Below are 72,089 nucleotides of genomic sequence, written 5' to 3'. Positions count from 1 at the left end.
CTGCTGTCAACAACGTGATCAGAAGTATTAAGCCACTTTTACAGGCTCACAATAAAACGTTCAAAAACGAAAGTGAAACTTTTTTCATGTGAAATATGTTAAGGAACATCCTTTCCAGGGTAAAGACTTGTGTATAAGTTAAAATAAATGACCAAAAAACAAAAATACTCCTCACCCCTTCGGCTATGTTCACAAGTAGCATTTTTTATGCATTTTTGCACTTTTGTATTGCTTTCAACTATGACAAATGCATTCACCGTGAAATGTCATTTTAACATTTTACAACCTTATCTGGCCATGTGCTGTGTGACACATGCATAAAGTGCTGAAAAGACAAGGAAACAGCATGGGGAAGACCCCTGGAAGCATCTCTGACTCCCTGGTCACTGTATAAAAGTGTGCCCATCATAAGTGATCCTTACCGCATCAGAAGATGCAGACTTGCAACTATCCCCATGCAAGTTCTAGTCCTAGGGCAGTGTTCAATTGTACCTCCCCCATTCCTTGCAATACAAGCTCAAGTATGCAGCCTGCCACCCACCCACCCCCAGGCTGCAATACCATACTGCTTGCTTGCTTGAACTTGAAATTGGCCCTTTTAGGCATGTGGAGGCCGAATCTGGCCACCACGTCATGGCTGTGTTGGCGGCCTGGAATCCATACTCAGTCTGGGGGCAGCCGGGTGTCCATAAACGGTCCCCAGCCGCCCCTATTTCTCCTTGGAACATCCCCCCACACACTTTTCTTAGCCCGGCCTGCTTTAGGCAGCATTGGACGAGCCCACCAGAGAACCAGACTACTCGGTGGGCCCTGACTTCTCCATCGGTGGAGTTGAGAGTGCCAAGGTGAGGAGCATGATGATGATGACAGAAGTTAGCATCTGCTATGTTTTCTTTTAATACAAGTGTAAGTGTGCAGCCTGCCACCCACCCACCCCCAGACTTCAATTCCATACTGCTAGCTTGCACTTGAAATGGGGCCTTTTAGTTTGGAGGAGGCCGAAGCTGGCCACTACCTCATGGCTGCTTCAGCAGCGAGGTATCCATACTCAGTCCCCAGCCACCCATATTTGTCCTGGTGTGCCTTATACATAAGATTAAGCGCGTATACCAAAACATTACCTGTGCCCGACCCAGTGCATTTAGTGGGAAGGAGAGCCTATTCCGCTGTAGTGTGTACATGCCCAACCCCTGTTCATGGTACATGCGAAGATGCCTCCCACCTTGCACCTGTCGTTGCAGACTTGCAACTATCCCCATTCAAGTCCTTGTCCCAGGGCAGTGTTCAATTGTGCCTCTCCCGTTCCTTGCAATGCAAGCGCAAGTATGCAGCCTGCCACCCACTCACCCCCAGGCTGCAATACCATACTGCTTGCTTGCTTGCACTTTAAATTGGGCCTTTTAGGCATGTGGAGGCGGAATCTGGCCGCCACGCCATGGCTGTATCGGCGGCCTGGTATCCATACTCAGTCCCCAGCCGCCTGGTGGCCGGGTGTCCCCGCTTGCTCCCCAGCCTCCAGGGGGTGGCTGGGTGTCCATACTCGGTCCCCAGCCACCCCTATTTGTCCCGGTAACCTTTCCCACACCTTTCTTAGCCTGGCCTGCTTTAGGGCAGCATTGGCCGAGCCCACCGGACTATCAGACTCCTCCGGTGGGCCCTGGCTTCTCCATCAGGGGAGTTGAGAGTGCCAAGGTGAGGAGCATGATGAGGATGATAGAAGTTAGCATCTGCTTTGTTTTGTTGTAATGCAAGCGCATGTATGTAGTAGCGGCTAGGCCTGAGGTGGTCAGCGTTTTGGCGCATATCCTACCTCCTCCGAGGATTGCTGGATGTTTTCCTGCTACTATCCAAGTTCTATGACTCCCGTTAAAACAAAGCTTCAGGTGATAAATGATGGATGAGGTAGTGGCAAAGGAGAATGAGCAGGAGGAACAGGGACCATTCACATCAATATGTGGCCAGTCAACCAGATATGTCTTGTAGGATATGTTTCTGTAACAAAAGGAGCGGTTCGGCTACACAGTTATAGGGCATACAGTGAGTGCAATGCCTACTAAAAATTTCGAGTCACTCCAATGCCCCTTGGAAATGACATGGAGGTCAGAGGGCGTTAACTAAACCTTTTTTTCCATTTATAGCAACTGGGTCTCCCGCGCACTGTTGGCCTAAGCAGTGAATGGAAGGCTTTCCAAAAATTATGAGGAACTGCAATGCCCCTTACAAGAGCCATGTGTTGCACCCCAGGGGTCTGGTCACCACAGTAATAGAGATATTACGTCGGAGAGCAAGTGAGAAGTTTCCTGGTCAGGATCCCTTAAACATGCAACATCCTCCTGCCCCAATCCTGGGAGGGGAGAATTCTGCCCTTATAATTTGGATCTGGGGCGGGGTTGGGTTGAGTGAGTCAGAGAACAGTCAGAGTCAGAGTGAGAGCAAGGGAAAGTAACAGCAAGGAGCTCTGCAGGAGCTAGGAGCTAAAGACCAGGGGCTGGAAGCTGAGCAGAGCTCGCCCTGGCAGAAGACAATAGGAACCGGACACAGGAGTCCGAAGCTGTGAGGACTTATATATCCAGCAGCAGAAACCAGCCGGCAGGGGATTTCAGGTCCTCTGGCCATAGAAGCCCGGAGGCTCAGTCACAAGCAAGGGACCAGCACCGCCGTCGTGGAGCGGAGGCTAACAGAAGGCCCCAAGTCACCAGCCATACGCGTGAGCACTACACGGTACTCTCAGGGATGTGGGCTACTTCTTCCCGCTTACAGCAAGGTAGCCAGCAAGAGTGCAGACAGACGGGGAGGCCTACAACTCCAAATGGCCAGGGGAACTCCTGCTTGCTCACAGACTGAACAGGCCTCTTATGCTAGCCCGTACTCCCGGGAGGGTCTACCTTATAATCATCAGTAAAGACCCTGAACTGCACTGCAAAGACTCTGAGTCATTCCTGCTGCGCTTGTGCACCATCACCCCCATCATCCACACTCACTGCCCTGAGGCTATACTCCTCCCCAGGGGAGTTATCCCATTCTATGCTGCGCACACAACACCAGCCTCAGCGGTCTGCCTCGCAGCGGTGGTACTCCCTGACTGCAATCCACGGGTGGCACAGTCGGACAATTAACCTCAAAACCTAAGAAAGACTGCCACTGGTTTGACCAGCCTGAGCCACGGGACCGTGTCACCACCACGGAGACTACAGACCCCAGAGGCCCGGCACCAGGTATCCCACACACGTGTACACACGGCCCAGGGGGCGCGTCACATGCAGTACAGCATATTACAAACATAAGTCCCATTATTGGGGAGTGGGTGTCCCATGGTATTTGCTTATGCTTTCCATGCAAAAGCTGCCAAAAATTAGGACGGAGCAACTTGCAATGCCCCTTACAAGAGCCATGCAGTACAGCATATTACAAACATAAGTCCCATTATTGGGGAGTGGGTGTCCCATAGTATTTGCTTATGCTTTCCCAGCAAAAGCTGCCAAAAATTAGGACGGAGCAACTTGCAATGCCCCTTACAAGAGCCATGCAGTACAGCATATTACAAACATAAGTCCCATTATTGGGGAGTGGGTGTCCCATAGTATTTGCTTATGCTTTCCCAGCAAAAGCTGCCAAAAATTAGGATGGAGCAACTTGCAATGCCCCTTACAAGAGCCATGCAGTACAGCATATTACAAACATAAGTCCCATTATTGTGGAGTGGGTGTCCCATAGTATTTGCTTATGCTTTCCAAGCAAAAGCTGCCAAAAATTAGGACGGAGCAACTTGCAATGCCCCTTACAAGAGCCATGCAGTACAGCATATTACAAACATAAGTCCCATTATTGGGGAGTGGGTGTCCCATAGTATTTGCTTATGCTTTCCCAGCAAAAGCTGCCAAAAATTAGGACGGAGCAACTTGCAATGCCCCTTACAAGAGCCATGCAGTACAGCATATTACAAACATAAGTCCCATTATTGGGGAGTGGGTGTCCCATAGTATTTGCTTATGCTTTCCCAGCAAAAGCTGCCAAAAATTAGGACGGAGCAACTTGCAATGCCCCTTACAAGAGCCATGCAGTACAGCATATTACAAACATAAGTCCATTATTGGGGAGTGGGTGTCCCATGGTGTTTGCTTATGCTTTCCCAGCAAAAGCTGCCCAAAATTTGGACGGAGCAACTTGCAATGCCCCTTACAAGAGCCATGCAGTACAGCATATTACAAACATAAGTCCCATTATTGGGGAGTGGGTGTCCCAAGGTATTTGCTTATGCTTTCCCAGCAAAAGCTGCCAAAAATTAGGACGGAGCAACTTGCAATGCTGGCACCCTGGTGGTATAGTGGTGGTGGAGGCTGAGGATAAGGAGAAGAAGATTAAACAGCCGAAATTAGGAAGCGTATACCCATGTGTGGGTGTGAAGCGGTGCATGTGAATACACCTCCCGAAATAACACAGTGGATTTGACTTTATGTTACTCTGCTGTCATTTGGTGGTGATGAGAAGTCTGGCCCAATCCAGCCCTTGTTCATTTTGATAAGGGTCAGCTTGTCAGCATTGTCAGTTGACAGGCGAGTGCGCTAATCAGTTATAATTCCCCCAGCAGCACTAAAAACACGCTCCGATAACACGCTAGCGGCAGGGCAGGCCAGGACCTCCAAGGCGTACAGAGCGAGTTCATTCCAAGTGTCCAGCTTGGATACCCAATAATTAAAAGGCACAGAGGAATCACGGAGGACGCTGGTACGATCGGCAAGGTACTCCCTCACCATCTTTTGAAACTTTCCACTCCTTGTGAGAGTACCCCGCGCCTCAGGGCCTGTAAGCTGGGCGGGTGTCAGAAAACTGTCCCAGAATGTTGACAGTGTTCCCCTGCCTCTGCTGGATTGGAGTTGCATCTCTCTCGCCTGTACGCCTTGGTTGGGCAACGAACTGTGACCTCTGCCGCTAGCGTGTTCATGTGGGAATTTTTTTAAGAGTTCTGCAGCAAGGGCCTTCTGGTATTGCCCCATTTTTGTAGACCTCTCCACCTCAGGAATAAGAGAGTGAAAGTTCTCCTTGTAGCGGGGGTCTACAAGTGTCACCAACCAGTCATGACTGTCACCCAACATTTTGACAACGTGAGGGTCTTGGTTAAGGCAGCGTAACATAAAGTCAGCCATAAGTGCCAGACTGGTAACGGGTAAGATTTCCGTGTCCTCAACAAGATGACGACTGACCATGCTCTCCTCCTCCTCCTCCTCCTCTTCTTCCTCCTCCTCTTCCTCCTCCCCCCTGTCCTCAGGCCACCCACGCTGAACCGACGGTATGACACTTGTACAGGTACTACCGTCTACAACGCATGATAGCAGCTCCTGTTTTTCCTCCTCCTCCTCCTCCTCTCCCTCATTGTCCTCCAATGCACGTTGGGATGAGATGAGGCTGGGCTGTGTGTAATCGCCCGCTACGGCTTCTTGATCCATCTCATCATACTCTGGCTGCAATGCCTCCTCTTTAATTCTCTGCAGAGAGCGTTGCAAAAGACAGACAAGTGGGATGCTGACACTAATGATGGCATCATCGCCACTCACCATCTTGGTGGCCTCCTCAAAGTTTGTCAGGATGGTACATATGTCAGTCATCCAGGTCCACTCCTGAGGTCTTGTGTGTGGAGTCTGACCTGAATATCGACGGCCTTGTTGCAGCTGGTACTCCACAACTGCTCTCTTCTGCTCACAAATCCATTGCAACATGTGGAGGGTAGAGTTCCAACGTGTGGGGACATCACACACCAGTCGGTGTGCCGGAAGCTGCAAACGCGGCGGAAGCTGAAGCCGACTTGCGAAAATGAGCTGACAGGCGGCGTACTTTCACGAGCAGATCTGGCAACTCGGGGTACGATTTAAGAAACCGCTGAACCACGAGGTTAAGCACATGAGCCAGGCATGGTACGTGTGTGATCTCACCTCGCCTCAGAGCCGCCACCAGGTTCTGGCCATTGTCACACACTACCATGCCTGGCTGTAGGTTCAGCGGTGTCAGCCAAAGATCAGCCTGCTCTTTCAGAGCTGTCCACAACTCTTCAGCGTTGTGTAGTTTTTCACCTAAGGATATTAGCTTCAGCACAACCTGTTGCCGCTTGGCTGAGGCAGTGTTGCAGTGCTTATAGCTTGCGACTGATGTGGTAATTTTGGAGATGGATTCTGAAGAGGAGGAGAAGGTGCAGGAGCTGTAGAATGTGGGGCAACCCTGATTGACCCAGAGCCCTCAATCCTTGTGTTGGGAGGACGTGTTCCATCCCAAGGTCCCTCTGGGTCCCGGCTTCCACTATGTTAACCCAGTGTGCCATCAGCGAGATGTACCATCCCTGCCCACAAGCACTTGTCCACGTGTGTGTGATTAGGTGGACTTTCCCAGTAACTGCGATGTTGAGGGCATGGCAATGATCATGCCGGGATGTAGGTTCAGCGGTCTCAGCCACAGATCTGCCTGCTCTTTCACAGCTGTCCACAACTCACAAGCAGTGTGAGGTTTATCACCTAAGCTTATGAGTTTCAGCACAGCCTGTTGCCGCTTGGCGGAGGCAGTACTGCAATGCCTCTTGCTTGTAACTTATGTGGTGATATCTGAGATGGAGGCTGAACATGAGGAGGAGGAGGAAGAGGAGAATGCGCAGGAGCTGTACACTGTGGGGGCAACTCTGACTGACATAGGGCCCGCAATCCTCAGTGTGGGGAGGATGTGTTCCGTCCCAAGGTCCGACTGGGTCCCGGCTTCCACTATGTTTACCCAGTGTGCCGTCAGAGAGATGTACCGTCCCTGGCCACAAGCACTTGTCCACGTGTCCGTTGTCAGGTGGACTCTCCCAGTAACTGCGTTGTTGAGGGCACTGCAGATGCTTTGGGACACGTGCTTGTGTAGTGCGGGGATGGCACACCGGGCAAAATAGTGTCGGCTGGGGACCGAGTACCGAGGGACGGCCACCGCCATAAGAATGCGGAAGGATTCCGTCTCCACCAGCCTAAAAGGCAGCATTTCCAATGCAAGCAGTTGTGAAATGTGCGAATTTAGGTCTGTGGCCTGTGGGGTGTTAGCTGCGAATTTCCGCTTTCGTTCAAAGGTCTGGGATATGTACAATTGAACGCTGCGGTGGGTCTTGGACGTGGACGTTGATGCTGTTTTTTGAGAAACTGCCATAACAAGTGAAGACTGAGAGGAGGGGGCATCTTTACATGCAGTATGGACAGGGGATTGCCTTGCACACACAACAGGGGGTTCTATTGCACGCACAACAGTGGAAGAAGCTGTGGTGGCACCCGATGACACTGGTCGTGGACCCTGGGTTTCGCCCCACAAAGTCGGGTGCTTTGCTGCCATGTGCCTGATCATGCTGGTGGTGGTCAGGCTGGTAGTTTTGTCACCCCTGCTTATGCTGGCATGGCAGGTGGAACATATTGCCTTTTTGGGGTTATCAGCAGAGTCTTTAAAAAAATTCCAGACTCTGGAAGACCTGCCGCTTGTACTGGCAATGTCCCTCGTGTTGGTGTTACGGGGAATGGTTGCCTGCCTTCTGTCTGCGGCCACCACACTGCTTCTTCCTGCCTGTTGGGGTACTCTGCCTCCCTCCCCCTGTGTGCTGCTGGCCTCACTCTGCATGTCCTCCTTCCACGTTGGGTCAGTTACTAGATCATCCACCACCTCCTCCTCTTCCACTTGCGCACCACGATCCTCCTCCTCACTTCCTGGCAATTGTGTCTCATCATCGTCCACCTCTTGTGACAGATTGCCAACGTCGACTTCCTGTGGCCGTGGCTGTTCAAATATTTGGGCATCGCAACATGGGATCTCCTCTTCCACCACTTCAAGCGTATCAAGCGAGGGGCCCAAATATGGAAATGGACCAGTGAACAGCTCTTCAGGGTGTCCAAGTGTGGGATCACTTGCTGTCTGACGACACTCGGCATGGTGGGAGGAAGGAGCATCAGGGTGAGGAGGAGTATGCGGTCGAGACTCACGGCTACTTAGAGTTGACCGTGTGGAAGACAGACCAGAGGTGGTGGTGCCCAGGTAACTGGAAGTATTATCTGCTATCCAATTAATAACCTGTTCACACTGATCCGTTCTCAATACTGGTGTTGTTCTGTGCTTCCCTAGTAATTCGGTCAAGAAGTGGGAGCGAAAAGATGTGGCTGTTGGTTGTGGCACATTTTCACCTTGGCCACGGCCCCGTCCTCTGCACGAACTATCACCAGAACGTCAACTTCCACGTCCCTTGCCACGCGCCTTTCCCATTGTAAATGAAGTAAAATAGCTTACACTTGCACTAGCAATGGAAAAAGGGTAATAACGAGTAGATTAGAACCGTGGAAGAGGAAAACCACAGTTATTGTTTACTGGGGTATACCACACTTTTTTAAATAGAGATATTTGCGGCTGAACAGTGAGCGACACACTCAAACTGCTTTTTTTTTAGATACCAAAGGCCCAAAACTGGATAGTGCAGCGATTTGACCTGTGGAACTGCGAAACCACACTGGGATGTCGGGCCTACACAAGACTATTTTCAACAGATATATTTTTGTGTCACAACAGTCAGGAGACACTACTGTTTTTCTTTACGGAAAAAACTACCAAAAGCTGAATAATAAAGATTTTTTACCGTGGGATGGCAAAACCACAGTTATTGTTTACTGGCGTATACCACACTTTTTTAAATAGAGATATTTGCGGCTGAACAGTGAGCGACACACTCAAACTGCTTTTTTTTTTAGATATCAAAGGCCAAAAACTGGATAGTACAGCGATTTGACCCATGGAACTGCGAAAAAACACTGGGATGTCGGGCCTACTCAAGACTATTTTCAACAGTTATATTTTTGTGTCACAACAGTCAGTAGACACTACTGTTTTTCTTTACAGAAAAAACTACCAAAAGCTGAATAATAGAGATTTTTTACCGTGGGATGGCAAAACCACAGTTATTGTTTACTGGGGTATACCACACTTTTTTAAATAGAGATATTTGCGGCTGAACAGTGAGTGACACACTCAAACTGCTTTTTTTTTAGATACCAAAGGCCCAAAACTGGATAGTACAGCGATTTGACCCGTGGAACTGCGAAACCACACTGGGATGTCGGGCCTACACAAGACTATTTTCAACAGATATATTTTTGTGTCACAACAGTCAGGAGACACTACTGTTTTTCTTTACGGAAAAAAATTCCAAAGCCTGAATAATAGAGAATTTTTACCGTGGGATGGCAAAACCACAGTTATTGTTTACTGGGGTATACCACACTTTTTTAAATAGAGATATTTGCGGCTGAACAGTGAGCGACACACTCAAACAGTTTTTTTTTTTAGATACAAATGGCCCAAAATAAATAATACAGAGGTTTGAACCGTGGAAGTGCAACACAACACTTCTGTTTCTCTAGCCTACACCAGACTATTTTCAACAGTTATATTTGTGTCTGAAAAATCAGAGACACGCTCTATTTTTTGGGGGGGGGACACACCAAAAGGTTAATAAGACGGGTATTTGTACAGTGTGAAGGAGGAAAAAAAAAGGAGGATTTAGATGAAAAAAAAAGGATTTTTCCTGGCCCCCGACACCTGGTGCTAAGTCCAGCAATTTCAGCAACAGGAGCACACAGGACTGTAATGCAGCATTTGCTGGTATAACCACTGTGTCTCCTATACAGCCTTCCTGCCTGGTATCTGGAATGGATATTAGTCCTGAAAATGACTTTGTTTGTTCTGGCAGCCTTTACAGACCCTACACTAACTATTTCGCAGTGTATATCTCTCCCTAAATCAGCAGCACTGTCCCTACACTGTCTAATCCGGAGCGACTGTGTACAAGATGGCGGCGCCCCGTTTTAAATACTTGAGGTGATGCTGTGCGGCCAGCCAATCACTGTAATGCCCACAACCAACATGGCTGCAGCATTACAGTGACTGGCTGGCAATCCCTGCAAGTTCATTGGCTCTGTAAAGAGCGCCAAACATGCAGGGCGGAAACCCGAGCTCCCGCACGAGTAACCCGGAAATGTTCGGTGCTCGCCGAACATCCCGAGTAGCGTGATGCTCGGGCGAGTACCGAGCAGTGTCGAGCATGTTCGCTCAACACTACTTGTGACTGATGTTGTCTTTCGGAGATGAAGGCTGAACTGGAGGAAGAGGTGAAGGAGCTGAACAATGTGATTACATTGAAGTTACATTGGAGACTCAGGTTTTTATACTAAAGAAAGATCCTACTGAGTTTTTATTTAATTTTTTACTTTATTTTTTAAGTCAAATGCATTCACCAGGAAATGTTATTTTAACATTTTACAATCTTATCTGGCCATGTGGTATGTGACACATCACATCATCAGACACATCCTGTTTCATTTATGATGAAGGGACTCTGAATGTCACAAAGCCTATTTTTATAGGGCCATCAGGTGGCCCTTACTATTCTTAAAGGGCCAGCAGTTGGCACTCTCTATTGTTAGAGAGCCTTCAGCCGGCTTTGCTTTGTTGTTCCCATTATTAACAAGTGGGTCTTCTATACTGTTATTGCGTATGCAGTTACTGCAAGCGCTGCCAAATATTTGGAGGCACTCCAATGCCCCTTACAAGAGACGTAGAGGTCAGAGAGCCTCCTAAAACAATGTTCCCATTATTAGAAAGTGGGTCTCCCATAGTGTTTGCCTATGCAGTGAAGCAACGGCTGCCAAAAATTGGGAGGAACTCCAATGCCCCTTGCAAGAGACATAGAGGTCAGAGAGCCTTCTAAAAACAATGTTCCCATCATTAGGAAGTGGATCTCCCATACTTTTTGCCTATGCAATAAAGCAACGGCTGCCAAAAATTTGGAGGAACTCCAATGCCCCTTGCAAGAGGCATAGATATGTTGATATGGTTCATATGGTGATGATATGGTGGTGGAGGATGGGGTTGCGGAGAAGGAGGAGGACAAGAGCAAATTGGCAAAATCAGGAAGCATTTACCCATGTCTTGGTGTGAAGACAGAGATGCATGGGAATAAAGTTAGACCTCCTTAAAAAAAGACACTGTATTTGAGTTTATGTCTTGCTGCTATCATTTCGTAGTGTTGAGAAGTCTGGCCCAATCCAGCCCTTGTTCATTTTTATATGAGTCAGCCTGTCAGCATTTTCAGTTGACAGGCGAATGCGCCAATCGGTTACAATTCCACCGGCGGCACTAAAAACCCGCTCTGACAAAACACTAGCGGCAGGGCAGGCCAAGACCTCCAAGGCATAGAGAGCCAGTTCATTCCTCGTGTTCAGCTTGAATACCCAATAAGACACAGAGGAATCATGAAGGACGTTGGTACGGTTGGGTAGGTACTCCCTCACCATCTTCCGAAATGTTGCACTCCTTCTGAGAATACTCCTCACCTCAGGGCCGGTGAGATGGGAGGGTCTGAGTAAACTGTCCTAGAACTTTGACAATTTTCCCTTGCCTCTGCTGCATTGCATTTGTGGCTCTCTCGCCTGTACTCCTTGGTTACCAAATGTACTGTGACCTCTGCCACCAGCGTTTTCAGATGGGAATTTTTTCTCGGATTCTGCAACAAGGGCTTGCACATACTGCCCTATTTTATTAGGCCTGTCCTGCAAAGGAATAAGAAACATAAAGTTCTCCCTGTAGCGTGGGTCTAGAAATGTAACCAACCAGTAATTACTGTCACGCAAGAGGGTCACGGGAAAGGCAGCGTAACATAAATTCAGCCATGTGTGCCAGACTGCAAAGAGGCAAGATTTCCATGTCCTCACCAAGAGGAAGACTGATCATGGTCTTATCCTCATCCTCCTTCTCTTCCTCCTCCTCCCTGTCCTCAGGCCATCCATGCTGAACAGACGGTATTGCAGTTGTGCAGGTATAGTATATAGCACAGGAAACTAGCTCCTGCTCTTACTCCTCCTCCTCCTCTTCCTCATTGTCACCCAATCCACGTTGGGATGAGATGAGGCTGGGCTGTGTGTAATCACCCTGTATGGTTCCTTGCTCCATCTCATCATGCACAGCCAGCAATGCATCCTCTTTGAGAGCAGAGAGCATTTCAGAAGACAGAGAAGTTGGATGGTGACACTAATTATGGCATCATCGCCGCTCACCATCTTGGTGGAGTCCTCAAAGTTTTGGAGGATGGTGCATATGTCGGACATCCATGTCCTCTCCTGAGGTTTTATGTGTGAAGTCTGACCTGAATACCGACAGCCGTGTTGATGCAGGTAGTCAACAACTGCCCACACACACACTAGTTGGTGAGCAGGAATCTGCAAACTCTGCTGAAGCACAGCAAAAGCGGTGAAAGCTGTAGATGACTTTCTAAAACAGGCTTACAGGCGGTGTACTTTAACACGCAGATCCAACTTAACACACAGATCCAACAGATCCAAGAAGGTTTTGAGAAACCACTGAACCACGAGGTAAAGCACATGGGCCAGGCATGGTACATGTGTGACCTTGCCTCACCTCAGAGCCGCCACCAGGTTCTGGCCATTGTCACACACTACCATGCCTGGCTGTAGGTTCAGCGGTCTCAGCCAAAGATCAGCCTGCTCTTTCAGAGCTGTCCACAACTCTTCAGCGTTGTGTAGTTTGTCACCTAAGGATATTAGCTTCAGCACAACCTGTTGCCGCTTGGCTGAGGCAGTGTTGCAGTGCTTATAGCTTGCGACTGATGTGGTAATTTTGGAGATGGATTCTGAAGAGGAGGAGAAGGTGCAGGAGCTGTAGAATGTGGGGCAACCCTGATTGACCCAGAGCCCTCAATCCTTGTGTTGGGAGGACGTGTTCCATCCCAAGGTCCCTCTGGGTCCCGGCTTCCACTATGTTAACCCAGTGTGCCATCAGCAAGATGTACCATCCCTGCCCACAAGCACTTGTCCACGTGTGTGTGATTAGGTGGACTTTCCCAGTAACTGCGATGTTGAGGGCATGGCTAATGTTGGGGGACGTGCTTGTGTAATGCGGGACGGCACATTGGAAGAAATAGTGGCGGCTGGGCATCGAGTACCGAGGGACGGCCGCCGCCATCAGGTTGCGGAAATCTTCCATTACCATGAGCCTAAAAGGCAACATTTAGAGCGCAAGCATTTGCAAAATGTGTGCATTTAGTACTGTGGCCTCTTGGGCGTTAACTGCGTATTTGCCCTTGCGTTCCAAGGGCTGGGGTAGGGACAACTGAACGCTGTGCAGGGACAGGGACGTGAACGTGCTTGTTGATGGTGCTAGTTGAGAGTGCTCAATGACAGGTGTAGGGCGGGAGGCATATTGGCATGCGACATGGACAGGGGATTGGCGTGCACACACAACAGCAGAACAAGCAGTGGTGTCACCCGCAGTCACTGTTGCTGGAACCTGGGGTTCGCCCCTCTTAGTCGGGTGCTTTGCTGCCATGTTCCTGATCATGCTGTTGGTGGTCAGGCTGCTAGTTTTGCTACCCCTGCTGATGTTGGCCTGGCATGTGGTGCAAATGGCCTTTTTGGGGTTATCGACAGTGTCTTTAAAAAATAACTAGACTCGGGAAGACCTAGCAGTTGTACTGGCAACTTCCATCGTGTTAATGCCACGGGGAATGGTTGCCCGCCTTCTGTCTGTGGCCACCACACTGCTTGTACTTGCCTGTTGTGGTGCTATGCCTCCTGCCCCCTGTGTGCTGCTGTCCTCGCTCTGCATGTTACCTTGCCAGGTTGGGTCAGTGACTTCATCGTCCACCACCTCATTTTCCACTTCCGCACCCTGATGCTCCTCCTGACTTTCTGGCAAATGTGTCTCATCATTGTCCACCTCTTGTTTCAGTTTTCCACCGTCGCCTTTGTGTGACTGTGGCTGCTCAAATATTTGGGCATCGCTACATGCGATCTCCTCTTGCCCCGCTTCAAGTGGACCAGGCGAAAGGCCTGAATCTATAAATGGAAAAGTGAACAGCTCTTTGGAGTGTCCAAGTGTGGGATCAGTTGTCTCCGGGACTCGGCATGGTGGGAGGAAGGAGGGTCAGGGTGAGGACTATGTGGTCCAGACTCACAGCTACTGAGACTTGACTGTGTGGAAGACAGGGTGGTGGTGGTGGTGGCAAAGTGACTGGAAGCATTATCTGCTATCCAACCAATAACCTTTTCTCACTGCTCTGGGTTCAATAGTGGTGTTCTGCCATCCCCTATTAACTGGGACAGGAAGGTCGAGCGAAAAGATGTGGGTGTTTGTTGTGGCACAATTTCAGCTTGCCAACGGCCTCGGCCTCTGCATGCACCATCATCACCATCACATCCACTTCCTGTCCCTTGCCACGCGCCTTGCCCATTTTAAGTGGAGTTCAATATTTTTCACGTTCACTATAAATGGCTGGATTTGAACCGCAGTGATATGTGATACGTGTGACGGAAAACCACAGTTTTAAATAGCTGGCTTGTAGGTTACTATTTTTCACAGCGACCTCTTGTCAATAACTTCACTGACACACTGCAACAAAATTTAATTGGAGGCCAGAAATGACTGAATTTGAAGCAAAGGTATATATGATACGTGTGACAGAAAACCACAGTTTTAAATAGCTGGCCTGTAGGTTACTATTTTTCACAGTGACCTGGTGTCAATAACTTCACTGGCACACTGCAACAAAATTTAAATGGAGGCCAGAAATGGCTGAATTTGGAGTGAACTTATATGTGATACGTGTGTGTCACGCCAGGTGTGAGTGCAACACAGAGGGGAAAGGGAAAGGGATCCCAGACACTAGGGAAAGGGGGAATAGGTGACCTCCTAATCTTGACTAGCATCACCCTGTCTCCCCCTAACGTCCCTATACAGCCTCCGTTTTGCCTGCAGAAACCGGTAGGTCAGAAATAAAATCCATGGACAAGTGTGTCCATGTACTGCTAGGGATAGGTAGCGGAAGAAGAGTACCAGACGGATGGGTGTGCGAAACCTTACGATGGGCGCAAATACTACAAGCCGCTACATGTTCACTTACATCCTGATGCAACCCCGGCCACCAAAAACGACGAGAGAGGAGGTCCGCGGTTGCCTTACCACCTGGATGCCCATCAAGCACAGAGTTATGATGTTCCTTGATCACTTTACAGGGCAGATCAGGTGGTGCAAATAACTTTCCTGAAGGGCAGGAGGCAAGGGAGTCCCCCTGAACCTCCAGCACCTCACCCTCCAGTTCAGGAAAAAGAGCCGAAATAACTACCCTTTTCAGTAATATCGGGGAAGGGTTCTCATGGTCACCACCACAAGGGAAGCTCCAGGACAAAGCAACAACCTTGACGTTTTTGACCCCTGGACGGAAAGTTACAACAAGATTGAACATATTAAAAAACAGGGACCATATGGCTTGCCTAGGGTTGAGACATTTAGCTGACTGGAGATATGACAGGTTCTTATGGTCAGTAATAACAGTAACAGGATGGACAGCCCCCTCCAACCAGTGTCGCCATTCGTCGAACGCCAATTTGATCGCCAAAAGTTCCCTATTACCCACATCATAATTTCTCTCAGCCGAAGACAATTTTTTAGAAAAGAAGGCGCATGGACGCCATTTACCAGGGGACGAGCCCCAACCCCGACATCCGAAGCATCGACCTCCACCATAAAGGGTTGAGAAACACCGGATTGACTGAGAATATGTGCAGTGTCAAAATGCTTCTTTAAGGAAGAAAAAGACTGGAGGGAAGCCTCCGAACAGTTGGAAAAATCAGACCTCTTCATAGTCATGTCAGTAAGGGGTTTCACTTCCACCGAGTAATTTTGGATGAATTTCCTGTAAAAATTAGTAAAGCCCAAAAAACATTGTAGGGCCTTCAGGTTCTAGGCATATTACCAGTCAAGGACTGCACGGATCTTCTCCGGATCCATCCGAAAACCTGAAGATGACAATAAGAACCCCAAAAACTCCACCTACTGAACAGCAAAAACACATTTTTCTAGTTTGGCATAAAGTTGGTTATCCCTTAATATTTTGAGCACCTTCTTAACATGCCCCTGATGGGTCTCAAAATCAGGTGAATTAACCAAAATATCATCCAGATAGACCACCACAAACCTCCCCACCAAATGATGAAAAATATCACTTATGAAATGCTAGAATACCGTAGGTGAATTGGTCAAACCAAAAGGCATAACCAAACTCTTGAAATGACCTTCCGGGGTATTGAACGCTGTCTTCCATTTGTCACCCTCTCTGATTCTAATCAAATAGTAGGCGCCCCTTAAATCCAACTTGGAGAATACCTTATTTCCCACAACCTGACTGAACAAATCTGGAATCAGAAGAAGAGGGTATACATCACGGATGGTAATTTGATTTAATTCCTGGAAATCTAAACAGGGAAGTAGACTGCCATCTTTTTTCTTCACAAAGAAGAACCCTGCCACCACGGGCGAAGATGAGGGTCTGATATGTCTCTTCTCTAGACTTTCCACAATGAAAACCTTCATGGCTTGTCTCTCAGGGTTAGAAAGATGAAATAGTCTGGACTTTGATAGTTTAGCTCCGGGGGTCAGGTTAATAGGACAGTCATAAGCACGATGAGGAGGCAAATCCTGACACCCCTTTTCAGAAAAAATGTCCTCAAAACCAGACAGGAAATCAGGCAGTATCCCTGTAGAGACAGCAGCAATAGAAACATTCAGAAAGTTCTCATGGCAGTAATCTCCCCATTCAGTGATCTCTCCGGCTTGCCAATCCACCAACGGATTATGTTTAACAAGCCAGGGGATACCTAAAACAATCGGAGAAGGGAGATTTTCCAAAACATAGCAAGGGATGATTTCACAATGAACTGATCCCACCCTCAGTATTACATTATGTACAATCTGAGTAAATGCTTTTTGTGCAAGTAGTGCCGAGTCAATAGCAAAGATGGGAAAAGGTTCAGCTAAAGCACAGCAAGCAAGACCATGAGTTTTCACAAACTCAGCATCAACCATGCTGACCCCGGCTCCAGTATCAACAAACACAGAAATTTTTTTGCTCTATGGCACCACCTCTGTGTCAGGACAAAGCGGGAACTGCAGATTGGCCACAAATGCACCCCTTGTTTATCCAACTGCAGACTACAAAGTGTTAAACGAGTCTCCTTTTGTTTAGAAATTGAAGGACAGGTCCCAACAAAGTGTTCCTTTTTCCCACAAAAAAACATATGCCTCTTTTCTTGTGAATCTCCGGGGAGAAGTATAATGTAGAGACACCCCCTAACTGCATAGGTTCCTCCACCTCCCCAAGTACTGGTTCACCCCCAGACCGCTCCCTTGGCAAATTTACACAACCCCAACAAGAAGGTCCCGGAGAAGAAGGTTGCACCCGTCTACTCCGAAGGCACCTATCCAGACGTATGGTCAAAGACATGGCAGACTCCAAGGACTGAGGGGTATCATACACAGCCAAGGCATCTTTCAACCTTTCAGTAAGCCCCTAACAAAATTGACTTTTAAGGGCTGAGTCATTCCATTTGAAATCCATTGCCCATCTACGGAATTCCGAACTGTACGTTTCCACTGACTGAATCCCCTGCTGAAGGCGACATAGCTTAGACTCAGCCAAGGCGACTCGGTCAGTGTTATCATAGATGAGGGCTAGCGTTCCAAAAAAAAACCTCCACAGACTGGAGACAAACTGAGTCCTGCAGAAACAAAAATGCCCATGACTGAGGATCCCCCTGCAGTAGAGAGATCACAATACCAACCCGTTGCTCCTCATTACCGGAGGAGTAGGGACGAAGTTTGAAGTGCAATTTGCATGCCTCCTTAAACACAAAAAACTTGTCCCTACCTCCTGAAAACCAGTCCGGGAGGGTAACCTTGGGTTCATACTGGACAGGTCTACCAGCAGAAACCCCTACATTGGCGGCCTGTAACCGGTGATACTGCTGTTGAACCTCACAGCGGAGGTCATTCACCTCCAGAGACAGCAGAACTGCTCTGCGAGCTCTGCAACTGATCCCTTAGTAAAGAGAGTAAGGAAAAACACAAGGTGCACGGCCAAAAACACAAAAAGAAAAAAAATATATATATATTAATCTTGCGTCGTTTTTCTTCTTTTTTTTCCAAAACGTGTTCGGCCTGTTATAATGTCACGCCAGGTGGGAGTGCAACACAGAGGGGAAAGGGAAAGGGAGCCAGACACTATGGAAAGGGGGAAGAGGTGACCTCCTAATCTGGACTAGCATCACCCTGTCTCCCCCTAACATCCCTATACAGCCTCCGCAGCTGTCGCTGATCATGTGCCTCGCCCTACTATCCCTGGCGTAAAGCTATAGCTGAGGGTGGAAGAAGAGGAGCACTAGTCAACCTCTGCTAGCACTCTAAAGACAAAAGGGGAAGACAACACAGGGGAATAACAACTTAGATTTAGAAGAACTCCAACAGGGCAGATGGCCTCAAGACTCCAGAATGGACGTGATCCTGCTTCAGCCAAGTTCCAAGTAGAAATGAGTATAACCAGTGACGCACACCTAGACACACCAGGCATATATACACCCAGAATAAAGGGAGGTAGTCGCTGGGTCCTAAACACAGCCTCCTATCTAGGCAGCTGTCTGCATTGCGAAACGTGGAGATCTGCAAACCACTGCAGGGCAATTGTCTGTCACCCCTGACACACCCGTGACAGTGTGACAGAAAACCACAGTTTTAAATAGCTGGCTTGTAGGTTACTATTTTTCACAGCGACCTGGTGTCAATAACTTCACTGACATGCTGCATCAAAATTTAAATGGAGGCCAGAAATGGCTGAATTTGGAGCGAATTTATATATGATACATGTGACAGAAAACCACAGTTTTAAATAGCTGGCCTGTAGGTTACTATTTTTCACAGCGTCTTGGTGTCAATAACTTCACTGATACACTGCAACAAAATTTAAATGGAGGCCAATATTTTCCATGTTCACTACAAATTTCATGATTTTTATCTGTGTAACATGGAAAGAATCTGACTATATTCTGCTGTGGCAACAAGCAAATGGAGCAGAAAAATGGTGTTCTCTGGATTGATTTTTAACCAAATAATCAGGATTAAGATAAAAAAATAATTATCCCTGGCTCCTGATACCTGGGGCTTTTTGTAGAAATATCTGCAACAGCAGCAGCAGACAGAACTGGAATTGAGCCTCTTGTGCTGTATTATACACTGCAGTCTGCCACATACACTGCCTGCCTGCCTGCCTAGCTCTGATATATATACTGTATATACATATATATATACAGTACAGACCAAAAGTTTGGACACACCTTCTCATTTAAAGATTTTTCTGTATTTTCATGACTATGAAAATTGTACATTCACACTGAAGGCATCAAAACTATGAATTAACACATGTGGAATTATATACTTAACAAAAAAGTGTGAAACAACTGAAAATATGTCTTATATTCTAGGTTCTTCAAAGTAGCCACCTTTTGCTTTGATGACTGCTTTGCACACTATTGGCAATTAGGACCGACTCCTATTTCACTACAGCCAACCCAGCATATGGAGACCCAACCAGGAGTGCTCACATTTTCCTAAATTAGGGCCTGACACCACCGAAGTGGCATCAAATTTAGTAAAGTAGAACTAATGTAATGAGGACCAACAACTCTTCCACAGCCAACGCAGCAAATGGATACCCAATGAGGAGTCTTCAAATTTAAAAAAATTTGAGGCAGGCAACACCAAAGTGGCATCAATTTCACCAGAGTAGAAATAGTATAATAGGGACCCACACCTCTTCCACTACAGCCAACCCAGCAGATGGAGACCCAACCAGGAATGTTAACATTTCCCTAAATTAGGGCCTGACACTAGTGATGAGCGAATATGTTCGAAAAGCGAGTGCAGAGTAAAAAATCTAATTTTCTTTGTTAATAGCGTGCTCCTAACACACTATCTGAGCAACATGAGTGGGAAAAAGAGAGGTCGTGCTGGAAGGGGGGATAGGCTTGGTGTTCAAGGTATACGTGGGATAGGTGGTAATGTTAGTGAAAGCATTAATGAACCAACACGGTCCTATTCTATCCAGAGACAACTGAGAACTTCTGTTAAAGGATGCTTTACTCCACTCCCATTCTTTGGCAGGCGCATAGCGGTATGCCTTGTTGATGAGGGCCGGAGAGAGCATGTGCTCCAGTGGATGGCAAGCGCTGCTGCAAGTGGCCTCCCCTCCTCTTCCTCCACCTCAAGATCACATACAGTACAGTCCACAGAAGTGGCACCCTAATTACCCTTGCTTCCCCCACGCGTCACAACTGTTCAACCACCTAACTGACTGTAGGGAACCACAGATGGGTGAGTCTGCAGAACTGTTCACACATTCTATGCCATGGGCATGAGAAGTGTTCTCCAAAGATTCACAGAGTCAAGAGGAGGAAACCATCTTCACTGATGCCCGAAATTTTTTTAGGTTGGATTCGGGGCAGGACAAAGTAGGATCCAAGCAGCTTCCTGAACCTCCTCACCAGATGTTGACCTCCAGGAGGTGATCCTGATGAGACTTAGATACCTGAGGCTCACGCGGACTGTACTGTGCTGTCAGGGCAAGAAGAGGAGTAGGGTAACTCTAAGGGTGAAGAATGGTATAACACATTGGAAGATGATGAGGTTGTAGATCCCACTTGATGTGAACCGAGAGGCACGTAGTGTTATGTACTGCAACTTAGAACTAAGAAATAGGAGGGAAAAGCTGTCCCTGCACTGAGACTCAGCTTAACCCTATGCTGGGGTGAGTCCCCTATTTCTTATGAATAGCCCCAGTGAAACTCCTGCACTGAACTCATACAAAGACCTGTAGGATGGGGAAAGGGGTCCCTAAAAGATCTAAGGACTGGGAACAAAAGCAGGAGACCTCCTAACAGAAAAGTTAGTTTCAGAAACAAAAATTAAAGGAAACAAAACTGGTGGAACAAGAAGTCCCAGGATAACAATAGTCCAAAGCAAGAAGACCTAAACAAGGCTACTTTGCCAGAGCACAAGCGCTACAACACTGATGTCCAGCAGGAAATGGGAGCCAGGTGCTGGGCAAATAAAGAGTGCAGAGATCACGTGACCAAGAAACCCAGCACCAGAGGAAAAGATTAGAAGCCAGCAAACCACAAAAAAGATGGCCGATAGTAAAACAAAATAGATTCTAACACATAGTTCATCTAAGGAGATGGAGGAGAAGGAAGATGAGAGGTGATGCAAGCATGAGGAGCACTGCATCCTTAGCCACAACTGTGGCTGTCGCCTGTAGCAGTAGCGAGTCTGCAGCTTGCAGTGGCGGCAAGGGTTGCCTAGCCTTTTTTGACACCGGAAAGGATGAGCCAACTTACGTTATCAGCAAACTTTGCTTGAAAAAACTCAGTAGAGGTAAAATGTGCAAAAATTTGACTACTACATGCATGAAACTTCACATGCGCAATCAACATGCGTTACTCTGGCAATCTCACTGCTATAAAATGCGGACCAGTGGACCTCAACGACCATCAGCCGCCTCATCAACCGCATCTACTAATTCTTCCTCCTCCTCTGTTACTGTGCCAAGTGTTGTCACGCAGGTCTATGACCACAGAACATCCGGTTCTTTACCCACTCCAGTCAGGCAGAGTGAGATGCATCAGCTGTAACGGAAGTGGCCATGCCTGCTGTGTTTCTTTCACCGAACACACCACATGTTTCTTAATCCACCATAACATCTCCGCCTGCACCTCACTCATGGTCCAGCAATTTGTTTGGTCCACCGTACACCGCCCTCTCTCAGCACTGCAGCCAGCCCTCGGACCCACAGTTGTGGTCACTAGTGATGAGCGAGCACTAAAATGATACTAATTGCTCGAGTCGAGCAAAATGAAATGCTCGAGTGCTTGGTCAGAGTAACGAGCCCAATGTAAGTCTACGGGGAACTCAAGCATTTTTCCGGCCGCACACCCCAGCGGTCTGCAGAGGTCCCAAAATTTGCCCAAATCGATGGGAACAGTGCTCAAAAGGCATGGGAACAGCATAAGGAAGACCGCTGCAAGCATCTCTGATTCAAAGGTCACAGCTGTTAACAATGTTGTCAGACGTATTAGACCACTTTTACCGACTCACAATAAAACATACAAAAATGAAACCAAAATGGATTTTCCTGGGAAAAATGTTAAGAAACAGCCTTTCCAGGGTAATGACTTGTATATAAGGCAAAATAAATATACTGAAACAAAAATTCTCCTCCACACCTTAGGCTATGTTCACATGTATTGCTTTTGATGCATTTTTGCACTTTTGCATTGCTTTTAGCGGTGAAAAATATATTCACCGATAAATGTCTTTTTAACATTTTACTACCTTATCTTGCCATGTGGAGTGTGAGGCACGATCAGACACATCCTGTTTCTTTCATGAATGAGTGACTCTGAAAGTCACAAAGACTATTTTTATAGGGCCATCAGGCGGCCCTTACTATTCTTAAAGGGCCAACAGGCGGCTATGCTTTGTTGTTCCCATTATTAAAGAGTGAGTCTCCTATACGCTTATTGGGTATGTAGTGACTGCAAGGGCTGCCAAAAATTTGGACGCAGCCCAATACTCCATTGAAGAGACATGAGGAGGGCCTCAGTAAAAAAAAATGTTCTCATTATAAAGGAGTAGGTCTCTTATACTGGTAATGCCCATGGGCAGTGACTGCAAGGGCTGCCAAAATTTGGGAAAACCCCAATAACAATTTAAAGACCCACAGAGCTGGGCCTCAGTATTCACATGTTCGCATTAGAAAGGAGCGGGTCTGCTATACAGTTAGAGGGTATGCAGTGAGTCCAATGGTTGCTAAAATTTAGGAAAATCCCTGATAACAATTTAAAAACGCATATAGCTGGGCCTCAGTAACGACATGTTCCCATTAGAAAGGAGCCGGTCTTCTATCCAGTTATAGGTTATGCAGTGAGTCCAACGGCTGACAAAATTTAGGTAAAACCCCAATATCAATTTAAAGACACATAGAGCTGGGCCTCAGTAACGACATGTTCCCATTAGAAAGGAGTGGGTCTCCCATACTGTTACTGCCCCTTGCAAGAGACGTAGAGTTTGGAAGGCCTTCTAAAAACAATGTTCCCATTATTAAGAAGTAGGTCTCCCATACTGTTTGCCTATGCAGTGAATGCAATGGCTGCTAAACATTTTGAGTAACTCCAATGCACCTTGCAAGAGACGCATATATGGTGATATGATAGATATGCTGGTGATATGGTGGTGGAGAATGAGGATGAATAGGAGGAGGAGGACAGGAGCAAATAGACAAAATCAGGAAGTGTATACCCATGTCTGGGTGTGAAGACAGAGGTGCATGGGAATACAGTTAGACCTCACAAAAAAATCCCCCACTGTATTTGAGTTTATGTTGCGCTGCTGTGGTGCTGCATTCGGTGGTGTTGAGTGGTCTGGCCCAATCCAGCCCTTGTTCATTTTTATAAGAGTCAGCCTGTCAGCATTTTCCTTTGACAGGCGGATGCACCTATCAGTTATAATTCCACCAGCGGCACTAAAAACCGGCTCTGACAAAACGCTAGTGGCAAGGCAGGCCAGACCTCCAAGACATAGAGAGCCAGTTCATGCAACGTGTCCAGTTTGGATACCCAATAATTATTAGGCACAGAGGAATCATGGAGGACTTTGGTACAGTCAGAAAGGTACTCCCTCAGCATCTTCTGAAACGTTTCCCTCCTTGTGAGAGTACCCTGCACCTCAGGGCCTGTGCGATAAGAGGGTAAGAACTTTGACAGTGTTCCCCTGCCTCTGCTGGATTGCATTTGTGTCTCTCTCACCTGTACTCCTTGGTTATCCAACGAACTGTGACTTCTGCCGCCAGCGTTTTCAGAAGGGAATTTTTTTAATAATTCTGCAACAAGGGCATTCTGGTACTGTCCTATTTTATTAAGCCTTTCCGGCGTGGGATTAAGAGAAAGCTCTCCTGGTAGAGTGTGGCTAGAAGTGTCACCAACCAAAAATGACTGTCACCCAAAATTTGAATAAAGCTAGGGTCACGGGAAGGGCAGCGTAACATAAACTCAGCCATGTGTGCCAAATTGCAAAGAGGCTAATAATAACAAATTGAGGAGGGCACCACTATTATAATGTGGAAGGATCAACCCGCCACATACAGTTTGTAAGTAATGACCAAAAGAAAAGAAAAAAGACTGTATGCATAGGCTGGGATTACTATAAATCAATATTTATTGGACAAAGACCATGTAAACAACACCACAATGTATTAAAAACAGGTAGTAAACAACTGCCCTCTTCTGGTCACAAATCCTTTCCAAAATCTGTAATGTATAGTTCCAACGCGTGGGGACATCGCACACCAGTTGGTGAGCTGGAAGCTGCAAATTCTGTTGAATCATGCCAAGGGCGGTAGAAGCTGTAGCTGACTTTCTAAAATGGGCATACAAGTGGCGTACTTTGACAAGCAGATGCGACAGATCTGGGTATGTTTTGAGAAACCGCTGATCCACGAGGTTAAGCACATTAGCCAGGCATGGTACGCGTGTGAGCTCACATCGCTTCAGAGCTGCCACCAGGTTCTGGCCATTGTCACACACGACCATGCCTGGCTGTAGGTTCAGCAGTGTGAGCCACAGATCTGCCTGCTCTTTCAGAGCTGTCCACAACTCTTCAGCAATGTGTGGTTTGTCACCTAAGCATATTAGCTTCAGCAAAGCCTGTTGCCTCTTACCCGAGGCAGTGCTGCAGTGCTTCCAGCATCTGTCTGATGTGCTTATTTCGGAGATGGAGGCTTAAGAGGAGGATGAGGTGAAGGAGCTGTAGAATGTAGGGGCAACTGTTATGATTTGCAACATGTACTAAGGAAAGATAGGAGAAAGCTGTCCCTACAGTAAGACTGAGCTGAATCCCTACGATGTTGCTGGCTGCCTGTTCCTAGTGAACAGACCCTCTTAGTCCTCGGCTAGTCTGAACAGGACCTATAGAATTAAGGAAGGGGTCACTAATGAAAAAAGGACTGGGACAAAAATGGGACACCTCCTAAACAGAAGTTGTTGCAGAACACAAAAGACAAACTGACAAAAAGTACTAGAGGTCCCAGAGGACCAAGCGAACTTGACAGAGAAAGGCACAGAAGCACCAGGCTAGAGAAACAGTAAAACACTGGAGTCCAGCACAGCCAGAAGGGCGGAGCTGGAATATAAAGGCAGATAGTCACGTGACTGCAAGCCACAAGATAGAAAAAACAAACAGGAGGGTTCTAACAGTACCCCCTCTTTTATGAGGATCCTCCAGGCCCAGGCCTATCCGGAAAACTCCTGTGGAAAGCTTTAACAAGCCTAGGAGCAGAGACATCATCCGTCCTTACCCAGGAGTTGTCTTCGGGACCAAAACCCTTCCAGGAGACAAGATACTGTAATCTCCCTCTATGCCATCTAGAGTTCAAGATACGAGAAATTTCATATTCGCCGTCTTCCACCACAGGAGGAACTGTGACAGTGGCGTCCCTATCAGATACGTCAGTCTTTTTCAACAAGGAAACATGGAACACAGGATTAATCTTCCAGGAAGTAGGGACATCCAACCTAACAGCAGACGGGTTAACAACCTGAAGCACTTTAAGTGGACCCACAAACTTAGGACCCAATTTTTTAGAAGGGAATCCCCAACCGTAGGTTCTTTGAGGACAACCAAACCATGTCACCCAGAGTAAACAAAACCTGTTTACGTTTCCTGTCAAAACACTTCTTGGACTTCTTGTTAGCCTCTTGAAGGTTACAGTGTACATTAGTCCAAACTCTCTCCAAATCACCAGAAAAATTCTCCTCCTCCGGCACCGCCGACCCAAATTTGGAGAATGAACCAAAAGACGGATGTCTCCCAGTACAACAAAAAAAAGGAGAACACCCAGCAGAGGAGGATGTATGATTGCTAAGAGCAAATTCTGCGAGAGGCAGAAACTCAGACCACACCTCTTGATTGTCTGCCACAAAACAACGCAAAAACTGTTCAACATCCTGGTTCTTTCTTTCAGTCTGTCCATTAGACTCAGGATGATAACCAGACAAAACTGACAAATGGACTCCCAACTGGTCACAAAAAGCACGCCTAAAATGAGCCACAAACTGAGGTCCTCTATCAGAAACAATATCCATAGGAATGCATGGAGCTTGACAATCTCCTAAACAAATGCCTTAGGGATTGTCTTGTTGCAGGGCAACTTAATGAATGGAACCAAATGAAACATCTTACGAAAACGGTCCACGACCACCCAGATGACAGTAAAACCCTCGGACACAGGAAAATCAGTAATTAAATCCATAGTGAGATGCGTCCAAGGCGCACTAGGAACCTCCAGAGGGCAATGAAACCCCGCTGCAGGAGTATGTGAAGCCTTTGACCTAGCACACACAGTACACTGACGCACCCACTTGATGACTTCCTTCTGCCATTCAGGCCATCAAAAACTGATAAGTCTCTTATTCTCCAAAATTCCTGGATGACCTGCCAACTGAGACTCATGACACTCCACACACAAATCTCTCCTAAAGGCTCTAGGCACGAACAACCTCCAATGGGGAGTGTTAGATGGAGCATAATCTTGAGCTTTCAGAATCGCATTCTCCAAAACGGAGTCCAAATCCACCACCACAACTCCTTTCTGTAAAATGCTCTCTTCCTCCTCGGCACCAACCATAGGAGAGAAGCTGCGAGATAAAGCATTGGCTTTAACATTCTTAGTACCAGTAATATAGGTAACAGAAAAATGAAACCGAGAAAAAAAAAGTGCCCACCAAGCTTGACGGGCATTCAAGCGCTTGGCAGCATCCAGATAGATCAAATTTTTATGATCTGTGAAAACCTGAATAGGAAATCTAGCGCCTTCCAAAAAATGACGCGAATGTTCAAACGCAAGTTTAATAGCCAGCAACTCCCTATTTCCAACATCATAATTCAGTTTGTTTTCTGAAAAGTTTTTTGAAAAGAAGGCACAATGATGTACTCCACCCTTGTTCTCCTGTGACAAAACTGCTCTGACTGTTAGGAGGACGGTTGCAAACAACTTTATTACAATGAAACGCAATCGACCCCTGGGTCCACAGTGCAGCCTGGTCGACTGCTGCCGAACACTTTCCGGGTGAGAAGGAAAGCAACCAACTTTAATGATAAACCCTTTTGTGTTACTGCACACGGGAACGGGTATAGCAGTTTGCTCAATCTCCGATAACAGCACGGGAGATGTGCGACCGGGGAAGTAGCTGTAGCCCTGTTAACTACACAGGGACTATGCAGTGGGCGCTGGGATGCATGTGTGACTCCCTCCGGCATGTAAGTGCTCTCAGCCGGCATGCTACCGGACTGAGGAGAATCACACCACGTGGCTCACAGGCGGAACCGGGAATACGGCATCTGCAGACTGCTCGGGGTGTATGGTGACCCCCTAGTCAGAGCCAGTCTGTACGGCCAAGTAACCTGCCTATTTCCACTAGCCTGCCTATTTCCACTACACCTGCCTATTTCAACAAAAGCACACGTGGAGCTCTATAGGCCAAGTGTCCACACAACAGTATCACTGCTCAATGATCAGAGCGCGCCGCCATGTATGTGGGCGGGCCTTTTAAAGATTAAGCCCTGCCCGTCGTCGCACCATTGGTGATGTCACCCGTGACCAATCAGGCGGTGCCAGGTCACCGGATCAGCTGACTCCCAAACCACCAATCACGGTCCGCCATGTCACGGGCATGCTCAGTACAGAGAAACCTGGACTTAGATTTTAACAGCCCTGTCTCCCTCCGCAACCTATGCTAAATGTTGCTAGGCACAAAGGCCTGAGAGACAACCTTTACTTCTCGTGGACCAGCTAGGCATTGGGACTGATGATGATGCTGAGCAGCATCAGCCCCAGCTGGACTGGAATGGGAGATCACAGAAGGTTCTGGACCCATTTCAAATCCCACAAACGCCCGGTGCCTAACACTGACCCCCACCGATGAAGCATCGACCTCTACAAGAAAAAGGCTTGGTCTCATAAGGCTGCATAAGGATAGGGGCAGAACTGAACCTCTCTTTGAGATACTCAAATGCTTCAATGGCCTCACTAGTCCACTGGACCGTATTCGCACCTTTCCTGGTGAGATCGGTTAGAGGTTTAATAATTATAGAAAAATTCTTAATGAATTTCCTGTAATAATTGGCAAAACCAAAAAATCTCTGTATTGATTTCAAACCAATAGGCCTAAGCCATTCCTGCACAGCCTGTACCTTCACCGGGTCCATCTCAAAGCCCTCGCTGGAGACAATGTAGCCCAAAAAACTAATTTTCTGCACAGCGAACTCACATTTCTCCTGCTTAGCAAAGAGTGAATTATTACTCAATAACTGCAAAACTTCACGTACAATCTGCCAATGGGACTCTAGATCTGGTGAATAAATCAAAATGTCATCCAAATACACAACCACATTCTTACCAATCAAAGGTCTCAGGATGTCATTAATAAGGTTCTGAAAAAATGCAGGTGCATTGGTAAGAACAAAAGTCATCACCAGATTCTCAAAATGACCTACCGGAGTGTTAAAAGCAGTTTTCCATTCATCATCCTCCTTCACACGTAACAAATTGTTTGCCCCTCGGAGATCAATTTTGGAGAACCACTTGGCTCCCTCTAACTGGTTAAACAAGTCAGGAATTAACAGCAATGGATAGGAATTGCGCACGGTAATCTTATTAATTTCACGAAAATCCAGACATGGACGTAAACCGCCGTCCTTTTTTTTTTAACAAAGAAGAATCCAACTGCCACAGGCGACTTAGAAGGTCTAATGTGACCAGCAGCCAGGGATAGTCAGATTAAACAAGTGACTTTTGGGAAGAGTAGCACCCGGAACAAACTCAATGGTGCAATCATAATCCCTATGAGGAGGTAAAACTTGCGACTCCTCCTCCGAAAAAACCCTCCAAAAATCTTGAATAGGTACCAGTAATTCCCCTTTTTTCACAGCCGCAATGCGAACATTACACCATTTATCATAGCAATTCGGACTCCAAGACTTAATCACATTAGTAAACCAGTCCAATAAAGGATTGTGCAGTCTTAACCAAGGCAATCCTAGAACAACTGGAGAGGGCAAATTATCCAAAACAACCAAGTCCAAAATTTCTTGGACACAGCAGCCACACAACTTTCTGTGCATCACCCACTCCAGACACCACTGGAAAGTGCCCATGTGAAACTATAGACTGCCAATACTGCCTACAAAGCATATAGGAGCACAACCCTCTATGGCTCCTCCTGGCAGCTACTACAGCCACCAAGGAAATTAAGGGAGAGAGTTTCAACTCTTTCCTTGCAGTCACTTAGTGGTACATCCACTGCAGATACCACAAAAGGTGCCTCTGTCAGACCAAGTGTCGCACCACACAAGGTAAATCTAATCAGGTAATCTAATCTATTGGACATAGTCACACATGTCTATTGTCCTAAGAAATATTAACTTTCTATATCACAGAAAAACGGCAGCAACACAACCTTCTGGATAACAACATTTGTAATCCTGCCAGTATTCCCACCATCCCACTAAATCAGGTATGAACTATAGGAATAGAGACCATTATCCTTAAACACATACCACTCTCTCAAAAATCCCATTGTTTTCACAGAATCCCCGAGTGCATCCCCACGGACTAGAACACATCTAGACGGCTAAGAAGGTAACCACCCTTGACACCTATTAGTATTCCTGGAACTAGCAACAGTATCAGGTAATAACCCCTCATCCTTTCTCCCTCTAGATTGATCCTAGCAAGCTCCTAGCAAGCTTTATATCCACGAAGCAGATAAACCACCATCCCCTGTATATTTTTAAACACACGACTGTTTTTCCCAATTTTAAGAATTATCATTAAAAATAAAACATAACTTTGTTTACCGATTTGCCTATATTTAATTTTTTCCAGTACGTAAGCCAAGACCAGCGCAGATGCTCCATTTCTCATATTCCTAATCCCTGCAGCCTTCTTTGGTTCACTGCCTGTATCAGCTGCAGGTCTAGGCCACAAGTCGGATAGCGCCTTCTAACACTTTCTAAAAATATAACAAACAAGCATTTTTAAAGGAAAAAAAATCTTGCTGTTTACCATACAAAACATCAGGCAGTCCTACCTTGGGTTCCACAAAATGCGCTCCAGGACAGCTACTCATGTGTTGCTGAAGCTCGGCCACCTCCAGAGACAATCCCTGTAGGCATTGAGCCAAATCCTGGATGGAAGCCATACTGATCCCCGAATTTCTTTTCTTTTAGTCTTTTGGGCTGGACTTACTGTTATGATCTGCAACATGTACTAAGGAAAGATAGGGGAAAGCTGCCCCTACAGTAAGACTAAGCTGAATCCCTACGATGTAGCGGGCTGCCTGTTCCTAGTGAACAGACCCGCCTAGTCCTCGGCTAGTCTGAACGAAGACCTATATAATTAAGGAAGGGGTCCCAAAAAGAACTAAGGACTGGGACAAAAATGGGACACTTCCAAAACAGAAGGTGTTGCAGAACACAAAAGACAAACTGACAAAAAGTTCTAGAGGCCCCAGAGGACCAAGCGAACTTGACAGAGAAAGGCACAGAAGCAACAGGCTAGAGAAACAGTAAAGCACTAGAGTCCAGCACAGCCAGAAGGGTGTAGCTGGAATATAAAGGCAGATGATCACGTGACCGCAAACCACAAGATAGAAAAAACAAACAGGAGAGTTCTAACAGCAACCCTGAGTGACCCGGAGCCCGCAATCCTCTGTGTCAGGAGGACGTGTTCCATCCTAAGGTCGGACTGGGTCCCGGCTTCCACTATATTTTCCCAGTGTGCCGTCAGCAGATGTCCCATCCCTTTCCACAAGCACTTGTCCACTTGACCATGGTTAGGTGGACTTTCACAGTAACTGCGTTGTTGAGAGCACCGCTAATGTTTTGGGACACGTGCTCATGTAATGCAGAGATGGCACATCTGGAGAAATAATGGTGGCTGGGGACCGAGTACCGAGGGACGTCCGCCGTCATCAGGTTGCCGAAATTTCTGCCTCCACGAGCCTAAAAGGCAACATTTCGAGCGTAAGTATTTGCAAAATGTGTGAACTAAGTAGTGTGGCACTGTCCCCATTGGGGCTCACAATCTAGATTCCCTATCAGTATGTCTTTGGAGTGTGGGAGGAAACCGGAGAACCCAGAGGAAACCGACGCAAGCACGGGGAGAGAATAAAAACTCCTTGCAGATGTTGTCCTTGGTGGGATTTGAATCCAGGACCCCAGCGTTGCAAGGCTGAGCCACCGTGCTGCCTGTATTTGTGCTTGCATTCGAATGATTGGGGTATGAATAACTGAATGCTGCGCAGGGACAAGGACATGGAAATGCTTGCTGGTGGTGCTATTTGAGAGTGTGCAATGACACGTGCAGAGCGGGAGGCATCTTCCCTTGTGCCGTGGACAGGGGATTCGCGTGCACACACAACAGTGGAAGAAGCAGTGGTGTCACCTGCAGACACTGTTTCTGGACCCTGGGGTTCGGCCCACTTAGTCGGGTGCTTTGTTGCCATGTACTGTACCTGATCATGCAGGTGGTGGTCAGGCTGGTAGTTTTGCTACCCCTGCTGATGCTGGCCTGGCAGGTGGTGCAAATGACTTTTTTGGGGTTATCTGCAGAGTTTTTAAAAGCCAACCAGACTCTGAAAGACCTAGCAGTTGTACTTGCAACTGATGTTACGGGGAATGCTTTCCCGCCTTTTGTCTGTGGCCACCACACTATTTCTTCCTGCTTTTTGTGGTGCTATGCCCCCCTACCCCTGTGTGCTTCTGTCTTCGCTCAGCATGTCCACCTGCCAGGTTGGGTCAGTTACTATATCATCCACCACCTCGTCTTCCACTTCCGCATCCTGGTCCTCCTCCTGACTTTGTGGCAATTGTGTCTCATCATCATCATCATCATCCACCTCTTACGACAGTAATTGCACTTTCCCACCGTTGCCTTCGTGTGACCGTGGCTGCTCAAATATTTGGGCATAGCTACATGCGTCGCTCTCCTCTGGACTCGTTTGAAGCTGGCCTTGCGAGCATTGTACAAATGGAAAAGTGAACAGCTTTTCTGAGTGTCCAAGTGTGGGATCAGTTACAACAAAGAAGGAGAAAGGGACAATGCAATATGGATATGCACACCTAAACAAAGTGGAATCAATAATATCAAAATATATCAAACTTTATTAATGTTCACTGACAAACTAAAAACATTTAAAAACAAAGACCAAAGAGAAAAACCATGTCCAACAATCACAAAGTAGTCAGTAACATGAAAAGTTCAAATTCCAACATGGGTCAAAATAGGTACACTCTCCCAAATGTTGATAGTATCCACCATATGCTATGACAGAATTATTACGATTTAAGATACAACCTGTAAAAAAGTCACAAGGAGCAAAAAACAGTGTTCCACAGTTGTGTATCATGTGGCAATAGTATAAAGCCCACAACCAGGCATTCCTGGAAAGGGTAGGAAACCACAATGTGGTGCCTATATCAGAGCCCAGCATCCTATGTATAGTCTGTCAGAATGAAAAATGCCCAAATAAATATCCATGAGGTGAAGTTGAAGGGAGGGCAAGGTGGATGAGAGTGAAGGGAGAGGGACCAAAGTGTGACTGTTTTTTGCTTGTGACTTTTTACCGGCTGTTTCTTAAATCGTAATAATTCTGTCACAGCATATCGTGGGTGCTATCATTATTTGGGAGAGTGTACCTATCTTGACCCATGTTGGAATTTGAACTTTTCATGTTACTGACTACTTTGTGATTGTTGGACATGGTCTTTCTCTTTGGTCTTTGTTTTTACATGTTTTTAGCTTGTCAGTGTACATTAATAAACTTTGCTAGTTTTTGATATTATTGATTCCACTTTGTTTAGGTGTGCGTATCCATACTGCATTGTCCCTTTCTCCTTCTTTGTTGACACATATTATCATGTCAATGCAGGACTTAGCACCGGTCTACTAGAACTATATGTAATGATTGGTATTTGGTGCACTCCCACCCTTATACTTCTACAAGTGTGGGATCAGTTGTCTCTGGACACCTAGCATGGTGGGAGGAAGGAGGATCAGGGTGAGGAATATGCAGTCTAGACTCATGGCTACTGAAACTTGACCATGTGGAAGACAGGGTGGTGGTGGTGGCGGCAAAGTGACTGAAAGCATTATCTGTTATCCAACCAACAACGTTTTGACACTGTTTTGGGTTCAATGGTAGTGTGCTGCGGTCCCCTGGTAATTGGGACAGGAAGGTCGAGCAACAAGATGTGGGTGTTTGTTGTGGCACAATTTCAGCCCACAGCCATGTTCTTGGCCTCTGCATGCACCATCACCATTATGTTCACTTCCCCGTCCCTTGCCACGCATCTTGCCCATTTTAAATGGAGGACAATATTTTCCACGTTCACTAGAAATGGCTGATTTTGGAACGCTGTTATATGTGATACATCTGACAGAGAACCACGGTTTTAAATAGCAGGCCTGTAGTTTACTAAAACTATTTTTCAGACAGACCTAGTGTGAATATCTTGACCGACACACTGCAATGAAATGGAAGGCAGAAATGGCTGATTTTGCAATGCTGTTATATGTGATACGTCTGACAGAGAACCACGGTTTTAAATATCAGTCCTGTAGTTTACTAATACTATTGTTCACAGAGACCTAGTGTAAATATCTCGACTGACACACTGCAACAAAATGGAAATGGAAGGCAGAAATGACTGATTTTGGAAAGCGGTTATATGTGATACGTCTGACAGAGAAACACAGTTTTAAATAGCAGGCCTGTAGTTTACTAAAACTATTCTTCACAGCGACCTAGTTTAAATAGCTTGACACACTTCAACAAAATGGAAAAGAAGGCCATTATTTTCCACGTTCAGTTCAAATGTCTGGATTTTTATTGCTGTAATATGGAAAAGATATGGCTGTATTCTGCAGTGCTAACAAGCAAGTGGGGCAGAAAAATGGTGTACTCTGGATTGCATTTTAAGCAAATAACCAGGATTAAGATAAAAAAAAAATTTTGCCCGGGCTCCTGATCCCTGGGGCTATGTCTACAAATATATGTAAGAGCAGTAGCAGCAGGAACATGCAATGGACCCTCTTGCACTATATGCACTGCAGCCTGCCACATACTCTGCCTGCCTAACTCCTGTTATCAACACTGAATATATGCAGCTGGATTAGTCCACAGAAGAACTGTTAGTTCAGATGGATATATATGTATATATATATATATATATATATATATATATATATATATATATGTTGTGGAATACCTATACTAACTATAAACAAGCAAATCTCTCCCTGACTAAGCAGCAGCTCTCCCTACTCTGCCTGGTTTTGGGGTAGACTTTGATGAGCATAGCGGCACCAGGTTTTATATAGACCTGATGACTCTGTGCCGCCAGCCAATTACTGTAATGCCTACAACTAACATGGGTATGGCATTACAGTGCGTGGAAAGCAATCCATGCATTTTCATTGGCTCTTTAAAGAGCGCAAAACATGCAGGGCGGGTACCCGAGTTCCCACCCGAGTTCCCACCCGAGCAACCCGGAAATACTCGCCGAGCACCGAGCTTGTCGAGCACCGTGATGCTCGGGCAAGTACCAAGCACTGGCGAGCACGTTCGCTCATCACTAATGTTTTGTTATACACATGTTTATTTCCTTTGTGTGTATTGGGACAATACTAAGAAACAGAAAAAAATGGAAAATTGGACATAATTTCACACAAAAACCCCAAAATGGGCAGGATAAAATTGTTGGCACCCTCAATTTAATATTTGGTTGCGCGCCTTTTCAAATAAATAACTGCAATCAATTGCTTCCTATAACCATCAACAAGCTTCTTATACCACTCAATTGAATTATTTCACCACTCTTCTCTTGCAAGCTGCTCGAGGTCTCTCATTTTTGTTCTCCCAACAGCAATTTTTAGATCTCTCCACATGTATTCAATTGGCTTTTGATCCGGACTCATTGCTGGCCACTTCAGATCTCTCCAACGCTTTGCTTCCATCCATTTCTGGGTGCTTCTTGATTTATGTTTAGGGTCATTGTCCTGCTTGAAGACCATGACCTAGGAAACAAAATCAGCTATTTGACACTGGGCACTACATTTTTACCCCAAATCTTTTGGTAATCTTTAGATAGCATGATAACATGCACACAATGAAGGCACCCTGTGCCAGAGGCAGGCAAACAACCCAAAAACATCTTTGTACCTCCACCATATTTGACTGTAGGTACTGTGTTCTTTACCTTGTACGCCTCATTCCATTTTCAGTAAACAGATAAGCTCTATCTTGGTCCACAAGACACTTTCCCAGAAGAATTTTGGCTTACTCACATACATTTTGGCAAACTGCAGTCTGTTTTTTTTATTTCTCTGTGTCAGCAGTGAGGTCCTCTTGAGTCTCCTGCCATAGCATTTCAATTCATTCAATAGTTTGCACTGATATTGATGCACCCATAGCCTGCAAGACAGCTTGAACTTCTTGGGAACTCGATTGGGGCTGCTTATCCACCATCCAGACTATCCTGCATTTCAACCTTCCATCAATTTTTCTCTGCCATCCATCTCCAGGGAAATTAGCTACAGTGCCATGGGTTGTAGACTTTTTGATTATATTGCGAACCGTGCACAAAGGAAGATCTCTACAGATGGACTTTTATCCTTGAGACTGTTGATATTGTTTAACAATATAGGTTCTCAAGTCCACAGACAGCTCTCTTCTCTTTCTGTCCCCCATACTTAGTGTGGCACACACAGACAGAGAATGCAAAGATGGCATCTTTTCCCCTTTTTATCGGGTTTCAAGTATGATTTTCATATTGCCCACACCTGTTAGTTGCCACAAGTGAGTTTGAACAACTATGTGAGATTCTAGAAATTTTCATAATGACATGTAATGCAATTTTCAGAATCTTTTGTCATTTTTGTCATGTGGCTTACATTGATACTTATGATCACTGCATTACCTGAACTGTATTGCATTTATGTTAACACTATTCTAAAATACAGTTTCTTTAATTACTAATTTTAATAGACTCGAATTCTGCTGCACAATAATTCATTCAGTCTATATTATGTTTTCTTGTAATTGTTACAACAGTTGGAGACTTCATGTAATTGCACTTTTGGGCTGCACTGACCACTCAATTATACCTTATAAAATATTTAACATTTCTAATGAAAATCTATTGTTGTTTTCATGTTAGTGCAATTTTTAAGCCACAAAACTATTTTACTGGTAGTTATACTTAGGGATATAACCTTAGAAACTTACAATTTAGAGTGTCTGGCTTTTATACAGTCACTCAAACTGACTATTTTATTTTTTTGGTCTATTAAAAAAAAGATATTACATTTCTATGAGGTATTAGATTAAATCATTCTGTACAGCATGGTAACTAACTGGTCACAACATGTTTATTTGACTAATTCTTTGTATAGGTGGAAAATTGAATCTAATTTGAATGATATATGTTTTAAACTTTTTACATTAAAGATAATTTTTTAGGAAATCATTTTTTTTAATTATAAAAGGCCATCCTACATCATAAATTTGAAAATACCACATTTCTATGCAGTTGCTAATGGTTGCAGGATTTTGTTGTAGTAGAGTAAAGAATATTAAGAAGAATACTATAAAAATAATGTCACACCATTACTTTTAAACCAAAATTTCATGCTGCTGCTGACATATGCAATTGTGTGCTTGACTGTATGCCGTTGCTACAAATTAAAAGCCCAGCCTAAACATTAAGGTTTATTGTTGTTTGACGATTAGAATTTGAATTTAACACTCTAAATTACAATTACACTGAGGCTGCGTGCCCACTATGCATTTTTCAAGCATTTTTGATGCGGAATTTAAAAATGCTTGGTAATACGTGCCCTATTGTCCCCAATGAAAATCCGCATGTTCTGTGCACATGCTGTGGAATTTTCTGCAGCGGATATTCTGTGCGGAAAAATCGCTTAAAAAACGCGTGTAAAATCCACAAGCATTTTTACCTCCAAGGACATGCAGAAACGCTGCGGAAATTTTCTGCTTCAATTGTGCATCGTGGGCACATAGCCTGAAAGCAGACCTGTCAGAAAATAAAAAGTACAACGTTTTTGCTCTTATTTTATTTTCACTAATTCCCTTTTTTTTTTTCACATCCATCTTGTGGTTTTAGAAATATGTGCCTTTTCATTAAGTGCTAATTTATAAGATCTTTACAAGTGGGCATGGCTTACATAATTCTATAGGGACGTGCCTTTAGGCTGTTTTCCATTATTATCCTGGGAGAAACCCCCCCTTGGTAAGACTTGTGATGAGCGAGCACTAAAATGCTCGGGTACTCGCTGAGGAAAATCAAGCGTGAAGCTGTCAAGATGCCATTCGCCACAAGTTTTGCCATATATCAGAGCTGCAACGTTACTGGAGTATCAAAAAGCACAAGGTGTGTGATACTCAGGGACATGGCCAAGGTAAGGAACGCTGAAAAATGACCTCCTTTGAACAAGAAACATAAGATAAAATGTCAAGAATGGGCCATGAAATATCTTAAGACTGATTTTTCAAAGGTTTTATGGACTGATGAAATGAGAGTGGCTCTTGATGGGCCAGATGGATGGGCCAGAGGCTGGATCAATAAAGGGCAGAGAGCTCCACTCCGACTCAGACGCCAGCAAGGTGGGGGTGGGGTTCTAGTGTGGGCTGGTATCATCAAAGATGAACTTGTGGGACCTTTTCGGGTTGAGTAAGGAGTGAAGCTCAACTCCCAGACCTACTGCCAGTTTCTTGAAGACAATTTCTTCAAGCAGTGGTACAGGAAGAAGTCAGTATCGTTCAAGAAAAACATGATTTTCATGCAGGACAATGCTCCATCACATGCATCCAACTGCTCTACAGCGTGGCTGGCCAGTAAAGGCGAAAAGAAGAAAAAATAATGACATGGCCCCCTTGTTCACCTGATCTGAACCCCTTAGAGAACCTGTGGTCCATCATAAAATGTGAGATCTACAGGGAGGGAAAACAGTACACCTCTCGGAACAGTGTCTGGGAGGCTGTGGTGGCTGCTGCATGTAATGTTGATCGAAAACAGATCAAGCAACTGACAGAATCTATGGATGGAAGGCTGTTGAGTGTCATCATAAAGAAAGGTGGCTGTACTGATCACTAATTTTTTTGACTTTTGTTTTTGTATGTCAGAAATGTTTATTTCTAAATTTTGTGCACTGATATTGGTTTACCTTGTGAAAATAAACAAGTGAGATGGGATCATATTTGGTTTTTATTAAGTTGCCTAATAATTCTGCACAGTAATAGTTACCTGCACAAATAGATATCCTCCTAAGATAGCCAAATCTAAAAAAAACCCACTCCAACTTCCAAAAATATTAAGCTTGGATATTTATGAGTCTTTTGGGTTGATTGAGAACATAGTTGTTGATCAATAATAAAAATAATCCTCTAAAATACAACTTGCCTAATAATTCTGCACACAGTGTATGTTCGATAACTGTTCGTGCACCAAAATCGTAACTGGATTTTTTCACAGTAATGCTGATAATCAATGTTAATACACAGTTTGAGTGTACAGCGGGGCGGGGGGAGGGGCATGGGATGGATCTCTGCAGAAATAATGAAGAACTCCATTTTTTTTTCTCTTTCCCGCATTTACAGTGGGGAGGTGCAGTCTGTCAGCCTATCAGCAGTGCACACACTGAGCGAAGTGCTATTTTTCACACAAGCAAGGGCATGTGTCATTGGCTGTGTATGTCACATGTCCTTGCCCTATAAGACCCAGCCATTTTCCCCGTCGCCACCATTTTCTCACTGCTGCAGCTGAGTGTTAGACGGCACTGCAGCTGCTGTTAGCGCTATATTATGTAACTGAGAATTGCAAGTGAATTTTCTCTTAAATAGACAGAAATGTTTAGGGAGTAGGGACTAATTTGTAATTGCAGTCCTTTTGAGGGCTAGGTTACAGCAGTTCCTATCACTATTAGCAGGCAGGTCTGTGCTCTTAAATAGACAGATAGGTTGGGAGTAGTGACTACTTGTAATTCCAGCCCTTTTGAGGGCTAGGTTACATCAGTTCCTATCACTTTTTGCCAGGCAGGTCTGTTTTAGTGCTGTGCAAGTGTTTTTCACAGCATTTGGCTAAATCTAGCTAAGCAAATCCTTTTGGGCCTCTTGCAGTGTGTGTTAGTCAGTGGAGTAGCCTATCTGTGCTGCAAGCTACACCACCTGTGTATTTAATACAATTTTTTTACTGCACCTAGCCAAGTAAAACCTTTTGGGCATATTAGCAGTGTGTGTTAGTCAGTGGACTAGCCTATCTGTGTTGCAAGCTACACCACCTGTGTATGTAATACAAATTTTTTACTGCACCTAGCCAAGTAAAACCTTTTGAGCATATTAGCATTGTGTGTTAGTCAGTGGACTACCCTATCTGTGTTGCAAGCTACACCACCTGTGTATGTAATACAATTTTTTTACTGCACCTAGCCAAGTAAAACCTTTTGGGCATATTAGCATTGTGTGTTAGCCAGTGGAGTAGCCTATCTGTGTTGCAAGCTACACCACCTGTGTATGTAATACAAATTTTTTACTGCACCTAGCCAAGTAAAACCTTTTGGGCATATTAGCTGTGTGTGTTAGTCAGTGGAGTAGCCTAACTGTGTTGCAAGCTACACCACCTGTGTATGTAATACAAATTTTTTACTGCACCTAGCCAAGGAAAACCTTTTGGGCATATTAGCAGTGTGTGGTACTCATTCTATTAGGCCATCTATACTAAGCTCCACCAGCTTTCAAATTACTAATCATTTTTAGCTGCATATTGCCTGGAAAATAATTTTGGGCCTGTAGCAGTGTGTGGTACTCATTCTATTAGGCCATCTATGCTAAGCTCCACCAGCTTTCAAATTACTAATAATTGTTAGCTGCATCTTGCCTGGAAAATAATTTTGGGCCTGTAGCAGTGTGTGGTACTCGTTCTTTTAGGCCATCTATACTAAGCTCCACCAGCTTTCAAATTAATAATAATTTTTAGCTGCGTCTTGCCTGGAAAATAATTTTGGGCCTGTAGCAGTGTTTGGTATTCATTCTATTAGGCAATCTATACCAAGCTCCGCCACCTGTGTATCTAATAAAATTGTTTTACTGCTTCGAACCCAGCCAATCATTTTGGGCTAGTACCACAATTTGGCCACTCAGCTCTGCACGATTTCCATCCATCGTTTTTTGTGCAAACAACTCAAGAGTTGTCAATTAGTTAACCACAAAAATGAGTGTCAAAAGGCCTGCTGCTTTTGGAAAGGGGAATAGGCATGTTGGGAAGGGAAAAAAAGGTTGTGTCCGTGGGGTAGGTGTTAAAGCAACAGTAACATCTGCAGAAGAAAGACCATCTTCAAGCCAAACTAAGATGTCTACTTCTTTATTGGACAATGTGATACCATCCCTTTCTTACGGCCACGCCCATCGCTACAAATTCCAGATGAGGCACAAAAACAGCAGGTGCTTCATTGGATATCAAGTGTTCCTTTAAGTGGGCTCTCCTCCACCTCAACTTCAACATCACAAATACTCCAGTCCTCAGAGGTGTCACCCCAATTGCACTTGCTTCCTCACAGCTCTCAGGTCTCCAGCTGCCCGTCTGAGAATGGGGTAGAACAGATGGTTGAGTCTGCACAGCTGTTTACTCATACTATAGCCTGAGAATCAGAGGTCGGCTCGAGAGCTTCTTTGAATCCAGACGAGGAAATGATCTGCACTGATGCCCAGAATCTTTATGAGTCGGATCCAGGACCAGATGAAGAAGGTTCTGAGCATAATGTAAACCCTCGTTCCCAAACTGTGGCTCCTGTTGGTGGAGACAATGAGGAAGACAATGATGAGACTCAAATACCTGATTGGAGCGACAACTTGAGTTTTTTGTCAGGGCAGGAAGAGGTTGGCTCTGAAGGTAATGGGTGTGAGAACACACAGGGTGATGATGGCGAGGTTGCAAAACCCACTTACTGTCAACCCACAGTCAGCCAGTCAATGAGGTCAGCAGAGGAGGTGGAGGAGGATGCTAGTGACGACGAGGTCAGGTTGCGCCTCCCTGGACAGAGACGTAGTACTGGAAGCACGTCAACAACTGCATCCTGAAACACAACTCTGCCTCTGACCACAAGTCGTGGTGGATCTTCAGGTCGCATGGGTTCTAAGCCTTGCATAGCCTGGGCATTTTTCAGATCGATAAGGATGACCCAACTTGTGTTATCAGTAACATTTGTCACCAAAATCTAAGTAGAGGCCAAAAAATACATAGTTTGAGTACTTCATGCATGAACCGTCACATGGATATGAAGCATAAGTAGCAGTGGGAAGTTTACTGTGCTACAATGCGGCCTAGTGGGCCGGCCAACCACCGTCTGCCCCATCTTGTGCATCCGCGGCCTCTTCATCCTCTGTGACTGGAGGACAGCAGTCACACCTGTTTTGGGATGCAGACCTGCCAGCTCTTTACCCGCAACAGCCAGCGTGATTGGCAGGTCATCATTTTATTTGAAAGTGGAAACACCAGCTGGTGTTGAGCGCTTTCCGACATCGAGAGCACCACTTTTGAATCAAGGCAACCTAACATGTCCACCTGCATCTTCCTCACAGACCGTCAGTTTGCCGGGGACACACTACTCAACCCCGTCTAAGCACAATGGCCAGTCCTCGGTCCCTCAGATGTGGACAAGTAAAAGACCATTTCCTCCTAGACATGAGAAAGCTAAGAGGTTGAATTTCACAATCTGCAAGCTCTTGGCTACAGAAATGCTGCTTTTCCGCCTGGTGGACACAGAGGATTTTCGAGACCTTATGTCCGTCGCAGTGCCCCAGTACCAGATGCCCAGTCGGCACTAATTCTCAAAGAAAGGTGTGCCTGCGCTCCAACAGCATGTTGCACACAACATCACCGCTTCTTTGAGAAACTCTGTGTGTGACATTTCACCACAGACACTTGAACGAGTAGGCATGGACAGGGGCATTACATGTCGCTGACTGGCCACTGGGTAACTATGGTGACAGCAGGACAAGGGGCTGCTGTCCAATGTTTGCCATTCCCATGAGTTGTGCATCAATCCTCTCTTTCTCGAAGTTGTTGGGCCTGCCACTTCACCGGCTAAAATGCGATGTGCCTACCCGGTGGAATTCAACTCTGCACATGTTGCAGCGACTGTGGCAGCACTAACAAGCCCTGGTGCAATACGTTCTGACTTATAGCCTGGGCCAACAAGATCCAGAGGTGGGGCAAATCACGCTGGAGAAGTGGTCTCAGATCAAGGACCTATGCACCCTTCTGCACAGTTTTGAAATGGCGACGAAGATGTTTAGTGCTGATGATGCCAATATCAGCATGACTATTCCGGTGATTTACATGCTGGAGCACATGTTAAACAGAATTCGAAGTCAGGTAATGGGACAAGAGGAGGTGGAGGAAGTAGAGGAGGAGGAGTTGTATGCGGAAGGGCAAACATCTGGCAGGTCCAGATGGTCGGCAGCACCAAGGCGGTAGGCATGGGACGGTGGGAGAGAGGGATTAACCAGGGCGCATGGTAGCAGCCAAACTAGTGAGGAAGGTGCAGGAGCCCAGGAAGAAGTGGAGGACGAACTGGCGATGGGCATGGAAGACTCATCAGATGAGGGAGACCTTGATCACATTTCTGTTGTGCGAGGTTGGGGGGAGAGGGCAGAGGAAGGAAGCATGATTGTTACCTCACCACCAACACAACAGGGACTTGGTGCTCCTGGATGCGCAAGACACATGAGTGCCTTCTTGCTGCACTACCTGCAACATGACCCTCGAATTGTCAGAATTCAAAATAATCCTGACTACTGGGTAGCCACACTCTTAGATCCCCGGTACAAAAGTAAATTTGCCGGAATAATTCCTGCCATAGAAAGGGATTCACACATGCAGGAGTATCAGCAGAGACTGTTGCAGAATCTTACATGTGCTTTTCACCAAAACACCAGTGGTGCACGTAGTGAATCTCACAGTTCTAACTTGCCCTCCGTGGGACTGTCGAGTCTTCAGCACTCAAACCGTAACAGAAACACAGTATCTGCTGGTAACAGCAATTTTGCGGAATCCTTTCACCACTTTTTTAGCCCATCCTTTGCAAGGCCACAGGAGACAAGAAGTCAGATACATAGTCAACGCCTAGAGACGATGGTACAGGTGTATCTCCAAGTGAACATCGAAGCCATGACTGTGTCACTGGACCCATGCTCTTTTTGGGCTTCCAATCTGGATAAATGACCGGAGCTCGCCACTCATGCCTTGGAGATCTTGTCATGCCCCGCAGCCAGCGTTCTCTCTGAACGTGTGTACAGCGCTGCTGGTGGTGTGCTGACAGATAAGCACACGCGGCTGTCCACTGACAATGTAGACAGACTCACGTTTATAAAGATGAACAAATCATGGATCCGCAAGGACTTTTATACCCCTGTGTCATCCTGGGGAGAGTAAAAGCTTGAGGATTTGTTAAAATCACCTCACCAACCGTTTTAAGCTTTCAAATTAATAATAATTTTTAGCTGCATCTAGCCCGGAAAATAATTTTGGACCTGTAGCAGTGTGTGGTACTCATTCTATTAGGCCATCTATACTAAGCTCCACCAGCTTTCAAATAACTGATAATTTTTAGCTGCATCTTGCCTGGAAAATAATTTTGGGCCTGTAGCAGTGTGTGATACGCTTTCTATTAGGCCATCTATAATAAGCTCCACCAGCTTTCAAATTAATAATAATTTTTAGCTGCATCTTGTCTGGAAAATAATATTGGGCATAGTAGCAGTGTGTGCTACTTATTCTATTAGGCCATCTATACTAAGCTCCACCAGCTTTCAAATTAATAATAATTTTTGTTCTCTCTGAACATGTGTTCAGCGCTGCTGGTGGTGTGCTGACAGATAAGCGCACGTGGCTGTCCACTGAGAATGTAGACAGACTCACGTTCATAAAGATGAACAAATCATTGATCCGCAAGGACTTTTCTACCCCTGTGTCATCCTGGGGAGAGTAAATGCTTGAGGATTTGTTAAAATCACCTCACCAACCGTTTTAAGCAACTCTGGGGCTATTGATGCCACTTAAGTGGTGTCTGTGCCCCAAATTTTTTGAAAAAATGGAGACTCTTCTTGGAGTCCCCTTGCTGTGTTTTACGTGACATTGGCATCATCAATTACAGGTGGGTTGGGTCCCCCCCCGCCCCTTTTAACCGTAAGAAACTACATACACTATGGCTTGGGGTAATACAGATGGTTGAGTCTGAAGAGCTGTTTACTCAGAGGTCTGCACCAAAGCTTCAGTGTCTGCTAGTCAGCGTAGTAACCCAGCTGCGAAGCAAGCTGCACCGCTTGTGTATCTAATAATGATTTTTAACTGCATCTAGCCTAGGCAGACTGTTGTGACCCCCAAGCAAACCCAGACGCTCAGCCCCCTACCGCCCCCCTTTCATTGACAATACAATCATGTAACTCTTACAACTGGATGGGTGAGGATCGGTGACAGCTTTATTAACTGTTTATACTCATTACATTAGAAAGGCATTTTATTTCTAAAATAATTCAGCTTGTTGCAGCATGCCCTGTGTCTCCAGTCTCCACAACAGCAAGTTGGCCAACAAGTGTAACTCTCCAACACGTCCTTTCTATTTCCAAGCCACGGAGGATCCTGCGTACTCGTATGCAGGACTCTGACCCCCATCCATCACTCTTAACGCTTGTTCCACTCAGTCCTGGAGTCCTGACAGGAATATGTCCAGTCCAATATCCATTAAGTGAACACAGTCGTGCCGTATGAGGCCTGCTTTATCTCCTTCCAGTTGTCCGCCTCATTCTCTTATAAATTTTAGCATTCAAATATTTATTAGCCGCCTTGTCCGTTTGATGGCCGTGATGTCTCGGGCACCTTGCCATACTGCGCTCGGCACAATCTCTGACTATTTTTGTGAAAAATTCTCTGAAGCGCTCAGTGTCTAGTTTCATTATTGACATTAGTTATGCGCTCTTGTGATAACCTAGGTCATTTCCCCCGGCCTGTATAACTAAGATGACGGGGCCTCTTGCCTCTGTCCCTACCTTGATTACCTCCATTAGTACCTGTGGCCATTGCAGGCCTCTAAAACCTCTCCAGTTCAAATATGTGTTATGAAACTCTAATTTCCTCCCGCCTTGGTGGACTTTCGCCATTTTTTCTGCCCAATATATATACGAGTGGCCTATCACCCACACTGTTGGCTTAGCGTCACCTGTAAAAGAAACAAACCACGTTAGGATAACAAGTCCGGTCTTATGTATCTCGCCAAACACGTGGATCGCCATCTCCCTATCCTCTGAACTTCCGTTTCTGACAGTCCTGCTCTTGCTAATTCCGTGGCCGCGCCTATGCGGAATGAGTGTGTCCCATAATCTTTGGGGTGGTTCTCTGCCGATGTTATGCACTTATTAAATATAGCTTGGAACTGGTATCTTGATAATGGCGTTCCATCAATGTGTGATAGGAAGAAATTACTTTGTGATCTGATGGTTATATATGTTTTTACTATTGTTACCCGACTCAGCGTACCATTTGTGGGTTGTAGAAGTACCCAAGTGCCCCTGCCCGCTGGAACCGTTTTCAATTTGCGTATGTGTAGACGTATTGCATTATTGGCTATGACTATGTCCTGGTGTAATAAGCCTCCACTGGTGTTAATTTTGGATTGAGGGACTAATTCGCTTATGCATAGCGCCCCGAAGAAGGCGATCGCAAATACAGTAGACAGTAGTGTTGCTTCGAATTGTGAGTATCATGTTAATGGTGTTAGGGAAATGATGTGAGAAATCAGTTTTAGTGACACGGGACGGGACGTCTACACTCCTGACTTGGCTGACCCCTTTTCCACCCTTTTATGGATTGTCTGATGATGAATCTCTTTGTCACATGTCCCCAATTCAGTAGTTGGAAGTGAAATGCTACTCCTGTCAGCCATTGCTGTGCTGACGCCCCTGATATGCCCCTCATCATTAGCTGGTGGAGAAATTCTATGGAGACTTGTAATCTAGTTTGTTCACATTGGTCAACCCGTCTGCCTGCTACTAGTCGTGTCCACTGTTCCCATGCCTTACCGTATGCTTGCCACATCGACGGGGCCACTGACGCTCTGATTAATGGCATCAACTATTCTCCACTAGATCCCATAGGGATTCTGGGAAACTGTTGCCCGATGGGTGGGGGTTGGGGAGGAGCTCTGTGAAAATCTGCCAATTGAATTGTGATAAAGCGTTAGCAGCAGTGTTAGAGCCCTCAGCATCGTGGCAAGCGCGGACCCATACATTGTGTTTTAGGCACAGGAATGCTAGCCGGCGTAGTAGGCCTAGCACTGGGAGAGACGATGATGCCATATTATTAATGAAGTGCGCTAGGCTGGTGTTTTTTGTTATGAAGAGTATATTTTTGTTAGCCAGGCGCGTGTTCCATATTTCTATTGCTACCACTATTGGAAACAGTTCCAGGACTGTCTGTTTTTTTGTCAGCACTTGTTCTGCCCAATACGGAGGCCATAAGCTTGTGCACCATTGGTTATTTAGTATCGCTGCATATCCGCCTGATTCTGCCGCCCCGGTGAATAATCTTAGTTGAATGTTGGACTGTTCTGCTGACATAAATAACGTGTGACAGTTGAATGATTATAAGAAGGTTTTCCTCACCTCTAAGTCTGCCCGTAGCTGCCTGCTGATTTGTATGACTTGGTTTAGATGCCCATTTTGTTGCAGGCGATAAATGAAGAGAAAAAACCCTTCCGACTGGCATCACCCGGCTCGCAAACACGAGGAGACCTAGTAATACTTGCATCTGCTGAAGTGTTACTTTCCATACTGCCCAAAAAACCTAGATCAGGTGTAATGTTTTGGTATTTTTTCCCATGGGAGGTGGAACAACCTTGCTGTGGTGTCGATTTTGATGCCTAAGAACGATTTTTTTTAGTTGTGGGGCCTATATTTTTGGTTGGGCATAATGGGACTCCAAACCGATGGGAGATGTTTATGAATTCGTTGAGTAAGGGGCAGCGAAAGTGGATGACCAATCGCCACATGGCAGAAAAAGAAAGGAAAAAATCAGCTCACCCACCTAGAAGATCAACAGCACGGAGCCAGGAGTGCTACCAGACGAACAGGAGGAACCAGGAAGATCCAGCTGAACAAATCTCCTAAAATCCACTTTTTATTGGGTCATACAAAAAATATTTTAAAAGTCCACCTTGGAGAAGAACAGCAAACGCGTTTCAAACTAAATGTTCTTAATCATTGCATAGCAAAAAAACAGCAAGGAAGTGGTATTTATATGTCATGTCCTGCTATGCACCTGTTCAGTGCTGAGTTAATCAGAAATTTACCATGTTAAAATCGTATAGCATTGAAACAATGCATATAAATGTAAATAATCCAAAAGAAAAAGAAAAGAAAAAAAAAGGAACATATACAGTCATATGAAAAAGTTTGGGCACCCCTATTAATCTTAAGCTTAATGTTTTATAAAAATTTGTGCTTTTGCAACAGCTATTTCAGTTTGATATATGTAATAACTGTTGGACACAGTAATGTTTCTGCCTTGAAATGAGGCTTATTGTACTAATAGAAAATGTGCAATCTGCATTCAAACAAAATTTGACAGGTGCATAAGTATGGGCACCCTTATCATTTTCATGTTTTAAATACTCCTACCTACTTTTTACTGACTTACTAAAGCACTTTTTTTGGTTTTGTAACCTCATTGAGCTTTGAACTTCATAGCCAGGTGTATGCAATCATGAGAAAAGCTACTTAAAGTGGCCACTTGCAAGTTGTTCTCCTGTTTGAATCTCCTCTGAAGAGTGGCATCATGGGCTCCACAAAACAACTGTCAAATGATCTGAAAACAAAGATTATTCAACATAGTTGTTCAGGGGAAGGATACAAAAAGCTGTCTCAGAGATTTAACCTGTCAGTTTCCACTGTGAGGAACATAGTAAGGAAATGGAAGAACACATGGACAGTTCTTGTTAAGGCCAGAAGTGGCAGGCCAAGAAAAACATCAGAAAGGCAGAGAAGAAGAATGGTGAGATCAGTCAAGGACAATCCTCAGACCACCTCCAGACAGCTGCAGCATCAACTTGCTGCAGATGGTGTCACTGTGCATCGGTCAACTATACAACGTACTTTGCACAAGGAGAAGCTGTATGGGAGAGTGATGCGAAAGAAGCCGTTTCTGCAAGCACGCCACAAACAGAGTTGGCTGAGGTATGCAAAAGCACATTTGGAGAAGCCAATTTCTCTTTGGAAGAAGGTCCTGTGGACTGATGAAATCAAGATTGAGTTGTTTGGTCATACAAAAAGGCGTTATGCATGGTGGCAAAAAAACACAGCATTCCAAGAAAAACACTTGCTACCCACAGTAAAATTTGGTGGAGGTTCCATCATGCTTTGGGGCTGTGTGGCCAATGCCGGCACTGGGAATATTGTTAAAGTTGAGGGACGCATGGATTCCACTCAGTATCAGCAGATTCTTGACAATAATGTTCAAGAATCAGTGATAAAGTTGAAGTTACGCAGGGGATGGATCTTTCAGCAAGACAATGATCCAAAACACCGCTCCAAATCTACTCAGGCATTCATGCAGAGGAACAATTACAATGTTCTGGAATGGCCATCCCAGTCCCCAGACCTGAATATCATTGAACATCTGTGGGATCATTTGAAGAGGGCTGTCCATGCTCGGCGACCATCAAACTTTACTGAACTGGAATTGTTTTGTAAAGAGGAATGGTCAAAAATACCTTCATCCAGGATCCAGGAACTCATTAAAAGCTACAGGAAGCGACTAGAGGCTGTTATTTTTGCAAAAGGAGGATCTACTAAATATTAATGTCACTTTTCTGGTGAGGTGCCCATACTTATGCACCTGTCAAATTTTGTTTGAATGCAGATTGCACATTTTCTGTTAGTACAATAAACCTCATTTCAAGGCAGAAACATTACTGTGTCCAACAGTTATTACATATATCAAACTGAAATAGCTGTTGCAAAAACACCAATTTTTATAAAACATTAAGCTTAAGATTAATAGGGGTGCCCAAACTTTTTCATATGACTGTATATTATAATAATCTATAAATGATCACTCATAATGATACATTAAATCATGACTAATGTTTAAACCCCCTGGTACCCGTGTATTTAAAGTATAAATCCACCAACTTTCTCTATTAAGGAGCTTTCTTCTATAATCATCCACCAAATCTCCATCAATCGCCACGGCCCACGGAGGGGCCCCCACAGTCATTGAATCCTTCCTTATTTAGTATAGAGTCTACCAATACTTTGGAAGTATTAGCCCAGCTGCAAAGCAAGCTGCACCGCCTGTGTATCTAATGAGAATTTTTAACTGCATCTAGCCTAGGCAGACTGTGGGGACCCCCAACCAAACCCAGACGCTCTGTATCTAACCCAGCCAATCATTTGATAGTATTGCTAGTAGCAGAGTCGCATGGGCTCTAAACCTTGCATAGCCTATGCATTTTTTTCAGATCGATAAGGATGACCCAACTCGTGTTATCTGTAACATTTGTCACCAAAAGCTAAGTAGAGGACAAAAAATCCATAGTTTGAGTACTTCATGCATGAACCGTCACATGGATATGAAGCATAAGTTGCAGTGCGAAGCTCACTGTGCTTTAATGCGGCCTAGCGGGCCGGGACAACCACCATCTTCCCCACCTGTGTCATTCTGGGGAGACTAAAAGTTGGAGGATTTTGAAAAATCACCTCACCAACCATTTTAAGCTACTCTGGGACAATTGATGTCACTTAAGTGGTGTCTGTGCCACAATTTTGGGAAAAAATGGAGACTCTTTTTGGAGTCCCCTTGTTGTGTTTTACATGACGTTGCCATCATCAATTCCAGGTGGGTCGGGTCTCCCCCCCCCCTTTTAACCGTAAGAAACTACATACACTATGGCTTAGGGTAACACAGATGGTTGAGTCTGAAGAGCTGTTTACTAGTGTTGAGCCACCCCCATAGTGTTCGAGTTCGGTTCGGTTCGTCGAACACCCGTGTGTTCGCCGAACTGTTCGTCGAACTGTTCGTCGAACACCTTCGAACACCGTTAAAACCAATGGCAGGCAAACAAAAACACATAGAAACACATAGAAAACACCTTCAAAGGTGTCCAAAAGCTGACAAACTGCTCAGAAGACATAACTAACACATGGAAAAGTGACAAGTACATATAGTCATGCGAAAATAAAAGAGGTGGAGGAGTAAAAGGAGGGGGAGACACAGATAGGCATGTCATGCCCTTCTAAAATCCAAAAAGTGAGAAGCCGACAAGGCCAGTCCGCTCCTGCCCGTGCCACCTCCGTGTCGCCGGGTTTGTGCCAGAGCCGCGGTGAACCCTGATGGCCAGCCCCCCTCTCCCAATACTGGTGCCTGTCCGCTGGTGGGTCGAGCGAGCCCCCCTGTGGTGGAGGCAGCTCTAAGCTTTTTAATTTAAATTGTCTCTCTAATTTGAATGAATACACTTTAAATCCATTTACAAGGATCTATTGGAGGGCAAGTCTCATGCCAGCAGCCGCGTAATTCCAGCTCCAGTAGCGTCCACTAAAGCTGCTGCAGTTAAAAAGCTTTTATAAGGATCGAGCTCAGCTGTCCACCGCAAGGCATCCCACTGCCAGTCCCAGCCCCTATGCCTTGGGGTGCCTCCTGATGCTCTTCACTAAGTATCCCATGGTCCCGAAGCATTTCCTTTGAAAAAATTAAGTGTCTAAACTACAGGTGGTGTAGCTTGCTTAACAGCCGGGATAATCCGCTGACTAGCAGACACTGCTACTAGGCACAAAGTATTTCCTGGGCTAGATGCAGTTAAAAATTTGTAATTAGATACTCTCGTTGGATGCTGAGAAAGCATTCCATAGAGTCTCCTGGCACGCCATATATGATTCTCTTAAAAAGCTTGGGGTAGGGGTCTAGGGGACCCTTTTATAGCCAAAATCACGGCCCTGTATCACAATACGTCACCTAGGCTGAAGATAAATGGAACTGTAGCACCCTGAGGGCTCGGTTGCTACAGACGTATTGCACCTCACCCAGAGGTGTGATATCTCACTCTCAGGTAAGGATGGAGTGTGGATCAGGACCCGACACCTGCATGCATTACACCACATTGCCGTGGGGCAGGGCGACCAATATGCCCCTGAGATGGGCACGACAGTCCCTGTCCCTGGCTGGAGTGGGGGGAGGGAACACTGAGGAAGGGGAACCCTGTAGTGCAGGAGCAGGGAGGAAGCAGTTCCTGGGTGCATTGAGAAGGGAGTATAAAAGGTGGGCACCATCTTAGTTCAGTGCAGAGAAGTCTGAGCAGAAGTGGCAGGGAGCAGGGGCTCTGCATGAGCTCTGCTCCGGAGGCGGGCCTAGTAACAGAGGCCCAGGCCTGGAAGAGGGAGAAGGAAGGAAGAGGAGCGGAGAAGGCTCCAGGAACGAGGAATGAAGGGATCCCAGGGGTGCGGACGGGCGAGTCGCCACCGCACGCCCGAATCCACCTGCGTGGAGGGGTCAGGCCAAAGGGGGAGACCGGTCCCCGAACTAGTGGAGGAAGGTAACGACCCTCAGCTAGAAACCGGAGGCTCTGACATTTTATGTGGCGCAGCCCCTCGCTACACCCGCTAGGACGGCACCACATAGGGTCAGGGAAACTGGCGCCAAGTTTACCAAGAGGAGGCCCGAGGCAGCCGGACAGAAGTGTTGGTAAGAAAGGCCAGACAAAGGACACACAAAGGGGGTCCTGTGAAGTGCTCCAAAGTTATCTGGGAGTTGTCTGAGCCCCTCACCTGGTGAGCACAGTACGACGTGGGCAGCCGTTACCTGCAGACGTGGTCTGGATAATAAGAACTGTGAGTAAAGGCCCTGAACTGCATCACTGACTCCGTGTCGTTACTGCTGCTGCCCTGCACCATCACCCCCATCCTCCGCATACACTGCCCTGAGGCTATACTCCTCCCGTGGGGAGTTATGCTACGCTCTGCTGCACCCACAACACCAGCCTCAGCGGTCTGCCCTGTAGCGGCGGTTCACTCTGACCGCAATCCACGGGTGGCGTAGTCGTACATTAAAACATCAAAACCACATAAATAGTTCCGCCACTGGTTTGACCGCCCTGAGCCACGGAACCGGGTCGCCGCCACGAAGACTACAACCACCAGCATCCACCAAAAAGGGTCCGGCTCCGGGTGTCCCAAGGCCCAGGGGGTGCGTCAGAACATTTTCATCACCTTTCACAATCACCAATGGGACAAGGCAGGGATGTCCTCTGTCCCCTCTCTTATAAATCCTAGTGACGGAGCACCTGCTCTCATCAATTCGCCATAACCCCAATATTAGGTGGATTGAGGTGGGAGGCACCGAGTACAAGTGCTCTCTATTTGCTGATGATGTCCTAGTATATATCACTCAATCACATATATCCATCCATGCTGTTATGGCTGAAATAGATCACTTTGTTACATGGTCAAATTTTAAAATCAATGCAGCGAAGTCTGAGGCCCTCGATGTCTCCCTCCCCAAATCCATATAGGATTCCATCCAGTCCAACTTTCCCTTTGCCTGGCCCTCACAGGGTATCAAATACTTAGGAATTCCTATTCATAGAGACCTCTCCCATCTATGTTATCTTAATTTTGGGCCCTTTATTGAACAACTCCATACAGACCACGGTTGGCAAGTTAGAACTGTAAGATTCACTACGTGAACCACTTGTGTTTTGTGGAAAAGCACATGTACACTGTGTTCCAAATTATTATGCAAAAAGTGTTTAGGAGTGATAAGGGAAGAATTTGTTTGTTTGTCAGTTAAACTCATTGATGGTGATGTGTGTCAGGGCTCTTTATATCACTGTAAGCAATTGCAGACACCTGTGCTAATTAGTTTGGCAGGTGTGTCCAATGAAAGGCAAGACTACTTAAGAAGGCTCTCTCACATTATTAAGCAGCCTACATTTTCTGCCAAAATGGGAAAGAAAAAGGATGTGTCGGCTGCTGAGAAGCAACAAATTGTGGAGTGTTTAGGTCAAGGCATGACTACAATCAACATTGTGCGATGATCAGGATGAAGTGTCTTGGGAATCAAGAAGTATGTAGCTGATTCACAGTACACACGTGTGCGTGCTGATAAGGGCAAATTGAGGACTCTTTCCTACAGGCAATTACGTCAGGTTGAAAGAGCAGCGGCAAAAAAGCCTTGTCATAGCAGCAGACAAGTTTTTGAAGCTGCTTGTGCCTCCAACGTCCCCCGAACAACAAGATGCAGGGTCCTTCAGAGGTTTGCAGCTGTGCATACGCCATCCTGTCGACCTCCTCTATCCACTTCACACAAGCAGAAACGGCTCCAGTGGGCCAAACATTACATGAAGACTGATTTCAAAACAGTTTTGTTCACGGATGAGTGCCGTGCAGCGCTCGATGGTCCAGATGGATGGAGTGGAGGATGGCTGGTTGATGGACACCCCACGCAAACACGGCTACAGCGCCAACAAGGAGGAGGTGGAGTAATGTTTTGGGCTGGAATCATGGGGAGAGAGATTGTCGGCCCCTTTAGGATCCCTGAAGGCGCTAAAGATGAACTCCATAATGTATGTGGATTTTCTCAAACAGCACTTCCTGCCATGGTTCAAGAAGAAGAACCGTGTATTTCACAGCAAGATCATTTTTCTGCATGATAATGCACCATCTCATGCTGCACATAAAACATCTGCATCTCTGGCTGATATGGGCATAAAAGGGGACAAACTTATGGTGTGACCCCCATGCTCCCCTGACCTCTACCCCATTCAGAACCTTTGGAGCATCATTAAAAGGAGTGTATATGATGGCGGGAGGCAGTTCACATCTAAGCAACAGCTCTGGGAGGGTATTCTGTCCTCATGCAAAACAATTGAAGCAGAAACCATCCAAAACCTGACAAATTCAATGGACGAGAGAGTTCAGAAGCTCCTTTCGAACAAGGGGTCCTATGTGAAAATGTAACATCACCTAGAATAAAGTTTTGAGTTGAAAACTGTTTGATTTCAGTTTCTAACAACCTACTAATGCTTATAATTTCAAACATGACCATTTTTTTGGTCTTTATTAAAATGAAAAGGTTGATCGAAAAGTTTGGGGGATCTAAGAGTGTGGCAACCCAGTAGTCATGATTACTTCGAATTCTGACAATATGAGGGTCATGCTGCAGGTAGTGCAGCAAGAAGGCACTTATGTGTCTAGCGCATCTCGGAGCCCCAAAATTATTTTCCGGGCTAGATGCAGCTAAAAATTATTTTTAATTTTAAATCTGGTGAAGCTTTAGTATAGATGGCCTAATAGGATCAGTGCTGCACACTGCTACAAAGTCCAAATTATTTTCCAGTCAAGATACAGATAAACATGATTAGTAATTTGAAAGCTTAGAACGGTTGGTAGGGTGATTTTAACCAATCATCAAGCTTTTACTCTCCCCAGGATGACACAGGGGTAGAAAAGTCGTTTCGGATCCATGATTTGTTCATCTTTATGAACGTGAGTCTGTCTACATTATCAGTGGAGAGCCGTGTGCGCTTATCTGTCAGCACACCACCAGCAGCGCTGAACACACGTTCAGACAGAACGCTGGCTGCGGGGCATGACAAGATCTCCAAGGCGTAAGTGGCTAGCTCCGGCCATTTATCCAGATTGGAAGCCCAAAAAGAGCAAGGGTCCAGTGACACAGTCGTGGCTTCAATGTTTACTTGGAGATACTCCTGTACCATCGTCTCTAGGCGTTGACTATGTGTCAGACTTCTTGTCTCCTGTGGCCTTGCAAAGGATGGGCTAAAAAAGTGGTGAAATGATTCCGCAAAATTGATGTTACCAGCAGATACTGTGGTTCTGTTACGGTTTGAGTGCTGAACACTTGACGGTCCCACGGTTGGCAAGTTGGAACTGTGAGATTCACTACGTGCACCACTGGTATTTTGTGGAAAAGCACATGTAAGATTCTGCAACAGTCTCTGCTGATACTCCTGCATGCGTGCATCCCTTTCTATGGCAGGAATAATTTCTGCAAATTTACTTTTGTACCGGGGATCTAACAGTGTGGCAACCCAGTAGTCAGGATTATTTCTAATTCTCACAATTCGAGGGTAATGTTGCAGGTAGTGCAGCAAGAAGGCACTCATGTGTGTTGCGCATCCAGGAGCACCAAGTCCCTGTTGTGTTGGTGGCGAGGTAACAATCATGCTTCCTTCCTCTGTCCTCTCCCCCCAACCTCGCACAACAGAAATGTGATCAAGGTCTCCCTCATCTGATGAGTCTTCCATCAGTTCGTCCTCCACTTCTTCCTGGGCTCCTGCACCTTCCTCACTAGTTTGGCTGCTACCATGCGCCCTGGTAAAACCATCTCCCCCACCCTCACATGCCTGCCGCCTTGGTGCTGCCGACCGTCTGGACCTTGCAGATGTTAGCCCTTCCGCATACAACTCCTCCTCCTCTACTTCCTCCACCTCCTCTTGTGCCACCACCTGACTCCGAATTCTGTTTAACATGTGCTCCAGCATGTAAATCACCGGAATAGTCATGCTGATAATGGCATCGTCAGCACTAAACATCTTCGTCGCCATTTCAAAACTGTGCAGAAGGGTGCATAGGTCCCTGATCTGAGACCACTCCTCCAGCGTGATTTGCCCCACCTCTGAATCTCGTTGGCCCAGGCTATACGTCAGAACGTATTGCACCAGGACTTGTCGGTGCTGCCACAGTCGCTGCAACATGTGCAGAGTTGAATTCCACCGGGTAGGCACATTGCATTTTAGCCGGTGAAGTGGCAGTCCCAACGACTTCTGTAGAGATGTAAGTCGCTGAGCTGCGGGATGCGAACGGCGGAAGTGAGCACACAGCGACCGTGCCCTCTGCAGCAGGCCATCTAGTCTGGGATAGTGGACTAAAAATTGCTGGACAACCAGGTTCAACACGTGAGCCATACAAGGCACGTGTGTGACATTGCCCCGGTGAAGGGCCGCACCCAGGTTTGCAGCATTGTCGCACACGGCCTTCCCTTGTTTCAGGTCCAGTGGAAACAACCATTCATGAAATTGGTTCTCCAGAGCTGACCACAACTCCTCAGCTGTGTGACTCACATTTCCCAGACATTTCAATGTAAAAACCACCTGATGACGTTGAGCCCTACTGCCAGCATAGTAAGGAGGTATGCAGGATCCCTTCTGCGCAGTTAGAAAGCTTGTGGCATGACCAGACAGGCTTTGGGTGCAGGTGGAAGACCGAGAGGAGGTTGAGGAGGCAGAAGCAGTGGAGGAACTTTGACATAAAGAGGATTGACGCACAACTCGTGGGGACGGCAAGACTTGGACAGCAGCCCCTTGTCCTGCTGTCACCATAGTTACCCAGTGCCCAGTCAGCGACATGTAACGCCCCTGTCCATGCCTACTCGTCCAAGTGTCTGTGGTGAAATGCACCCTGTCACACACAGAGTTTCTCAAAGAAGCGGTGATGTTGTGTGCGACATGCTGGTGGAGAGCAGGCACACCTTTCTTTGAGAAGTAGTGCCGACTGGGCATCTGGTACTGGGGCACTGCGACGGACATAAGGTCTCGAAAATCCTCTGTGTCCACCAGGCGGAAAGGCAGCATTTCTGTAGCCAAGAGCTTGCAGATGGTGAAATTCAACCTCTTAGCTTTCTCATGGCTAGGAGGAAATGGTCTTTTACTTGTCCACATCTGAGGGACCGAGGGCTGGCTATTGTGCTTAGACGGGGTTGATAAGGGTGTCCCCGGCAAACTGCCGGTCTGTGAGGAAGATGCAGGCGGACATGTAGGTTGCCTTGATCCAAAGGTGGTGCTATCGATGTCGGACAGCGCTCAACACCAGCTGGTGTTCCCACCTCCAAAGAAAATGATGACCTGCCAATCACGCTGGCTGTTGCGGGTAAAGAGGTGGCAGGTCTGCGCCCCAAAACAGGTGTGACTGCTGTCCCCCCAGTCACAGAGGATGAAGAGGCCGCGGATGCACAAGATATGGCAGACGGTGGTTGACCCGGCCGGCTAGGCCGCATTGTAGCACACTGAGCTTCCCACTGCAACTTATGCTTCATGTCCATGTGCCGGTTCATGCATGAAGTACTCAAACTATGTATTTTTTGGCCTCTACTTAGCTTTTGCTGACAAATGTTACAGATAACACGAGTTGGGTCATCTTTATCGATCTGAAAAAATGCCCAGGCTATGCAAGGCTTAGCACCCATGCGACCTGAAGAGCCACCACGACTTGTGGTGAGAGGCAGAGTTGTGTTTGAGGATGCAGTTGTTGACGTGCTTCCAGTACTGCATCTCTGTCCAGGAAGGCGCAACCTGACCTCGTCGTCACTAGCATCTTCCTCCACCTCCTCTGCTGACCTCATCTCTTGGCTGACTGTGGGTTGACAGTAAGTGGGATCTCCAACCTCATCATCATCACCCTGTGCGTTATCACACCCGTCGTCCTCAGAGCCAACCTGTTCCTGCCCTGACAAAAAACTAAAGTTGTCGCTCCAATCAGGTATTTGAGTCTTATCATCGTCTTCCTCATTGTCTCCACCAACAGGAGTTACAGTTTGGGAATGAGGGTCTACATTATGTTCAGAACCTTCTGCGTCTGGTCCTGGATCCGACTCATAAAGATTCTGGGCATCAGTGCAGATCATTTCCTCGTCTGGATTCACAGAAGAGCTAGAGTCGACCTCTGATTCCCAGGCTATAGTATGAGTAAACAGCTCTGCAGACTCAACCATCTGTTCTACCTCATACTCAGACGGGCAGCTGGAGATTTGGGAGCTGTGAGGAAGCAAGTGTGATTGGGGTGACACCTTTGAGGACTGGAGTATTTGTGATGTTGAAGTTGATGTGGAGGAGAGCCCACTTAAAGGAGCACTTGATATCCGTTGAAGCACCTGCTGTTTTTGTGCCTCATCTGGAATTTGTAGCGATTGGCGTGGCCGTAAGAAAGGGATCTTATCACATTGTCCGCTAAAAGAAGTAGACATTTTAGTTTGGCTGGAAGATGGTCTTTCTTCTGCAGATGTTACTGTTGCTTTAACACCTACCCCACGGACACAACCTTTTTTCCCCTTCCCAACACGCCTATTCCCCTTTCCACCAGCAGCAGGCCTTTTTCCACTCATTTTGGTGGTTAACTAATTCACAACTCTGGAGTTGTTTGCACAAAAAAACAATGGATGGTAACCGAGCAGAGCTGAGTGGCCAAACTGTGGTATTAGGCCAAAACTATTGGCTGGGTTAGATGCAGAAAAAAATTATATTCAATTTGCAACCTGATGGAGGTCAGTATAGATGGACTAATACAACAAGTCCCACACACAGCTAGAAGCCCAATATTTTTTCAGAGGTAGATGCAGAAAAAAATATATTCAGTTTGCAACCTGATGGAGGTCAGTATAGATGGACTAATACAACAAGTCCCACACACAGCTAGAAGCCCAAATATTTTTTCAGAGGTACTGTAGATGCAGATAAAAATTATTTTTAATTTGCAACCTGATGGAGGTCAGTATAGATGGACTAATAGAGAAAGTCCGACACACTGCTAGAAGGCCAAATATTTTTTCAGAGCTAGATGCAGAAAAAAATTATATTCAGTTTGCAACCTGATGGAGGTCAGTATAGATGGACTAGCAGAGAAAGTCCCACACACTGCTAGAAGGCCAAATATTTTTTCAGAGCTAGATGCAGAAAAAAATTATATTCAGTTTGCAACCTGATGGAGGTCTGTATAGATGGAATAATAGAACAAGACCCACACACAGCTAGAAGCCCAATATTTTTTCAGAGGTAGATGCAGAAAAAAATATATTCAGTTTGCAACCTAATGGAGGTCTGTATAGATGGATTAATAGAACAAGACCCACACACAGCTAGAAGTCCAATATTTTTTCAGAGGTAGATGCAGAAAAAAATATATTCAGTTTGCAACCTGATGGAGGTCTGTATAGATGGATTAATAGAACAAGTCCCACACACAGCTAGAAGCCCAATATTTTTTCAGAGGTAGATGCAGAAAAAAATATATTCAGTTTGCAACCTGATGGAGGTCAGTATAGATGGACTAATACAACAAGTCCCACACACAGCTAGAAGCCCAAATATTTTTTCAGAGGTACTGTAGATGCAGATAAAAATTATTTTTAATTTGCAACCTGATGGAGGTCAGTATAGATGGACTAATAGAGAAAGTCCGACACACTGCTAGAAGGCCAAATATTTTTTCAGAGCTAGATGCAGAAAAAAATTATATTCAGTTTGCAACCTGATGGAGGTCAGTATAGATGGACTAGGAGAGAAAGTCCCACACACTGCTAGAAGGCCAAATATTTTTTCAGAGCTAGATGCAGAAAAAAATTATATTCAGTTTGCAACCTGATGGAGGTCTGTATAGATGGAATAATAGAACAAGACCCACACACAGCTAGAAGCCCAATATTTTTTCAGAGGTAGATGCAGAAAAAAATATATTCAGTTTGCAACCTAATGGAGGTCTGTATAGATGGATTAATAGAACAAGACCCACACACAGCTAGAAGTCCAATATTTTTTCAGAGGTAGATGCAGAAAAAAATATATTCAGTTTGCAACCTGATGGAGGTCTGTATAGATGGATTAATAGAACAAGACCCACACACAGCTAGAAGCCCAATATTTTTTCAGAGGTAGATGCAGAAAAAAATATATTCAGTTTGCAACCTGATGGAGGTCAGTATAGATGGACTAATACAACAAGTCCCACACACAGCTAGAAGCCCAATATTTTTTCAGAGGTAGATGCAGAAAAAAATATATTCAGTTTGCAACCTGATGGAGGTCAGTATAGATGGACTAATACAACAGGTCCCACACACAGCTAGAAGCCCAAATATTTTTTCAGAGGTATAGTAGATGCAGATAAAAATTATTTTTAATTTGCAACCTGATGGAGGTCAGTATAGATGGACTAATAGAGAAAGTCCGACACACTGCTAGAAGGCCAAATATTTTTTCAGAGCTAGATGCAGAAAAAAATTATATTCAGTTTGCAACCTGATGGAGGTCAGTATAGATGGACTAGCAGAGAAAGTCCCACACACTGCTAGAAGGCCAAATATTTTTTCAGAGCTAGATGCAGAAAAAAATTATATTCAGTTTGCAACCTGATGGAGGTCTGTATAGATGGAATAATAGAACAAGACCCACACACAGCTAGAAGCCCAATATTTTTTCAGAGGTAGATGCAGAAAAAAATATATTCAGTTTGCAACCTAATGGAGGTCTGTATAGATGGATTAATAGAACAAGACCCACACACAGCTAGAAGTCCAATATTTTTTCAGAGGTAGATGCAGAAAAAAATATATTCAGTTTGCAACCTGATGGAGGTCTGTATAGATGGATTAATAGAACAAGTCCCACACACAGCTAGAAGCCCAATATTTTTTCAGAGGTAGATGCAGAAAAAAATATATTCAGTTTGCAACCTGATGGAGGTCAGTATAGATGGACTAATACAACAAGTCCCACACACAGCTAGAAGCCCAAATATTTTTTCAGAGGTACTGTAGATGCAGATAAAAATTATTTTTAATTTGCAACCTGATGGAGGTCAGTATAGATGGACTAATAGAGAAAGTCCGACACACTGCTAGAAGGCCAAATATTTTTTCAGAGCTAGATGCAGAAAAAAATTATATTCAGTTTGCAACCTGATGGAGGTCAGTATAGATGGACTAGCAGAGAAAGTCCCACACACTGCTAGAAGGCCAAATATTTTTTCAGAGCTAGATGCAGAAAAAAATTATATTCAGTTTGCAACCTGATGGAGGTCTGTATAGATGGAATAATAGAACAAGACCCACACACAGCTAGAAGCCCAATATTTTTTCAGAGGTAGATGCAGAAAAAAATATATTCAGTTTGCAACCTAATGGAGGTCTGTATAGATGGATTAATAGAACAAGACCCACACACAGCTAGAAGTCCAATATTTTTTCAGAGGTAGATGCAGAAAAAAATATATTCAGTTTGCAACCTGATGGAGGTCTGTATAGATGGATTAATAGAACAAGACCCACACACAGCTAGAAGCCCAATATTTTTTCAGAGGTAGATGCAGAAAAAAATATATTCAGTTTGCAACCTGATGGAGGTCAGTATAGATGGACTAATACAACAAGTCCCACACACAGTTAGAAGCCCAATATTTTTTCAGAGGTAGATGCAGAAAAAAATATATTCAGTTTGCAACCTGATGGAGGTCAGTATAGATGGACTAATACAACAGGTCCCACACACAGCTAGAAGCCCAAATATTTTTTCAGAGGTATAGTAGATGCAGATAAAAATTATTTTTAATTTGCAACCTGATGGAGGTCAGTATAGATGGACTAAAAGAGGAAGTCCGACACACTGCTAGAAGGCCAAATATTTTTTCAGAGCTAGATGCAGAAAAAAATTATATTCAGTTTGCAACCTGATGGAGGTGAGTATACATGGACTAACAGAGAAAGTCCCACACACTGCTAGAAGGCCAAATATTTTTTCAGAGCTAGATGCAGAAAAAAATTATATTCAATTTGCAACCTGATGGAGGTCAGTGTAGATGGATTAATAGAACAAGACCCACACACAGCTAGAAGCCCAATATTTTTTCAGAGGTAGATGCAGAAAAAAATATATTCAGTTTGCAACCTGATGGAGGTCAGTATAGATGGACTAATACAACAAGTCCCACACACAGCTAGAAGCCCAATATTTTTTCAGAGGTAGATGCAGAAAAAAATATATTCAGTTTGCAACCTGATGGAGGTCAGTATAGATGGACTAATACAACAAGTCCCACACACAGCTAGAAGCCCAATATTTTTTCAGAGGTAGATGCAGAAAAAAATATATTCAGTTTGCAACCTGATGGAGGTCAGTATAGATGGACTAATACAACAAGTCCCACACACAGCTAGAAGCCCAATATTTTTTCAGAGGTAGATGCAGAAAAAAATATATTCAGTTTGCAACCTGATGGAGGTCAGTATAGATGGACTAATACAACAAGTCCCACACACAGCTAGAAGCCCAATATTTTTTCAGAGGTAGATGCAGAAAAAAATATATTCAGTTTTCAACCTGATGGAGGTCAGTATAGATGGACTAATACAACAAGTCCCACACACAGCTAGAAGCCCAAATATTTTTTCAGAGGTACTGTAGATGCAGATAAAAATTATTTTTAATTTGCAACCTGATGGAGGTCAGTATAGATGGACTAATAGAGAAAGTCCGACACACTGCTAGAAGGCCAAATATTTTTTCAGAGCTAGATGCAGAAAAAAATTATATTCAGTTTGCAACCTGATGGAGGTCAGTATAGATGGACTAACAGAGAAAGTCCCACACACTGCTAGAAGGCCAAATATTTTTTCAGAGCTAGCTGCAGAAAAAAATTATATTCAGTTTGCAACCTGATGGAGGTCTGTATAGATGGATTAATAGAACAAGACCCACACACAGCTAGAAGCCCAATATTTTTTCAGAGGTAGATGCAGAAAAAAATATATTCAGTTTGCAACCTGATGGAGGTCAGTATAGATGGACTAATACAACAAGTCCCACACACAGCTAGAAGCCCAATATTTTTTCAGAGGTAGATGCAGAAAAAAATATATTTAGTTTGCAACCTGATGGAGGTCAGTATAGATGGACTAATACAACAAGTCCCACACACAGCTAGAAGCCCAATATTTTTTCAGAGGTAGATGCAGAAAAAAATATATTCAGTTTGCAACATGATGGAGGTCAGTATAGATGGACTAATACAACAAGTCCCACACACAGCTAGAAGCCCAATATTTTTTCAGAGGTAGATGCAGAAAAAGATATATTCAGTTTGCAACCTGATGGAGGTCAGTATAGATGGACTAATACAACAAGTCCCACACACAGCTAGAAGCCCAATATTTTTTCAGAGGTAGATGCAGAAAAAAATATATTCAGTTTGCAACCTGATGGAGGTCAGTATAGATGGACTAATACAACAAGTCCCACACACAGCTAGAAGCCCAAATATTTTTTCAGAGGTACTGTAGATGCAGATAAAAATTATTTTTAATTTGCAACCTGATGGAGGTCAGTATAGATGGACTAATAGAGAAAGTCCGACACACTGCTAGAAGGCCAAATATTTTTTCAGAGCTAGATGCAGAAAAAAATTATATTCAGTTTGCAACCTGATGGAGGTCAGTATAGATGGTCTAACAGAGAAAGTCCCACACACTGCTAGAAGGCCAAATATTTTTTCAGAGCTAGATGCAGAAAAAAATTATATTCAGTTTGCAACCTGATGGAGGTCTGTATAGATGGATTAATAGAACAAGACCCACACACAGCTAGAAGCCCAATATTTTTTCAGAGGTAGATGCAGAAAAAAATATATTCAGTTTGCAACCTGATGGAGGTCAGTATAGATGGACTAATACAACAAGTCCCACACACAGCTAGAAGCCCAATATTTTTTCAGAGGTAGATGCAGAAAAAAATATATTCAGTTTGCAACCTGATGGAGGTCAGTATAGATGGACTAATACAACAAGTCCCACACACAGCTAGAAGCCCAATATTTTTTCAGAGGTAGATGCAGAAAAAAATATATTCAGTTTGCAACCTGATGGAGGTCAGTATAGATGGACTAATACAACAAGTCCCACACACAGCTAGAAGCCCAATAATTTTTCAGAGGTAGATGCAGAAAAAAATATATTCAGTTTGCAACCTGATGGAGGTCAGTATAGATGGACTAATACAACAAGTCCCACACACAGCTAGAAGCCCAAATATTTTTTCAGAGGTACTGTAGATGCAGATAAAAATTATTTTTAATTTGCAACCTGATGGAGGTCAGTATAGATGGACTAATAGAGAAAGTCCGACACACTGCTAGAAGGCCAAATATTTTTTCAGAGCTAGATGCAGAAAAAAATTATATTCAGTTTGCAACCTGATGGAGGTCAGTATAGATGGACTAACAGAGAAAGTCCCACACACTGCTAGAAGGCCAAATATTTTTTCAGAGCTAGATGCATACAAAAAATTATTTTGAATTTGCAACCTGATGGAGGTCAGTATAGATGGACTAACAGAGAAAGTCCCACACACTGCTAGAAGGCCAAATATTTTTTCAGAGCTAGATGCATACAAAAAATTATTTTGAATTTGCAACCTGATGGAGGTCAGTATAGGTGGACTAATAGAACAAGTCCCACACACTGCTAGAAGGCCAAATATTTTTTCAGAGCTAGATGCAGAAAAAAATTATATTCAGTTTGCAACCTGATGGAGGTCTGTATAGATGGATTAATAGAACAAGACCCACACACAGCTAGAAGCCCAATATTTTTTCAGAGGTAGATGCAGAAAAAAATATATTCAGTTTGCAACCTGATGGAGGTCAGTATAGATGGACTAATACAACAAGTCCCACACACAGCTAGAAGCCCAAATATTTTTTCAGAGGTACTGTAGATGCAGATAAAATTATTTTTAATTTGCAACCTGATGGAGGTCAGTATAGATGGAATAATAGAGAAAGTCCGACACACTGCTAGAAGGCCAAATATTTTTTCAGAGCTAGATGCAGAAAAAAATTATATTCAGTTTGCAACCTGATGGAGGTCAGTATAGATGGTCTAACAGAGAAAGTCCCACACACTGCTAGAAGGCCAAATATTTTTTCAGAGCTAGATGCATACAAAAAATTATTTTGAATTTGCAACCTGATGGAGGTCAGTATAGGTGGACTAATAGAACAAGTCCCACACACTGCTAGAAGGCCAAATATTTTTTCAGAGCTAGATGCAGAAAAAAATTATATTCAGTTTGCAACCTGATGGAGGGCAGTATAGATGGACTAATACAACAAATCCCACACACAGCTAGAAGCACAATATTTTTTCAGAGGTAGATGCAGAAAAAAATATATTCAGTTTGCAACCTGATGGAGGTCAGTATAGATGGACTAATACAACAAGTCCCACACACAGCTAGAAGCCCAAATATTTTTTCCGAGGTACTGTAGATGCAGATAAAAATTATTTTTAATTTGCAACCTGATGGAGGTCAGTGTAGATGGACTAATAGAGAAAGTCCGACACACTGCTAGAAGGCCAAATATTTTTTCAGAGCTAGATGCAGAAAAAAATTATATTCAGTTTGCAACCTGATGGAGGTCTGTATAGATGGATTAATAGAACAAGACCCACACACAGCTAGAAGCCCAATATTTTTTCAGAGTTAGATGCAGAAAAAAATATATTCAGTTTTCAACCTGATGGAGGTCAGTATAGATGGACTAATACAACAAGTCCCACACACAGCTAGAAGCCCAATATTTTTTCAGAGGTAGATGCAGAAAAAAATATATTCAGTTTGCAACCTGATGGAGGTCAGTATAGATGGACTAATACAACAAGTCCCACACACAGCTAGAAGCCCAATATTTTTTCAGAGGTAGATGCAGAAAAAAATATATTCAGTTTGCAACCTGATGGAGGTCAGTATAGATGGACTAATACAACAAGTCCCACACACAGCTAGAAGCCCAATATTTTTTCAGAGGTAGATGCAGAAAAAAATATATTCAGTTTGCAACCTGATGGAGGTCAGTATAGATGGACTAATACAACAAGTCCCACACACAGCTAGAAGACCAATATTTTTTCAGAGGTAGATGCAGAAAAAAATATATTCAGTTTGCAACCTGATGGAGGTCAGTATAGATGGACTAATACAACAAGTCCCACACACAGCTAGAAGCCCAAATATTTTTTCAGAGGTACTGTAGATGCAGATAAAAATGATTTTTAATTTGCAACCTGATGGAGGTCAGTATAGATGGACTAATAGAGAAAGTCCGACACACTGCTAGAAGGCCAAATATTTTTTCAGAGCTAGATGCAGAAAAAAATTATATTCAGTTTGCAACCTGATGGAGGTCAGTATAGATGGACTAACAGAGAAAGTCCCACACACTGCTAGAAGGCCAAATATTTTTTCAGAGCTAGATGCATACAAAAAATTATTTTGAATTTGCAACCTGATGGAGGTCAGTATAGGTGGACTAATAGAACAAGTCTCACACACTGCTAGAAGGCCAAATATTTTTTCAGAGGTAGATGCAGAAAAAAATCATATTCAGTTTGCAACCTGATGGAGGTCTGTATAGATGGATTAATAGAACAAGACCCACACACCGCTAGAAGCCCAATATTTTTTCAGAGGTAGATGCAGAAAAAAATATATTCAGTTTGCAAACTGATGGAGGTCAGTATAGATGGACTAATACAACAAGTCCCACACACAGCTAGAAGCCCAATATTTTTTCAGAGGTAGATGCAGAAGAAAATATATTCAGTTTGCAACCTGATGGAGGTCAGTATAGATGGACTAATACAACAAGTCCCACACACAGCTAGAAGCCCAAATATTTTTTCCGAGGTACTGTAGATGCAGATAAAAATTATTTTTAATTTGCAACCTGATGGAGGTCAGTATAGATGGACTAATAGAGAAAGTCCGACACACTGCTAGAAGGCCAAATATTTTTTCAGAGCTAGATGCAGAAAAATATTATATTCAGTTTGCAACCTGATGGAGGTCAGTATAGATGGACTAACAGAGAAAGTCCCACACACTGCTAGAAGGCCAAATATTTTTTCAGAGCTAGATGCAGAAAAAAATTATATTCAGTTTGCAACCTGATGGAGGTCTGTATAGATGGATTAATAGAACAAGACCCACACACAGCTAGAAGCCCAATATTTTTTCAGAGGTAGATGCAGAAAAAAATATATTCAGTTTGCAACCTGATGGAGGTCAGTATCGATGGACTAATACAACAAGTCCCACACACAGCTAGAAGCCCAATATTTTTTCAGAGGTAGATGCAGAAAAAAATATATTCAGTTTGCAACCTGATGGAGGTCAGTATAGATGGACTAATACAACAAGTCCCACACACAGCTAGAAGCCCAATATTTTTTCAGTGTAGATGCAGAAAAAAATATATTCCGTTTGCAACCTGATGGAGGTCAGTATAGATGGACTAATACAACAAGTCCCACACACAGCTAGAAGCCCAATATTTTTTCAGAGGTAGATGCAGAAAAAAATATATTCAGTTTGCAACCTGATGGAGGTCAGTATAGATGGACTAATACAACAAGTCCCACACACAGCTAGAAGCCCAATATTTTTTCAGAGGTAGATGCAGAAAAAAATATATTCAGTCTGCAACCTGATGGAGGTCAGTATAGATGGACTAATACAACAAGTCCCACACACAGCTAGAAGCCCAAATATTTTTTCAGAGGTACTGCAGATGCAGATAAAAATTATTTTTAATTTGCAACCTGATGGAGGTCAGTATAGATGAACTAATAGAGAAAGTCCGACACACTGCTAGAAGGCCAAATATTTTTTCAGAGATAGATGCAGAAAAAAATTATATTCAGTTTGCAACCTGATGGAGGTCAGTATAGATGGACTAACAGAGAAAGTCCCACACACTGCTAGAAGGCCAAATATTTTTTCAGAGCTAGATGCATACAAAAAATTATTTTGAATTTGCAACCTGATGGAGGTCAGTATAGGTGGACTAATAGAACAAGTCCCACACACTGCTAGAAGGCCAAATATTTTTTCAGAGGTAGATGCAGAAAAAAATTATATTCAGTTTGCAACCTGATGGAGGTCTGTATAGATGGATTAATAGAACAAGACCCACACACAGCTAGAAGCCCAATATTTTTTCAGAGGTAGATGCAGAAAAAAATATATTCAGTTTGCAACCTGATGGAGGTCAGTATCGATGGACTAATAGAGAAAGTCCGACACACTGCTAGAAGGCCAAATATTTTTTCAGAGCTAGATGCAGAAAAATATTATATTCAGTTTGCAACCTGATGGAGGTCAGTATAGATGGACTAACAGAGAAAGTCCCACACACTGCTAGAAGGCCAAATATTTTTTCAGAGCTAGATGCAGAAAAAAATTATATTCAGTTTGCAAACTGATGGAGGTCTGTATAGATGGATTAATAGAACAAGACCCACACACAGCTAGAAGCCCAATATTTTTTCAGAGGTAGATGCAGAAAAAAATATATTCAGTTTGCAACCTGATGGAGGTCAGTATCGATGGACTAATACAACAAGTCCCACACACAGCTAGAAGCCCAATATTTTTTCAGAGGTAGATGCAGAAAAAAATATATTCAGTTTGCAACCTGATGGAGGTCAGTATAGATGGACTAATACAACAAGTCCCACACACAGCTAGAAGCCCAATATTTTTTCAGTGTAGATGCAGAAAAAAATATATTCCGTTTGCAACCTGATGGAGGTCAGTATAGATGGACTAATACAACAAGTCCCACACACAGCTAGAAGCCCAATATTTTTTCAGAGGTAGATGCAGAAAAAAATATATTCAGTTTGCAACCTGATGGAGGTCAGTATAGATGGACTAATACAACAAGTCCCACACACAGCTAGAAGCCCAATATTTTTTCAGAGGTAGATGCAGAAAAAAATATATTCAGTCTGCAACCTGATGGAGGTCAGTATAGATGGACTAATACAACAAGTCCCACACACAGCTAGAAGCCCAAATATTTTTTCAGAGGTACTGCAGATGCAGATAAAAATTATTTTTAATTTGCAACCTGATGGAGGTCAGTATAGATGAACTAATAGAGAAAGTCCGACACACTGCTAGAAGGCCAAATATTTTTTCAGAGATAGATGCAGAAAAAAATTATATTCAGTTTGCAACCTGATGGAGGTCAGTATAGATGGACTAACAGAGAAAGTCCCACACACTGCTAGAAGGCCAAATATTTTTTCAGAGCTAGATGCATACAAAAAATTATTTTGAATTTGCAACCTGATGGAGGTCAGTATAGGTGGACTAATAGAACAAGTCCCACACACTGCTAGAAGGCCAAATATTTTTTCAGAGGTAGATGAAGAAAAAAATTATATTCAGTTTGCAACCTGATGGAGGTCTGTATAGATGGATTAATAGAACAAGACCCACACACAGCTAGAAGCCCAATATTTTTTCAGAGGTAGATGCAGAAAAAAATATATTCAGTTTGCAAACTGATGGAGGTCAGTATAGATGGACTAATACAACAAGTCCCACACACAGCTAGAAGCCCAATATTTTTTCAGAGGTAGATGCAGAAAAAAATATATTCAGTTTGCAACCTGATGGAGGTCAGTATACATGGACTAATACAACAAGTCCCACACACAGCTAGAAGCCCAATATTTTTTCAGAGGTAGATGCAGAAAAAAATATATTCAGTTTGCAACCTGATGGAGGTCAGTATAGATGGACTAATACAACAAGTCCCACACACAGCTAGAAGCCCAAATATTTTTTCAGAGGTACTGTAGATGCAGATAAAAATTATTTTTAATTTGCAACCTGATGGAGGTCAGTATAGATGGACTAATAGAGAAAGTCCGACACACTGCTAGAAGGCCAAATATTTTTTCAGAGCTAGATGCAGAAAAAAATTATATTCAGTTTGCAACCTGATGGAGGTCTGTATAGATGGATTAATAGAACAAGACCCACACACAGCTAGAAGCCCAATATTTTTTCAGAGGTAGATGCAGAAAAAAATATATTCAGTTTGCAACCTGATGGAGGTCAGTATAGATGGACTAATACAACAAGTCCCACACACAGTTAGAAGCCCAAATATTTTTTCAGAGGTACTGTAGATGCAGATAAAAATTATTTTTAATTTGCAACCTGATGGAGGTCAGTATAGATGGAATAATAGAGAAAGTCCGACACACTGCTAGAAGGCCAAATATTTTTTCAGAGCTAGATGCAGAAAAAAATTATATTCAGTTTGCAACCTGATGGAGGTCAGTATAGATGGTCTAACAGAGAAAGTCCCACACACTGCTAGAAGGCCAAATATTTTTTCAGAGCTAGATGCATACAAAAAATTATTTTGAATTTGCAACCTGATGGAGGTCAGTATAGGTGGACTAATAGAACAAGTCCCACACACTGCTAGAAGGCCAAATATTTTTTCAGAGCTAGATGCAGAATAAAATTATATTCAGTTTGCAACCTGATGTTGGTCAGTATAGATGGACTAATACAACAAGTCCCACACACAGCTAGAAGCCCAATATTTTTTCAGAGGTAGATGCAGAAAAAAATATATTCAGTTTGCAACCTGATGGAGGTCAGTATAGATGGACTAATACAACAAGTCCCACACACAGCTAGAAGCCCAAATATTTTTTCCGAGGTACTGTAGATGCAGATAAAAATTATTTTTAATTTGCAACCTGATGGAGGTCAGTATAGATGGACTAATAGAGAAAGTCCGACACACTGCTAGAAGGCCAAATATTTTTTCAGAGCTAGATGCAGAAAAAAATTATATTCAGTTTGCAACCTGATGGAGGTCAGTATAGATGGACTAACAGAGAAAGTCCCACACACTGCTAGAAGGCCAAATATTTTTTCAGAGCTAGATGCATACAAAAAATTATTTTGAATTTGCAACCTGATGGAGGTCAGTATAGGTGGACTAATAGAACAAGTCTCACACACTGCTAGAAGGCCAAATATTTTTTCAGAGGTAGATGCAGAAAAAAATCATATTCAGTTTGCAACCTGATGGAGGTCTGTATAGATGGATTAATAGAACAAGACCCACACACCGCTAGAAGCCCAATATTTTTTCAGAGGTAGATGCAGAAAAAAATATATTCAGTTTGCAAACTGATGGAGGTCAGTATAGATGGACTAATACAACAAGTCCCACACACAGCTAGAAGCCCAATATTTTTTCAGAGGTAGATGCAGAAGAAAATATATTCAGTTTGCAACCTGATGGAGGTCAGTATAGATGGACTAATACAACAAGTCCCACACACAGCTAGAAGCCCAAATATTTTTTCCGAGGTACTGTAGATGCAGATAAAAATTATTTTTAATTTGCAACCTGATGGAGGTCAGTATAGATGGACTAATAGAGAAAGTCCGACACACTGCTAGAAGGCCAAATATTTTTTCAGAGCTAGATGCAGAAAAATATTATATTCAGTTTGCAACCTGATGGAGGTCAGTATAGATGGACTAACAGAGAAAGTCCCACACACTGCTAGAAGGCCAAATATTTTTTCAGAGCTAGATGCAGAAAAAAATTATATTCAGTTTGCAACCTGATGGAGGTCTGTATAGATGGATTAATAGAACAAGACCCACACACAGCTAGAAGCCCAATATTTTTTCAGAGGTAGATGCAGAAAAAAATATATTCAGTTTGCAACCTGATGGAGGTCAGTATCGATGGACTAATACAACAAGTCCCACACACAGCTAGAAGCCCAATATTTTTTCAGAGGTAGATGCAGAAAAAAATATATTCAGTTTGCAACCTGATGGAGGTCAGTATAGATGGACTAATACAACAAGTCCCACACACAGCTAGAAGCCCAATATTTTTTCAGTGTAGATGCAGAAAAAAATATATTCCGTTTGCAACCTGATGGAGGTCAGTATAGATGGACTAATACAACAAGTCCCACACACAGCTAGAAGCCCAATATTTTTTCAGAGGTAGATGCAGAAAAAAATATATTCAGTTTGCAACCTGATGGAGGTCAGTATAGATGGACTAATACAACAAGTCCCACACACAGCTAGAAGCCCAATATTTTTTCAGAGGTAGATGCAGAAAAAAATATATTCAGTCTGCAACCTGATGGAGGTCAGTATAGATGGACTAATACAACAAGTCCCACACACAGCTAGAAGCCCAAATATTTTTTCAGAGGTACTGCAGATGCAGATAAAAATTATTTTTAATTTGCAACCTGATGGAGGTCAGTATAGATGAACTAATAGAGAAAGTCCGACACACTGCTAGAAGGCCAAATATTTTTTCAGAGATAGATGCAGAAAAAAATTATAT

This window comes from Phyllobates terribilis, unplaced genomic scaffold (assembly GCF_046119375.1).
Source record: "Phyllobates terribilis strain yellow unplaced genomic scaffold, ASM4611937v1 Scaffold_2__4_contigs__length_985480577, whole genome shotgun sequence".
NCBI lineage: Eukaryota > Metazoa > Chordata > Amphibia > Anura > Dendrobatidae > Phyllobates > Phyllobates terribilis.
The sequence above is the reverse complement of the archived record's forward strand: the minus strand, read 5'-3'. Positions refer to the sequence as shown.